This window comes from Ptychodera flava, chromosome 11 (genome assembly GCF_041260155.1).
Source record: "Ptychodera flava strain L36383 chromosome 11, AS_Pfla_20210202, whole genome shotgun sequence".
Lineage (NCBI taxonomy): Eukaryota > Metazoa > Hemichordata > Enteropneusta > Ptychoderidae > Ptychodera > Ptychodera flava.
The window spans coordinates 927,030-981,871 of NC_091938.1; the positions used below are offsets into that span (position 1 = coordinate 927,030).

The 54,842-nt window shown below is 37.6% G+C and overlaps 1 protein-coding gene across 3 annotated transcripts; it reads left to right on the forward strand.

The window, feature by feature from the left end:
- The first annotated feature begins 1,783 nt into the window (after window positions 1–1,783).
- On the forward strand, window positions 1,784–54,428 carry LOC139143217 (TGF-beta receptor type-1-like). 3 transcript variants are annotated; one of them, XR_011554556.1, is made up of 9 exons: window positions 1,784–1,949; window positions 25,575–25,850; window positions 39,011–39,253; window positions 40,389–40,619; window positions 41,721–41,888; window positions 42,415–42,696; window positions 46,071–46,201; window positions 47,427–52,819; window positions 52,872–54,428. XR_011554556.1 is itself a non-coding variant. In XM_070713368.1 (8 exons), exons 1-8 carry the CDS (start codon window positions 1,889–1,891, stop codon window positions 47,550–47,552), a joined length of 1,518 nt encoding a protein of 505 aa, XP_070569469.1. In that variant the 5' UTR covers window positions 1,784–1,888; the 3' UTR covers window positions 47,553–54,428. The 3 variants fall into 3 exon arrangements, 2 of the variants coding, with proteins under 2 accessions (XP_070569469.1, XP_070569470.1); XM_070713368.1 differs by having other exon boundaries at window positions 47,427–54,428; XM_070713369.1 differs by lacking the exon at window positions 1,784–1,949 and adding an exon at window positions 2,542–2,703 and having other exon boundaries at window positions 47,427–54,428.
- The last annotated feature ends 414 nt before the right edge of the window (window positions 54,429–54,842 follow it).

Below are 54,842 nucleotides of genomic sequence, written 5' to 3' on the forward strand. Positions count from 1 at the left end.
TACCTATATCGGCGCCGGGGGGGGGGGTCACCCTGTTTTTGAAATTTGGAATAGGGGGGGTCAGCCACTTTTTGACGTCGGCAAAATATAATCCACCGCCCCCCCCCCCCAGGCGAAGAAACTGACCAGTCCCTAATGCTTCATTTTACCGACAGTTTGCTGAAGTTTATTGGTTCAATTTACTCTTTTTTGATTTATATACCCTCAGACTTGTGGCAAGGCTACTATAAACGTACGTACAGGGACTGTTTAGAAGCTGCGATAAATCAAATTTCCAGAATAATGTTTGATGGTCATATTTACACCAGGAGACGCTGAACAGAAGTTGAGACGTTGGCATATCACATCAGAGACAATGTCTCTTAACGTACTTTGTGAGTTCATCTCATTCTGAGTCCCCTTATTAAACACTTTGTTTTTTAGTTTTGTTAAAAGGTCACAGGTCGTGATTTTAGCACGTGAGACATGTTATGCAATGCATACACTGCGGCGTTGGTAAGAACATTTCGTTTTCAAGTGTCAACTTGAACATAAGACTAAAAGAAAATTTACATCTTTTATCATCTTGTCTCTGACAAAAGTGATTTCATGATACAGTTTTTGTTTCCGTTTTTTGTAGTATTTTTACATTTTTACCTCCAACACGAAAATAACAGATTACAGGAATGTTTAACACAAAGATCTCGGGCTGAATAACAAATAAACCAAACCAAACAACAAACAAACAAAAATATAGCGTATAGGGAAGAACACAGAAGAAGAAAAGAGATAAACAAAGAAATACGTAGAAAGAGACAAACAAACAACACAAACAATATATGACAACATTGTAGTAGAATAATTTTGAGACTTCAAAGGAATAAAATCACCTCCCCCTTTTGAACATGGTCTCTGGTCCTCGTTTCTCTGATTTAGAGGAGCTAGGGCCATTCCATGCCATTCCATACCAAGGTGGTTGCCTTCGTAGAATTTTACAGCGCCGTTAATCTCACAGTCGTCATATTTGATATTTATTAGTTTGCTTGTTTGTGTTATTTATTTTAATGTTTAAGTATTTATTTATTTGCTCTGCATGTTTTGTCGTTTCTTTTCTGCGTATGTTGTTTGTCTTTATTTTTTGTTTGCTTGTTTATTGTTCAGAATGGGGTCCCTGTGTGTTCACATGCAGCGGGTTGTAGTAATGCGCAGAGAGCTTGCGTAAATCAATTTGATCATCGCGTTTACAAACTGTACAGTAAGTTCACGTGATTCTACAGATATTAATATTTTATATTAATATTTTATGCCCCGCGCGGCGAACGTTCATGTATTTACATGTAATTTTTTATTTACCGAGCTTGAAATAATCTCAACCGCTACGGTTGCTAAGGGCTTCATAAAAAGTAATCACTGATGGTTTAGATTTCGCTGATCCAATATTTGCCCTGGCACAGACTCTAAAAAGAAATCGGAAAATGTACTGCGGCTAAAACTATCGTTGTCAACAAGAAAATTGGACAATCTGTGTACGCCATATAATATATTCCAATGTAACAGACGTAAAAGTAAAAACACAATCAGTAACTGTTGCCCGGCAATGATTTTTCAGAATAAAAACTTAGATTATGTTTACCGGGAAACGTCCCAGTGAACCGCGAAAAATGTTACTGCCGACTATTATTATTGGTTTTTTATTACACATCTAATATACCAGTGGATTCATGACAGACCTATCTCCCCAAGGCTAGTCATTGCTCCCACCGAATACATTGCGTGCGGAGTCATCGCAAATCCGGAAGGAAGCATGGCGGATTGATATATTGTTAACAGTGAAGTGCTTTGGCAAAGTGCGTCAAACTGAATCGAAGAAATGATGTGAACTGCATTGGGAGGTTGAAGGACAACAAATATGTCGAAAATTCTTCTAGTTGTAGCACTCATAGCAGTTGGATACTGCTCTTGCATTTCTGGTAAGTGATGTTAGTTGTTTGGAACGTAGCGTTCACCGAAAAACCTGTTTATTGTTCCATGAAACCTGGCGAACACAAGGTTTTGAACATGGCATGGCAAGGGTTACGCGAATCCAATATGGCGACAGCGTTCAGCCAAACATCGATGAAGCTCAGGAATTTCGCTCGCTCAAGTGAGATTTCTCCAAAATTATCACAACTTCATGCATCAGAGTATGCCAAAGCAACTAAAGTTTGCATTGTTTCCATCAGTTTAGTTCAAATAGTATCAATGAAGTATACAGTGGTCATTTCTCAGCGTTGTATAAATGTCCATCGAGGACAGAGTAATAAAAGTGCCCATCGACAGGCTCATCACGTATGTGTTACACGATCACCAAACTATTGGCTCCTCCTATAACATTGGAAGAAATATTAGATGATTTCACAGGAGAGCTTTTTGAATAATATGACGATGTTTCACTATCAAATATCGTACGTCGATTGTTGTTACTATTTCCGAGAGACGTGTGTTGGAAGAGTGTTTGTAAATAAACAAAACGCTGTGTGTACGCTCAGAGTATTGGCACTCATTCAGTGTCGTTCTGCTCGAGACAACCCTGAAACGTGTACACGGACCGTCCGTAGCACTTTGGTCATGCAGCATTTGTAAAGGTGTACTGCGGTCTCTCGCTTTGCAATAGAGGGCTTGTCAACATTGTCACGTATGTTTCGCCAAAGAAGTGTTGAATGGGAACAGGAATGAAAACATCAGGTACGATGCGTGCCATCTGTCCATAGCATGATGTGATGTGATGAAATTACACAGCCTAGCCACGCTGTCAGGGTAAATCACAATACAAGTGTACAGTTTCGGGTCATCCGTGTCTCAGCTTTGTAAACAAGTGTATCGTGGCCTTTGGAATATAATTAATCAGTTTGTAATCAGTTTGTAGGTTTCAGAGTATTCTTAATAGTACCAAACTAGTAACCCACTAGACATGCTGGAGGCGATGTGTTGTATCTCTAACCCTCCAACAAACTCAGGTCAATAATACGTGCAAGTCTCAGCCTTGACAGACTTGCCCAGTCTAAGGTATGTTATAGTAAAAAAACAGGATCACATTGAAATCTCTTCTGTTCTGGTTAAGTCTGACTTGGAGCTTATTAATTCCCAAGGCACTGCCAAAATTTTCATGGCAATGCATTAATGTTGAAAAAAGTGTAATATGTTGTGTGCAAATTTTTATATTCAACTAAATTCAATTTGTAAGGTTAGATTTGTAATACTTGAGACGACTTACCAGACTCTCTTGGGATATTATCTCTAACCAGCTCTAAATTTTCTTGGTTGTTGTTTTCAAATGATTCATAGGGTACAGAATTTGTTAACTGCGTAAACATAATGATAATGGTAGTGGAAGTAACAGACACACCCCATAATCCTCTCAATTATCACTTGGAACAAAACCTGCCTGGTGGATCAATTGACATGACTTAATGAAGTGTGGAAGTCAATTCATAAAGTTAGGGAGACTCAGAAGATCAAGGTCTTCATGCAATGTTAATGATTCTGCAAGTTGGTCTTTGTTTCTCTTAGGCAGAGTTGTGTTATTATGTTAATTAGGATCACTGAAGCACTGTTTTGTTATATGTAAGGGTGCTGACCAAAAGCAATGTTTATGTTAAGGTTGGGGCATATTTGTGTGATTTCAGAACCCTGGTAACATTTCTGTTGTCCTCTAATCTGATTGCAATGAAATAGCAAGGGGAAACCCAGTAACGTTTACCTGCTTACCAGCATATACAAAAACACTGAAAGGCATGTATTTTGGAGAGTACTGTCCATGTTTACCTTGCAAGCAAAGGTGACTGATAACTGAATAGTTCTTCCCAATGATTACCTACCTACCTTTCATCATTTATTTCAATAACCATGTCTTTAGAGACAAGTCACTGCTCAGTCTTGCCAGTAGATGCCCATGCAATTTCAAATTGACTGTAAGTGCCGGTGTACTTGGCTGGCTTTGGCACAAGAAAACTTGGAATTAGTGTAGCTGTGCTGTTTAGGGAATAAAAAATTGAAGTGATTGGCACTGTTGTTATTATAAAGTACTGCTATAAGTGATGATAATTGGTAGGCTAATATTATCACTAATGTGAAACTATTCACAGGTTCACTATTGTAATTGTTGTAGTGTAGAGTGGCATGTGATTGTCACAACAACATGATCCAATGCAGTCAACAAATGCAACATAAGGGGCAACATCAAAAGTTCTACATAATAAATCTAACTTAATTGCTTAAGTTTGGCCTCAGACCCCCCCACCCCCCCTTCTAACTTAACTGACCTAAAATTGAAAAACATTGGGGACTCATACCCTGTACTAATTCTTTCAAACGACGTACCAATGTACCGTTGAATTAAATAAAAATTGAAAACCATTATAAAGTAACAAAAATATGGGTGACTGGATCGGTTTTAGCGTACAAAAAACAGCCTTGAAATCGTAAAATTTGCCAAAATTACGTTAAAAACGTTAAATCGTTTTTGACTGCACAGAAATTAATTTGGCCAAAAACCCCCCACCCCCAAACTTAAGCAATTAAGTTTTTTTTCAAACATCGATCTTTTGACGTCACCCCTAAGTCATCTCTAGTATTATTTCTGTTGCATTTTACATATTTTTAGCTATGACTGGGGATATTTATGCACAACGTTATTATTGATAAGGAAATTTGAATTCCAGTGAATGTTAACCCATTGATTGGAGTGCTAGGACAGGTATTTTTCTATGTGTAGATTGAACATATTACAAAACTGCAAAACTTGGCATTTGCAACTTCTAATATTGCTTGACAAAACTTAACATCACTTCAGTCTCAGTTTTTCAGTCTCTCTGGAACTGAACAGATAGTGATACCCTGTATGCCTCTGTTATATAGGCAGGCATCTCAGCAGTGGTTTGCCATTGCCTTTGTCCACAGGTACATTTAAGGGTGTACAGTACCCATGATGTTAGGTCTTCATGACAATGCATTGGTGTCCCCGTTAGTTGTACAGGATACACTAAGTCAGAACACGTAGTATCTGCTTCGTCAACACAAAATATTATCATGAAAAGAACAACTGTTACAGTTGCTGTAGCTTTCCCTTCATTGGTCAATTGCCATCACCATATCATCAGTGATATATGGGTGAACTTGTATAACAGCAATACAGCAGTTTATGATTTCCAGGCATAACTAATTAGTTGCTACAAGGAAAGAGATAATTCAGGAGGCTGCCTGGAGGCATTTTGCACATGATGGTTGTCAGCCTCTCCATGTTTTGCATATTGTAGATCACAATTCATACTTCACTTTCTTTAAAGAATGTCACGAGCAAATTAAGTTGTAATTTGCAAGATAATTTGCTGTGATATTATTGTGTGATGTAGTTGTACATCTTTGGCTGCACCTTTGAATGTGGAAGGGCAATTCTGAATTGCTGGCAGTGTATGTGAGGAATTGGTAGAGCATGACAGAATTCGTTTGTTATGAATGCATAGGTGCTGACAACTTTGGTTCATGCTCTGTTTGTCTGAGATAACAGACTTTCTCTCAGCAGCTGTGTGCTTAGCTGCACCTGCTCAGTGTTTAAATGATTTATTTCCGCCAATGTGATTAAATCTTGTCACTTTTATTCTTGGCTATGTTTCTGTATTATCCAAACTTGGACTGTGTGGAAATTTAGCAGTTATCCATTGCAAACATACATGAAAGCCATTGTGTTTGTTCTTAACCCTTAAACCTTAAACCTTGTGAATTAATGTTGATTCAATCTTGACTCCGAAAAAATAAATTGGAAGTTTGTAATGCTAACAAGTTTTTTGCATAAGCGTATTAAATAAAACTCTTTGTTTGCCGTCCGAGTGCTGGTAGGTTTTCAGAGAAAAGTAAGAAAACAAAGACAATGTTAACACTATTACAAATAAAAATATTATTTTTTCAAAGGAAACTGAAGAAAATGTAGCTTATGTTAGTGTCTGTGTTTGTGTTTCTTCCCTGGATGGCTGGTAGGTTTTTCAAAAATCCACGGACAGTAAACAAATAATTTTCTTTACATGGCCTAATAAAAGTTAGAAAATGAGATCAGAATGGCGATGGAATATCATTCAATGCATGGTTTCCATTTTTGCCACATAATCATGGCATACAGAAAAGTTGGTGCATTATAAAGACAGCGTTCTACACCGTAGGCATTTCAATCTTAGTTTCATGAATCCCCTATGATACAACAAGTAAGAATTTCTCTCACTTGTTGTATCATAGGGACTTCGCGAAGCGACAATCAGAACACCTGTGTTCTAAACACGGAGTATTTGGAGGGATTGGTCACCCTTCTGTTTTGAGTATTCAGTCAAGTCATATGGTAATAATGGTACAAAAGAAACATTTTCACTACAAAAGAACATGCAAATTGTGAATTGTTATGTAAAATGAACATCCCACTTTTTCCAAGCTGTTCAGAACACTGAATACAGCTAAACTTCCTTCACTGAATTCTATGAGTTGTGTTTGTTATGGTGGTTTCAATCTAAGATGATGAAGAAAAGTGTAATATATTGAAAATTAGCCTGATTGAGTGACTGATAGGAACCATGGAATGTCAGATTTTAAATTGATGTTGATTTAAATACAAAAGGCATTTGATGGTAATACAACAACCTGTTGGAGCCAATATCAAAAAAATGGATTAGGGTATTCAGTAGGTCTACTTGTGAAGTAATTGGCTGTTTCTGCAATGTGTATTTAACTGAAAATGCTAGTGTTTTCCAAACATTTGACCCTTGTAGTGTTCATAACTGAGTGGAATGTTTCAGTTGAGGAGACTTGTGTCAAAAATTGAAGTAAAACCCCAGACAAGTCAGTATACTCAGGATGGAAATGGTTAACCCTTTGAGTGCCAAAGTCTATTTTTGTCCCCTTTATAAAATAAACCCCAGTCAATTTTTCTCAGATTTTTGCCAAAATTTTGAGGAAAAACTGTAGAAAATGAAATGTGATGGCCATTTGGTCCAAAATTATCAAAAAATTACAGAAAAATTTATAAAATTGGTAAAATTTTGAACTAAAATTTTGGCAGGAGAAAATTACAGCGCTGAAAGGGTTCAATGTCATTTGAGTAACTGATGAAGTTTCGTTTTAATTTGATATTTTTTATCCAGGGATGTCTTTCTTTCCTGATCGGTCTGCACTATTTCTGAAGTGGCTTTTGAGATTTTTTTTGTCTGAATAAACTATGAATGATATAGTACTTTGCCCTAGCCATATATTATATTGATTGCATCAACCTCTGATCTATCATAAGTGCAAGCCTGACAAATACTGGGTTGGTGTTGTTTAATTTGCAATGCAGAATTCTGATAACAACTTTATCTCAGTATCTGTGATGATCCTTTGCTTCAATGTAGCTATTAGTAATGCTTGATAGGCTTGACTCAGATAATAATGAAATCTTTATTACCATTTATACTATTTGAACAAAAAATGTTGGATGTAATTTATGTGTCAGTTAAAATCTAGCCACCAGCAAAAGAAGATAATTATCTTCTGATATCTGTGATTGTGGCGTTTACCTTACTGTAGTAATGATCAAATACTTAAGGGGCTTGGAATTGTGGGTGTATGCTACTGCACTGTTCATGTCCATCTTACTGTGGAGTGGATACCATTACTTTGCCAGATCAATGTGTACACTGTACACGTTGAAATTAATACAGCTTATATTTCTGAACTTTACCTGAAGATGCCAAATCATCCTGCTTGTGGTCTCTCTGAGCTGTAAAATTTTCACATTTTCAATGTCTTGAAAATTAAATAATGCAGATAATATTATGAAGTACATGTATGTTGGCATGAGGTTGACATATATGGAACTGTCTGTTCTGTTGCATGGCCATTACTATTGCTTTACTCTTTCAATGATCATAAAACACACTGACGATGCAAACATGGCCATAATACCGGAGGTAGAACTTGCATGCATGTGATGATGGCAAGGATGACTTGGAATAAATCATCTTGTAAACTATAACCCTGTCACTGTACACAACCCAGGCAGCAAGTGATGGAAAACCTGACATGCACAACTGTTCATTTTGGCAAAAAAATTACTCTTAGCCGAGACTTCTGTATTAAGTTTGTGTTCCATTTGATTGGCATTTGCATTTTATATGGTCAGTGGTATCAAACAAACAGATTGAGACTGGTGTGTTCATAAAATTGAGAAGACTTGTGTCAAATTTTGGTTCTAGAGAAACAAAGTATCCAAGAATCAGATTTAACAATGTTTGAAATTTAAAGTGGCCGCCATCCCTGTGTTAACTTTTAAGGAGAAAAATTAAATTAAATTAATTTCAACAAATACAGTGTATACATTGATCTGGGAAAGTAATGGTAGCTACACCATGATTGTCAATCTAGATAGAGTCACTTTGTTGTTCTTTGCATGACCAGATACACTGTCATACATTTATTTACTATACAAATACAAATTATATTTGCTGATGCTGTACCTAACACCCACAAAAGAGACATTGAAAAAACACCTCTCACTCTATTCACATATGTAACTATACATGTATTACAGTTATAAACTATTAAGTACTGTTGTCGTTTGAGTCGTTACGGAACTCTTACTTAAAATGATAAAGCTACTGAAAGTATAAACATTGGTAGAAATCTCACCAAAAAATGTGCAAGTCTGCTTTCTATGCATTTTTAATGCGACATGCAACAGTGATAATTTCCTGTGTATCACTTTGCAAACATTTTCAAAATATTTTTCGAAGACAAATCACTTCATCAGAAAGTTTACAATTTGTATTGTGTGTTGTCTTTCTAACCCAACACTGCAGAAATCATTATAGTGGGGGACATCAATATGATGTTATATGCAGTTTTATAGGATCCTGGAATATAAATACACGTATGTACTTTCATGACAAAAGTGTTGGATGCCTGCATTACTTTGGATGTTGAAATTTTTCATCCAGTGACTGTCACAGATTTTTGCAGTCAAATTTTGATGATTGGTTCTGACTTGACACTCAGTGTACACTGTGTATTACTTCAAAATGCTGGTCTGTTGCATTGGTAGTGTTTCTGAAAGGTTGATGCCTACTGCTCCAGAAACTGCCAAAACAAACCATGAAAGGTGATGTGCTTCTCAGCCTTAGCATTTCAACTTCAGATGATTTGGAATTCAAACTCTGTGTGGGCCAGCATCCAAATGTTGAAAAACAACATAAATCAATAGGAGGGTCTGCAGTCTGTGTTGATAAGAACAATAGATAAAACTGGGTACTGTCTGGCTTTTCAAGGTGACTGACCAGCAAATAATCTCAGGTACAATGTCCTACAACCCATGATCTGCTGTCACCAAAACTTCTCTATAACAACTTGCTTTTAGTGAGCCTTAAAACCTACTGTCTAATACATAAAAACTTAATGTACTGTATACACTATGACTCATTAAGCCTACTTATGGTATAATGGTACAATCACAATGGAACTTTCAGAAATTTATCGTGTTGTACATAAATAAGTCCCTACAGTTTGCTAATCTCAGAGAGCACAACTGCTTTTGCATGAAAGCAATTCCAGTTGCCAAGCAGCAAAACATACCTGTATCTTTACTATGATACATTTAACCACATGATGATCCACTGCTATTGTGTCAAATCTGAATGTTTCTGTAATGACATCCTTCATAAATTGAAAAGCATTTAAATTGTATGCATTTCACATAATGTTATACATGAAAGTAATCTAAAGTCTATTTGTATTATCAATATACATCACTAAGGATACTTGTTTCTGTTGATTCAGACATACAATATGATATGTACTTTGTAAAAGCCGTCAGAAAGCTTGCCCCAGACTTGTAAATTATACCATAACTTGCAGAGGTGACATCCTGGTAAGATCAGAAGATGGGTACACTTTGTGTAACGTAGTCTTCCAGAACCACAGTACATGTAACCAGCTCAGTGAAATCTTACTTGGCGGATTAAGCCTGTCTGGTCCATTCTCAGACAGGCAATACTGTCTAGTCTACGGATGAAGGATTTGGAAAGAGCACAAGAAAAGGTAACATGGATCATGTAGAGTTGAATGATGGAACACAAGATGTCTCTGCTGCAGCTAGATGACGTCATTGATTAAATCCAGTAGACATGGTGCCATGACTTGTGACTTTCAATCATGGTGTGTTGTTCATATGAATGCACAAACCATTTTAAGGAAATACTCAATTACATGTATTGGTAGACTCTTATGGTTTGCAATGTCCATATCTACCATATACTTGTACAACTGCCTGATTAATATGTTAAATTATAGTTGATATTACAGTAAATCTTCGTTACATGTGGCCATTACTTTAAAAAATGTACTTTTTTAGCTACTATAGACTATAGTCTATAGAAGCTATTGGGATAGGTATCCGTCCGGCGTCCGGCGTCAGTCTGTATGTATGTATGTATGTATGTATGTATGTATGTCCGTTTGTGAGGCGTCCGTCCACTCAAATATCTTGAGAACCGCAGTACTTACTGATTTGATATTTGTGGTGTAGATTAAAAATATGATTTTGAGAAACTATTTTTTTAGCTCCGCTGTCAGCGACGCGGAGCTTATCAAATAGGTTGATTTTCCGTCGTCGTCCGTCGTCGTCCGTCGTCCGTCGTCCGTCGTCGTCGTCGTCGTCGTCGTCCGTCAACAATTGCCTTCTCCTCTGAAACCGCAAGTCCAATTGCTTTGAAATTTTATATGCGGTTCACTTGGGGTGACCTCACTTAAGTTTGTTCAAATCGTGGTGAAATTTGCATATTTGTATTTTTGGGGCATTTTTTGGTGTTTTTGGTAAAAAAATCTTCTTTTCTCAAACCGCTTGTCCGATTGCTTTGAAATTTAATATGCAGTTTACTTATGGTGACTTCAGTCAGATTTCTTCAAATCGTGGTGAAATTTGCATATTTGTATTTTTAAGGCAATTTTGTCATTTTGGTAAAAAAATCTTTAAAAATCTTCTTCTTCAAAACTACCGGTCAGATAGCTTTGAAATTTGGTACATATGTCCCTAGGGATGATCTATTTAAGATTTGTTCAAATTGTGAAGAAATATGCAAATTTGCATTTTTAAGGCAATTTTTGCCATTTTTGGTCAAAAAATGTATTTCTCAAAAAGTACTGGTCTGATAGTTTTGAAATTTGGTATACAGGTTTCTATAGATGCACTTAGTAATATATATTGAATTTCTGATGAAATCTGTAATTTTGTATTTTTGGGCAATTTTTGCCATTTTTGGTCAAAAAATGTGTATTGCCAAAACTACTCATCTGATAGCTTTGAAATTTGGTATAGAGGTTCCTACACATGAACTAAATGATATGTATTGAAATTATGATGAAATCTGCAATTTTGTATTTTTGGGGCAATTTTTGCCATTTTTGGTCAAAAAATGTGTATTTCCAAAAGTACTCATCTGATAGCTTTGCAATTTAGTATACAGGTTCCTACAGATCACCTTAATGATATTTGTAGAAATTATGATGAAATCTGCGATTTTGTAATTTTGGGGCAATTTTTGCTATTTTTGGTCAAAAAACGTGTTTCTCAAAAAGTACTGGTCTGATAGCTTTGAAATTTGGTATACAGGTTCCTACAGATGAGCTAAGTAATATATATTTAATTTCTCCTGAAATCTGTAATTTTGTATTTTTGGGGCAATTTTTGCAATTTTAGGTCAAAAAATGTGTATTTCAACAACTGCTCATCTATCTGATAGCTTTGAAATTTGGTATACAGGTTTCCATAGATGAACTACATGATATTTATTGAAATAATGATGAAATCTGCAATTTTGAATTTTGTGGCAATTTTTCCATTTTTGGTCAAAATATGTGTTTCTCAAAAAGTACTGGTCTAACAGCTTTGAAATTGGTATACAGGTTTCTATAGATGAACTCAATTTGATCTTTTGAAATTATGATGAAATCTGCAATTTTTATTTTGGGGGGGGCAATTGTTGCCATTTTTGGTCAGAAAATTTTATTCTCAAAACACTACTCATCAGATAGCTTTGGTTGACATGTTCCTAGGGATGATCCGATGTGATATATTCAAAGTATGATGAAATCTTCAATTGTGTATTTTTGCAGCTTATTTTAGCCACTTTTTTCTGGCCACTGCATTGAGCTATCAAAGATTTCCTCCTTCTTCATCAACATGTGTCAAAAATAGTTATTCTCTACATAAACACAGCGGAGCTATATCGGCCGCTAGGTCGCTTGTTTTATTTTGTGATATTGTTGAAAATAGGTAAATTAATGCCAAAAAAGCGTTTTTGGTAAAAAATCTTCTTCATAACTGCAGGTCAGACAACTTTGTTGTTTGGTATACAGGTCCCTAGGGATAACCCAACTTAGATTTGTTCAAATTGTGATGAAATATGCAAATGTGTATTTTTAAGGAATTTTTTTGTCATTTTTGGTCAAAATATGACTTACATTGTATGTAATTCTTGTACTGTATAAACCCTATCAATTCACCCAGAAAAAAATAATTAATATGATTTGAAATAATTGAATTAATTAGGAAATCATCAAAGCCAAAATAATTTTAGTGTAGAATTATCAGAAAGTTCAACTTTTTTTGACAGGTCATAGTGAAATGCTTACCATCTTGGAGGATTAAAACATGTAAAGGAAACTTTCCTGAATGCCAACTTTGACATATTCTGAACCATCATTTATTGTGCCCTGTATGTTATCTAAAAGAAATCGCTCATAATAGTTTGTCATGATAGGGTGGTCAAATAAATAGAGATAGAGAAAGTTCTAATTTCCGTTTCTGGTTGACTTGGTAAGGATAAAATAAAATTACTTTTTGAGGAAAAAAATAGAGTGGTCAATTAACCCTTTTCCTGCCAGACAGTAATAACTGTATTACTTCCCCATCAGCCAAGTCAGTAAAAAGCGGTATTGAGCCAAAACATGACGTATTTTCACCCACTTGGCTTGGTATGTTATAGCATCTTTTGTCCAAAAAAAATCAACTTTACAGTATTATGTTTTCAACAGCCTTCAAATGTACAGTATTATGTTAAAATACATCATATGGAATACATTGTGTTTCATTAATTTTAACCATCTTGACCTGGTGGTGAAATATGGACTTGGCAGGAAAAGGGTTAAAAGAGTGGTCAAAGTGATAGGGTTTTTATGGTAAAGCTGGGCTGTAAGATTCCTCATGTGCTATTTATAGCAATTATGCAATCTGTGTAAACAGTGCAATGAAAGTGTTACATGATTCCTTATAATGCTTTTGATGACCTTGAACTTCTTAAGTTTCAAACATTTGTCTCTTCAGTGTGCTTTCTCTGAGTACGTACAGTCTCAACTTTATTCAACAGAACTTACTTTCAATTGTCAGGCCATCCTGAAATGAGCTATCAAAGATATCCACCTTCTCCATCAATACATGTGTCATAAAAGGTTATTTTCTACATAACACAGCAAAACTCTGTCAACTGTTGAGTCGCTTGTTTTTTCAAAACCGCTGGTCAGACAGCTTTAATATTTGGTTTACAAGTCCCTAGGATGACCTTAGTGAGATAATTTCATACAGTCAGGAAATACTTAATTTTGTATCCATGTCTATAGTAGCTTCAGGGACTTTGGCCCTATGTTTGCTATTTTGTACAATCTGTAAAATGCAGTTTCTTTAAATACTAAAAAATAATCAAAACGCTCAGTGTTCTTCTTGTCAAAAAACCTCTCTGAATGTGAAAACTCAATCTGGTAGTGGTATGGACAAGAGTTCATCAGTCAGTAATAACACCACATTTTATGTCATTATTAGCTCCGCTGTCAGCGACGCGGAGCTTATCAAATAGGTTGATTTTCCGTCGTCGTCGTCCGTCAACAATTGCCTTCTCCTCTGAAACTGCAAGTCCAATTGCTTTGAAATTTTATATGCAGTTCACTTGGGGTGACCACACTTAAGTTTGTTCAAGTCGTGGTGAAATTTGCATATTTGTATTTTTGGGGCAATTTTTGGTGTTTTTGGTAAAAAAATCTTCTTCTCTGAAACCGCTTGTCTGATTGCTTTGAAATTTGATATGCAGTTTACTCAGGGTGACTTCAGTCAGATTTGTTCAAATCGTGGTGAAATTTGCATATTTGTATTTTTAAGGCAATTTTTGTCATTTTTGGTAAAAAAATCTTTAAAATCTTCTTCTTCAAAACTACCAGTCAGATAGCTTTGATATTTGGTACATATGTCCCTAGGGATGATCTATTTCAGATTTGTTCGAATTGTGCAGAAATATGCAAATTTGCATTTTTAAGGCAATTTTTGCCATTTTTGGTCAAAAAATGTATTTCTCAAAAAGTACTGGTCTAATAGTTTTGAAATTTGGTATACACGTTTCTATAGATGAACTGAGTAATATATATTGAATTTCTGATGAAATCTGAAATTTTGTATTTTGGGGGCAATTTTCGCCATTTTTGGTCAAAAAATGTGTATTTCCAAAACTATTTATCTGATAGCTTTGAATTTTGGTATACAGGTTCCTACAGATAAACTACATGATATTTATTGAAATTGTGATGAAATCTGCAATTTTGTATTTTTGGGGCAATTTTTGCCATTTTTGGTCAAAAAATGTGTATTTCCAAAACTACTCATCTGATAGCTTTGCAATTTGGTATACAGGTTTTTACAGATCACCTTAATGACATTTGTTGAAATTATGATGAAATCTGCAATTTTTAGCTACTAAAGACTATAGTCTATAGAAGCTATTGGGATGGGTATCCGTCCGGCGTCCGTCGTCAGTCTGTATGTATGTATGTATGTATGTATGTATGTCCGTTTGTGAGGCGTCCGTCCACTCAAATATCTTGAGAACCGCAGTACTTACTGATTTGATATTTGTTGTGTAGATGAAAAATAGGATATTGAGAAACTATTTTTTTTAATTTTTTGATATTGTTGAAAATAGGCAAATTAATGCCAAAAAAGGTGTTTTTGGTAAAAAATCTTCTTCTTCATAACCGCTGGTCAGACAGCTTTGTTATTTGGTATACAGGTCCCTAGGGATAACCCAACTTAGATATGTTCAAATTGTGATGAAATATGCAAATGTGTATTTTTAAGGAATTTTTTTGTCATTTTTGGTCAAAATTTGACTTACATTGTATGTAATTCTTGTACTGTATAAACCCTATCAATTCACCCAGAAAAAAAAATAATTGATATGATTTTAAATAATTGAATAAATTAGGAAATCATCAAAGCCAAAATAATTTTAGTGTGGAATTATCAGAAAGTTCAACTTTTTTTGACAGTTCATAGTGAAATGCTTACCATTTTGGAGGATTAAAACATGTAAAGGCAACTTTTCTGAATCCAACTTTGATATATTCTGAACCACCATTTATGTTATCTAAAAGAAATTGCTCATAATAGTTTGTCATGATAGGGTGGTCAAATAAATAGAGATAGAGAAAGTTCTAATTTCCATTTATGGTTGACTTGGTAAGGATAAAATAAAATTACTTTTTGAGGAAAAAAATAGAGTGGTCAATTAAAAGAGTGGTAAAGTGATAGGGTTTTTATGGTAAAGCTGGGCTGTAAGATTCCTCATGTGCTATTTATAGCAATTATGCAATCTGTGTAAACAGTGCAATGAAAGTGTAACATGATTCCTATAATGCTTTTGATGACCTTGAACTTCTTAAGTTACAAACATTTGTCTCTTCAGTGTGCTTTCTCTGAGTACGTACAGTCTCAACTTATTCAACAGAACTTACTTACAATGTTAATTTGAAAGTTAAAATGTGCTTGGTTAATAGAATGAAAATACTGATATTAAAAGATAACCAGCTCAAGATTCTTTATAACCTGACAGATATGCTGTTTTTTAATGACATAAATCGTGATTTAAGCAAGTCTTGTTTACTTTAATTAGAATGTAATTAACTCTCGTTTATTTGCTATTATAGACTAATATAGTCTCATGAAATATGCAAATCTGTATTTTTACGGAATTTTTTTCCATTTTGGTCAGGCCATCCTGAAATGAGCTATCAAAGATATCCACCTTCTTCATCAATACATGTGTCACAAAAGGTTATTCTCTACATAAACACAGCAGAGCTCTGTCAACTGTTGAGTCGCTTGTTTTTTCAAAACCGCTGGTCAGACAGCTTTAATATTTGGTTTACATGTCCCTAGGGATGACCTTAGTGAGATCATTTCATACAGTCAGGAAATACTTAATTTTGTATCCATGTCTATAGTAGCTTCAGGGACTTTGGCCCTATGTTTTAATTTTGGGGCAATTTTTGCCATTTTTGGTCAAAAAATGTGATTCTCAAAAATTAGTGGTCTGATAGCTTTGAAATTTGGTATACAGGTTTCTACAGATGAGTTCAGTAATATATAATGATTTTCTGATGAAATCTGTAATTTTGTATTTTAGGGGCAATTTTTGCCATTTTTGGTCAAAACGTGTATTTCCAAAACTACTGATCCGATAGCTTTGAAATTTGGTATACAGGTTTCTATAGGTGAACTAAATGATATTTATTAAAAATAATGATGAAATCTGCAATTTTGAATTTTGGGGGCAATTTTTCCCATTCTTGGTCAAAAAATGTGTTTCTCAAAAAAAGTACTGGTCTAACAGCTTTGAAATTTGGTATACAGGTTTCTATAGATGAAGTTACGAACTAAATTTGATCTCTTGAAATTATGATGAAATCTGCAATTTCATTTTTTGGGGCAATTGTTGCCATCTTTGGTCAGAAAATTTTATTCTCAAAAAACTACTCATCAGATAGCTTTGGTTGACATGTTCTTAGGGATGATCTGATGTGATATATTCAAAGTATGATGAAATCTTCAATTGTGTATTTTTGCAGCTTATTTAAGCCACTTTTTTCTGGCCTCTGCATTGAGCTATCAAAGATTTCCACCTTCCTAATCAACATGTGTAAAAAATAGTTATTCTCAACATAAACACAGCGGAGCTATATCGGCCGCTAGGTCGCTTGTATATTTTATTATTTTAGCATGGCCAGTATATGTTACTTTAATATGTACTTGAAGAACCAGAATATGAAAATATACTGATTTTGCGGAACAAAAATAATGAAAATGTAAAAAATTGCTGAACACTCTAATTTACATCTGTCAGGTGCCATGACACTGATGCCATGAGTGATGTGTTTGAAGTTGATACCCTTATGACCTAATTCATTGACCTGAACACGTTTCTCAGGTTAAAAAATGTACCTGCATCATCTGACTGTCTGACACGTACGTTGGCTAATGGCCATTATTATATGGTGTCATTCAAGTGAAGCACCTTAAAAATCAAGATATGAAGTCAGAGAAAGTTGACAGATGATGATGGGTGTCAAACTGTAATGTACTGTTTTGTACTGGACTGTGTCAAGCTGTACTGTATGCTGAGCTTGGCTGTCATACATGTAAATATTAGCTTATTACTCTGTATTTCTGGTGTGTACCAAAAATAAAACTGCAACTTCTAAGCCACGTAGAAGGTACGCTGAAGTGACTTTTCAAATGATCAGAGAATGGTTTATCCCTTTACACCATGTCATCTTTATTCTATACGGATCCATCATGTACGTGGGCCCACTGTAGCTGACAGTACAAAGTGACAATTTCTTCTGAACCCTGTATCAATGGCTGGTCCCCTGCTGTGGAATCACCAAGTCTGGTCAACAGCTTTCAGGAACATGAAACTCTGCATAATTTTGTCTCCAACACTTCCCACCTCTGACACTCATTGATGTAAAGGATGTCATCCAGTGTAACCCTTCCAAGTGAAAGACCTGTCATTTGCGATGAGTATCTCCTGATGGCAAATTTGACATTTTCAAATAAAGAGGGATAGCAGGGTTCTTAACATTTACAATTAAAGACTCTACAAAGCTTTGCCTGTGTATTGCATAGATGTTCTTGCTGGTAACTTTAACCCTTTTCCTGCCAAGTCGGTGAAAATCCGCTTGAAATTCGGTGTAGCTAGAATCTGAGCAGCCACGGCCGTTATCCTGCCAAGGCGGTGGAAATCGGGCTACTTTTTGGTACCCCCTTTCCTGCCTAGTCGACGGAACTACGTGTAGCAAACCCTTGCTCGCGCTAGGGGTCGTTCGAGGACAGGTTTTGGGCGAGGAACGGCGTTTGCTCTCGAAATGGGTTCACAGAGAGTCCAACGACAGGGAAAGGTGCGGAAGCAACCCAGCCAGTCCCCCACCGGTGGGGGACTGGTTTTTTTTTGGGGGACGAGTAGCGTACTTGGCAGGTTAGCACGTTGACGTATTCTAGCGGAGTTTGGGTTAACTTGGCTCTGAGGCACTACATAGATTGCGGCCGAAATTGACCGTCTCGGCAACGCTAATCTGTAAGGCAACCGCCTAAGACCGCCTCAGCTGGCGGTGCAATTTTTTGCCAATGGTGCGAGACGAAAATCACGGACTTGGTCCTGATTGACGGGAAGTGCGGACGGATTTGACGGACTCGGCTTTCTCTAAGGCAACCGCCTAAGACCGCCTCAGCTGGCGGTGCAATTTTTTGCCAATGGTGCGAGACGAAAATCAGAGACTACATCTGCTCTTGTGGGAGATACTTCACCTGCACAGACTACGTCTGCTGCTGCTAGTGAGACAGTGAGTAATGAGACGGCTGATGCCATTGGTTCTCCCCCGGCTGCTCCGGGAGAGACACCACCTGTTGCTACTATGAGCCCTCATCCTGCGTCAGGAGAGGTTCCTGTGCCCAGTGCGAAAGAGCTTGAGTCTTCGTCATCAGCAGAGGCTGCCGAGCCCGCTCCTGCCATAGTTTCGTGTGCTGCGATGTCCCCGCCGAAAAAGATAGTGCGGAGGGTTCGTTATCAGGATAGCCCACCTGATTTTGAGCCAGATATGATCCTTGATGCCGCTACGGGCGAGTTCAGGCCCAGACGCCCAGACGACGGTGATATCACCGCTGAGTCCGACTCGGAGGTTGACGAGGATGCGGCAGAGGACGATGACTTTTATGACAGGCAGTATGTAGGTTAGGCAAGCTCTGACGACGATGATGACGTTGCTGCTGTGTTGGCGGAGGACGACACCCTCCTGTCTGGCGTATGTCGGAGACTACCGATGCTAATATATTTGAGGAGACCGATTTTGACCATGAGAGAGGACCGACTTTCACCTTGCCCAGCCACGCCCGTGAGCTCGATTACTTTTTTAAGTTTATTCCAGCTACACTGATCAGATTGGCCAAGGACGAGACTAATAAATACGCCAAATTCCACCAGCGACATATCGCTAGGAAAATAGATAAATACTGGCGTAACGCTGACTACCGAGAGGTGCAGGCGTTCATTGGCGTCTTAGTCTGTATGGGTATCGACCGTAAATCATCAGTGGAGGATTATTGGTCTAGCGATCCCTTTCTGAGAAACCAGGGTATTTCTACTGTGATTACCCGCAGTCGCTTTCAGCAGCTTATGCGATACTTTCATCTGGCAGACCCAGAGAACGATCCACGTCGTGATCCTGATGAGGCACGCTGCCGACGTCGGTGTCAGGAGGATCCCCTGTATAAAATCAATCCATGGATGGAGCCCATAGTTGAACGGTGCGTAAATAATTATAAGATCGGTAGAGAGATCTCCATCGACGAGGGCATGGTGCGATTTAAGGGCCGTTCTAAATTTAAGCAGAGATTACCGCATAAGCCTGATCGAGACGGTTTCAAGATATGGCAGCTGTGCGACTCCACCACTGCATACATAGCTAACTTTGCACCGTACCTAGGTGTGAAATATCGGGATCGGACTGATGGGAGACGGCAGGAGCGAGGTGTGGTGAAAAGAATTACGATGGAGCTGGTCCAGCCATTCTGTGGATATAATCACAGCCTATTCTGTGATAGCCTGTTTAGCACGGTCGTTACTGCTAGAGAGCTGATGGAGACCGGGATCTACATGGTCGGGAGTTTTAACCGCCGTAATCGTCGCACCATGCCCCCTCAATTAATTCCGCCGGGTAAGAGGAAGCGCCTTCCTCTGTCTGTTGGGGATATGAAAGCCACGACCAGAACGGACTCTCGTCTTAACATCACTGCTTATCAGGATAGTAACGCTCAGGTGCTGATCTTGAATACGGTCTATCCACCCTTGGAGTGCGTGCCAGTGGGGGAGGGAGACGAGCGGCGACAAGTGCCTCTGTCGCTGTATAATTATCGCCGGTACATGGGAGGCGTCGACCGAGCCAACCAGAAGCGCAAGTACTTTCACACTGGGCGCAAGAACCACAGATGGTGGACATATCTGGCATGTTACCTGATTGATGTTGCCCTGGTAAATGCATATATATGCTTCAAGCATGTACACCCTGATAGTAAGCTGACCCATAAGATGTTTCATCTGCGTGTCGGGAAACAACTCATTGGCGGTTATTGTGGGCGATCGCAGCCCAGTGTGAGAGAGGTCGAGGCCACTGTTTCTCTTGCCTCGTACATCAATCCACAAAATCAGCCGATGCACGTTGTCAGCCGTTTGGAGGGGCGGCAGAAATGCTGTAAAGTATGTAGCAGAGAGGGTAAGACCACTGCGAGCGGACGACTGTCTGAGACGTCCAAAGGATGTAGTCTGTGCGGGGTTCATCTTCACGAGGGCGAGTGTTTTGCGGCTTTTCATCATCGCATGATGCTACGAGGTAAGAGGAGCATTGGCGTGCAGACCTCTACTCACACAGCCCCGACGACACCCATCAGCAAGAGAACCCGACGTAAATAACGGACAGGGGACAGCTTCGCCTAACAGTGGCTTGACTGTATTCTTAACACGGACCATGATCACATTTTGAGCACGGTTGTGCCGTTTGTTTGTGCTTTACGATCCCGCTGATTGTAAATTGAAACACGGATTATTTTGTACAATCCCCCGATTGTAATCTTTGTAACACGGACCATGCACTCGGACGTCGAGACAGACTCTGAGAATTATTATTCGGCATAATGTAAATTATTCCCGAATAAAATACTATCTATGGATCGCATATTTTCGTTTGTTTTGTTTAGACGGATTATTTTGTACAATTCCCCCTATTATAATTTTTGAAACACGGATCTGCCACCCCGATTGTAATTTTTGAAACACGGACCATGCACTCGGACGTCGAGACAGACTCCGAGATTTATTGTTCGGCATAATGTAAATTATTCCCGAATAAAATACTATCTATGGATCGCATATTTCGTTTGTTTTGTTTTTACCCCACTTTCGTTTTTGGCAGATCCGTAAGGACGCTATAGTAATGGATGAGAACGTGCGTTGTATCACGTGGGAGGGGCACAGCCCAACGGAGGCTGTGCTCGTGCGACGTAGACGTTGTACCAACCATCTGTCGTTGGGGTTAGTGCATAGAGCAGTTGCACTGTCCAGAGCTAAGGTGGTACAAAACTGCACCTTAGTAACAACTGCACAACTAACCTGTTAGGAAACGGTAACACTAACGAGCCAAGTGTTCACTGAACTGGCCAAACTACGTACACGCCTTCCTTCAATGGCGGAACTATGTCGTTGACACTACGTCAAAGCAGACTGCACTGTGCGACTCTTCCAAGTCGTTCAAAGTACGTGGCCAAGTGACACAACCCAGGGGAAACAGGACAGGTTTGAGGGTGCTCCCGCACCCATAGCACTAACCCCTGGGTCTTCTACTAACCCACGAGAGAGGTGACGTTTCCCCAGTGTGGCCGTGCGTGCCGGCGAACGAGCTTTACTTCCGCGAAAGTAAGCTAGAAAAGGGCATAAAAGTGCACGTCCCCCGGGCAAACAACGCCCGTGACCTCGTCATTTTCTGGACACAACCTCATCAGCGGTTGCCCCTCTATACGGGCATGCAAAAATTTTTGAAGTCTAACACGTATATGGTCGGTAATCGTACCCCGAAAATGCGGTATTTTCCCGCCAAATGCCTGGCAGGAAAGCGTGCAGGAGAGCCTATCTTCTGTAGACACGGAAAAGGGGGCCGGTTTTGACCGACTTGGCAGGATAACGGACAGGGGCGCTCGGCAGGAAAAGGGTTAACGGAGCACATTGAAACTTAAGCAGTCACAAAACAATTTACACATCTTTGAGCTGTTTTGTTCCCAAATTACATGTGCATAAATGTTCTTCTGCATTCATCATGTTTGGTTAAGGATATTGTGTCAGTGGTTAAAAATGGAGGTTTTCAGAAAAATATACATTTATAGTGGAATTGTAGGCTTGTAAAAAAACACAATTAAGCTATGAAAAAAATATACATGTAGCTGTGGTACCAGTTTGTCCTAAACGAGGTTGACAGGAGCAATTTTAAGTGCCTGTGCATACTTTGATGTTTGTACATGTAACTACCATAATGCATCATTGTTGTTTATAACTACCATGATGCATCATTGGTGTTTATAACTACCATGATGCATCATTGGTGTTTATAACTACCATGGTGCATCATTGGTGTTTATAACTACCATGGTGCATCATTGGTGTTTATAACTACCATGGTGCATCATTGGTGTTTATAACTACCATGGTGCATCATTGGTGTTTATAACTACCATGGTGCATCATTGGTGTTTATAACTACCATGGTGCATCATTGGTGTTTATAACTACCATGGTGCATCATTGGTGTTTATAACTACCATGGTGCATCATTGGTGTTTATAACTACCATGGTGCATCATTGGTGTTTATAACTACCATGGTGCATCATTGGTGTTTATAACTACCATGGTGCATCATTGGTGTTTATAACTACCATGGTGCATCATTGGTGTTTATAACTACCATGGTGCATCATTGGTGTTTATAACTACCATGGTGCATCATTGGTGTTTATAACTACCATGGTGCATCATTGGTGTTTATAACTACCATGGTGCATCATTGGTGTTTATAACTACCATGGTGCATCATTGGTGTTTATAACTACCATGGTGCATCATTGGTGTTTATAACTACCATAGTGCATCATTGTTGTTTATAACTACCATAATGCATCATTGGTGTTTATAACTACCATAATGCGTCATAGGTGTTTATAACTACCATGGTGCATCATTGGTGTTTATAACTACCATGGTGCATCATTGGTGTTTATAACTACCATGGTGCATCATTGGTGTTTATAACTACCATGATGCATCATTGGTGTTTATAACTACCATGGTGCATCATTGGTGTTTATAACTACCATGATGCATCATTGTTGTTTGCAACTACCATGATGCATCATTTACACCTGAAAATGTTGAGATAAAGGTTGATCAGAAGTTCATAAAAGTTTGAAGTAGACTGCAAAATAATTGTTCAGCGTTTATTTATTAAAACTGGTGTTGCATTTATATCTCCTAAAATGTTGCCAGTGTCTGTACACAAATGTCTGTCTTGTTTGTTCAAAGTTTCATGTCGATGTATGTGTGCACATAGAACTGGTACTGTATCTGTAGTAGTTTGATTTCATTGTCAGTCTGCCGTGTGGCTGGAAGGGTTGGTTGGACAGTACGTTCATTTCCTTTTGTATGGTCACAGCTAAATACCAGTATGTATGTATATTTCCACACCTGTCAGTTTGTCTGATACAGAAAACAGGATAATCACTCAGCTGTTGATATTTGGAGAGAAATAATGCCAGTGTGTGTCATAACCAGCCTTTTTGATTCACTTGTAATCAGTCAGTAGTTACTTTATACTGTCAGAGCCTACATGAAATCATGTCTTTGTTTGTCATCTGTGAAAATACGGTTTGTTGAACAAACACTGAAAAATGAAGGCAAAGAGTATTCTTATAAGGCTTCTATGTATGCTATTTGTTGTCCTTTTCTTGGCAGTCTGTGTTTCCCAAGGCCTGTCTGGTTTCTTTCCCAGACAACAAGGAGTTTAAAAGTTTAGATCTGGTCATTCCCTTGACATATCAAGGTGCCTTTTTGTCGGTAAATACATGTATTTATCATATTTAATGTCTCCATGGATTTATTTACGTCAAGGGAGATGTTTTGAACATTAAAGCATACTGTACAATTGTACACGTAGGGGTTATAGGGATTCATATTTTTCCTGGAACTAAACTACAGAATGTCATATATGTTTAAATTAGTTTCCTTGACATTACACTGTTTAACATCTATGTTATCCTTCTATGTAAACAACAAATGTTGCAGGCAATGTTACTTTATCTTGTTGTACTGCAAATGATGCTGCATGATATTCCATTGTCATCCACATTGACTTAACTCATCCAGTATCTCTGTTTCAATGATCTTGTTTGCGTTATCAGTGTTCACAGCCTGAAGCCACTCATACAGTACAATGCAGGAATCACACACATTAAGGGGATTTTGCACTTTATGTCTGTCACATTTTGTTTATGCAAATGGTATTTTCCAAGTTAATATCCGAAGCCCTGTTTTCTGTAATGGCTATGAAGACAATTTGAAACATTGAGTCCTAATGCTGACTTTTTGAAGAAAAATGTTACCAGTAGCCTGCCTCAAGGCTGCAATTTAAAGGATGTACTTATTCCCATGCTGATATTTCTCTCACTTTTTATGATGTACCACACTGACACAGTATAATCTCATTAAAACACACCATGGTCTACCTCAATGTGTTGGACTTGAAAGGCATGTCTATGTACAAATGAAAATGTTTTTTACAAAGTACAATACATGGAATGTATAATAGAATGCAAAATATCCCAAAGTTTTATACGTCAAGAAACAAACCTGTTCAGTTACGGTACATGGATTATATTCCTTTGTGCTCCTCAGGTTTGGTTGAAATCCTCACTGATCCAACTACAATGGGAACCTTTCTTCAATCTCTTTGTAAATTTGTGTCCAACAAAGTCATGCTTCAACTGTTCCAGATTGACTGTACTTTTCGAAATTTTGTAAGAACACCGATACATGTACATTGAAGAAACCGTGCATTTTAGTACATTTTGCATGAATATATGCAAGTTTCCGGAACCTTGATTTGTAAGGTGTTTAAATTGATTACAAACAACTGTACACTACAGTGAGTGTGGGTATTTTGTATTTTGACGTAGACAGTCACAAAACAATTCAGGAGGTGGTAAAGTTGACCAACATTTGCCATTATTCTATGACCAGAGATAAGTGGTTTAACCAATATAGTATTAAATAGACAATTTCCTTTCATTACTGCCACTGCTATTCCAATACTTTAGCCTTCATATGAATTCAGTAATACTGAAGTCTAGAAAATACAGTTATTCACGATAAATATTTTTCTGGTTGTTTCAGAATAAACAAAGAAGCTCAATGCTTCCAAAGATTCATTGGACTCCATTGCTTATGAGAGTGTATGAGAGTATGATTCCTATGCTAATTTCATTTTCAACTATATACAAATTTCTGCCCTTCTTTATGAATGGTGTTATATCTGTTGTAAACTTTCAGATTCTCAGTTAAATATTGCATCATTGTTATACTTTGAAGATTCCCATTGCGGAATTGTCCTAATTATTTTTGTCAATCTTATGCATTTCAGCTTTGCTATGCCTTTGTGACATCTGTTATGATAACAACAACACATGCCAAACTGATGGTGTCTGTATGGCTGAGAAGAGGAGAAATGGCGACAAGATTGAGGAGGGGGTGAGGTGTATAGACCAGGAAAATCTGCAGCCCCCTGAGCATCCTTTTGCCTGCCTGACAGCTGTTCCGGAATCCCAGATGATAGTGCAGTGTTGCCGTGATAAAGATATGTGTAATAAAGAACTGTTGGAACAGATAGTGCTGCCACCAATGCCGTCAACAACTCCAAGTAAGTGTATCAAATCATCATTATAGCTCTATGCAACAGCTTTGCACAGAGCATTTATAAAAAGTCTGTCTGGCAAGCGTGAAGGATCCTGGGTAACATCTTTTCCATCACAAATAAGTAAAAGTATAGTGATTAGCCCCATGAGATAATGATGAATTTACAATGGACCCAGTATACTCCAGTCTTACCAGATGGCAAAATGCCGAATTCTAACTGTCAACAGACTGAAATGAAGGAAACAGCAACTCTATGGTATTCTTAGTGTTGTTTATTTTAGTACGTATTTTATTTGTTTGCTGAAACAAGTACAATGTTGTGATGTGTTGTATAGATGTATGTCTTTGCAAATTGAAAGTGATTCCAACAAACTTTAAACCCACAGATTGGAGTTGACGTAAAGTTTTATGTTTACCCTAGCTGGTTAATGCAGTAATGAATTGAAAAAGCAAACTGTAAGACACAGGGTAAGGTGAATGTAATAAGAAGCCTGTGTAGTGTTGTACATGTAGTTGTCATTAAATCACTCTAAGGAAGAAACCTAAGGAAGCCTGTGAAATATCATGATGGAACATACACCAGTGGTCGCGCTTACTTTCGCAGCTCTGCGTCCCTAGGGACGCAATGTAGCCAAAATGTGCGTCCATTGCTATTTTGATTGCGTCCCGACCAATTTGCATATTAACTAGACTCAATTTGGTGACGTTGTTCTTGAACAGTTTCTCACGTCGTAAAGGTCATCACGATAAGGTCAATCACCCAGTTGTTCATGGTAACAAATGTTCAACGTGTTTAATGTGCAAAATTAACAGTTTGAATCTTGCAAGTAATTTATCTCAGTATTTTTTTACTTCTTTCGTTTCTTTTCGTTAAATATTGCTATAGCTTGATTGATATCGAAGTCCTGTAGTGCTGGACCATGTATGCTTATTAGCATTAAATCATCGACATGATCATCTGAGAGACGGCTGCGTCGAGGACATTTTATGCGATTCTGGGTACTAAAACCCCTTTCACACGGTACACTTGTAACAGGGATAACCAATGCTATTGACGCGAGAATTGCGTAATCGGGAAATATGTCGGCATAATCGGTTGTGAGCACACGGCAGGCATCCTCAAAAGAACGAACTCCATGACCCGGAAGTGTACGCTTGACTGCGAGGAACTCATTGCGTAGATTGCTGCAATTCAGTAATGGCTCTACCTCAACTCCCGTCGCGTCCTGTTTCGGCTGCCCGTAAAACACTGAAAGTCGTTCAAGACTTTCAGTTGCATAGTCTCGAAGACGTTCGTCGTCATCAGGATAAAGACTCACATTAAACACCTTATCGAAACTACTCAGCAGATCTAACGCGTTGTTTGGGAAACGATCCTCTAGTCTCGATATCAAATGTTCGATAAACGATTGTCTCACCCCGAAGTGTACGCTTGACTGCGAGGAACTCATTGCGTAGATTGCTGCAATTCAGTAATGGCTCTACCTCAACTCCCGTCGCGTCCTGTTTCGGCTGCCCGTAAAACACTGAAAGTCGTTCAAGACTTTCAGTTGCATAGTCTCGAAGACGTTCGTCGTCATCAGGATAAAGACTCACATTAAACACCTTATCGAAACTACTCAGCAGATCTAACGCGTTGTTTGGGAAACGATCCTCTAGTCTCGATATCAAATGTTCGATAAACGATTGTCTCACTCGGTTGTGAGTGGTTATATTTGCAGCCGCAGCATATGTTAGTTGTATTCCACGAATCGTGCGGTTGTTCTGTTGAAATTCCTGATTGAAACGTCGTTCACTGTCGCCAGACATCGGCTCATCGAGGAGATCGTGAAGTGCCGCAATAGTTGTGCCAACCATTGGCTGCACTCTCGACAGATTAACACTCTCTCGTTGAAATACTAAGTTCAATCGGTCCATAATTAGCAGGACGTCTGTGAGCGTGTAGGTCAACGCAATGAATGAGTAAGGTTTGATCAGTCTTAACAAGCCTTCTGCCGTGGGATTTTTTCTTGCATCCTCCTCCAACTCCAGCACTAAAGCAGGCCAATTGCTTTCAATTGACTTTACAGCCCGTGACAATGACAGCCATCTAACTGAACATGGCTGCTTTAAACTCAAGAAATCGTTGACATCGAGGGCTTTGTTGAGTTCGCGCAATCGCTCGTAACGAGCAGCGGAATATTCAAAGTAATTATATACCGAATTAACTGTATTTCTATATTTGGCGACTGCTTCAACACCCTTCGCAGCATCGGACGACACGAGTGCAACTCGATGAGCGGCGCAATGCACCTGTAACATGAACGGGTTTACACGCTGAAGGCGTACTCCGACTCCGTTTAGACGTCCGGTCATTACAGACGCACCGTCTGATCCAAGTCCAACTACTTTGTATTTCGAAATATTCATGCGCTCAAACTGTTGTAATATCGCCTCAGTCACCGTTTCAGCATTGCCTGCTGCAATTGTTACATTTCCGGAAAACACTGTTTTAGCTTCTCCATTCTTTACTATGCGAATAAATATGATAAGTTTCTTATTGACCGTAATATTTACTGTTTCATCCACGATGACCGAAATAACGGGACTTGCAGCAATCTCTTTATCAAGTTCTGTCTGTAAAACTTTGGCAATCGCGGCTTGCATCTCCCTCACACTTTCGTGGTGTTTGTAGTATTGGCCGTCTGAAAGCGCTAGACACTTATTTTCGTTTTGTAGCTCAAGCAAAGATGAAAACATATCATCTGGCAATTCCTTCTTAGCCATAAAATATACAGTTCGAAGCATTGCCGCATGTGAATCTTTCTGTTTTCCTCGATTTATTTCCACGGTCTTTTTCATACTTGACTGAAGTGGCTTGTGTTTCACTGCGTCGATATGATCGGTGTGTCCAGAATGACGTACTAAAGCTGAGCGTTGCATGTCGCTACATCCTACGGCACTAGTAAAGGAATTTTTTTTGCCACTACTTTTGCACAGTGAACAAAACATCCTGTCTTCACTTTTCCCGTCAATAACGGCGGTCTTGTTCAGTAGCCATGGAAATTCCCTCTCCCACTCCGATCTATATTTTCGCTTTCTCGATTTAGCTGGCGTAGTGCTCGAGTCGGGAGTCACATTACCGTGTTCAACGGCTGCGGCAATACTTGAAGTTTCTGGCTGACGAACCTCACTCGGAGTCGCAGTAGTTTTATCACAAGTTTCTCCTGTTTCGCGACCAGCTGTTGAACATTTGTCACCTGATGAACCGGAGTTTGTGAATTTGAACCGGAACAGGGTTGACTGTTTACGAGAACTCATGTCTGCTGAGGACGACGACGTACAAACGGTGTGATCACGTAATGAGTGATTGATATTTGAAATTTCGCTACCGTTTTAGGATTTCATTTTTAGAAAGTGTCAAAATTGTCAACCAATGAGAAAAAGGGAAACAACAAAAAATGTCGCAACTCTTATCAATCAAAATAAGCATGGAGACGACGCGACGGTTTTGATTAAACTCGCTACGCTACATATTGTTTCATGTTTATTTTAGTGAAAGCGTTACCACTGGTAACTGTCAATCACCCTCGCGGCCGGCCGTCTTTGTATATTCACACGTGCAGTTGTTGAGTATCCCCAGTGGAAGCTACATATTGTTTCATGTTTATTTTAGTGAAAGCGTTACCACTGGTAACTGTCAATCACCCTCGCGGCCGGCCGTCTTTGTATATTCACACGTGCAGTTGTTGAGTATCCCCAGTGGAAGCTAATGCGTCCCATTGGACGCAGATGCCATCAAAACTGCGTCCACAAGCTTGCTATTTGCGTCAAATACGCACAATAATGCGTCAAACGCGACCACTGATACACCCCACATTTACTTGGTGAAAAAATGGAGGAAACCTTTAAATTTCACAAGACTGCCAGGCAGCTTTTATAAAAATCATAAAGTACTGGTCTGATGATGTTGGATCAGGTCTATCATCTGTCTGTGTCCTTGCTTATTCTACAAAAAAAGGAATTTTTAGTTTGACATACAACTGAATGTACAACTGATGTTGCAACAATAGGAAAGTAATGCAACTATTTTATTTGTGAGTTCAGTTTGTATTCCTACATTGTAAATCTCTGTTTTCAGTCACATTTTAAAATTGTTGAAATAAATGCAGCTTTCTGTGGAATATTATCATGAATTTTGTTCATAAGGGTGATCCAAATGAATGGACTATGAATTAGTTTATTTAGTTTTTGGCTTTAAGTAGGGTATGTACTAGACTTGGTTCAAGTCGGTGAATTTTTAAAAAATAAAATCATTTATAATAGTTTCTCTTGTGTCTCTCCTATTTCGTACAAACCTATCCGGAATTTGGCAGCTCACGCCAGGTTTTCCCAGCGATTGAATGCGTCACGTTTGAGTCTGCGCAGTAGTGAGTTAGTTTCTGCCGGATTCACCGACTTGGACTTCTTGCAAAGTACAGGTGGTGAGACGGACTGTGTACACAGTGACGTAGAGCAAATATAAAATGATTGACAGCCCCCGCCGTTATTCTGGCCAATAAGAAGAACGCATTGCTAATAAACCTCTGCATGCATTAAAAAGTTTGTTGTCATCTCCGTGCAAAGCTAGACATCGAGTACGTTTTATATCTGGGCGAATAATAGCATCACGTTCGTACATCCACCGCGTTTTACAACTGATCGGTCGACCACCGCTAATCATGCGAGATTACCAAAGAAAGCTTGTTGAGAGTTACATTGAGGGAAAAGATGTGTTCGTCTGCACACCAACCGGCAGCGGAAAATCACTGACATACGAAGTCGCTCCACATTGTTTTGATTTCCATCGCTTCGGGCACGTAAGAGAACAGGCTCCAACTGTAAGGACGGTGTCTTTTTCCATCCTTGAATAACCGGCCACGATTTTCGCATTTTGTAACATGGGCCCCACAAACAACACATATTTTCACGCGTTTTCGGTGATAGAACAGAGGTCGTGCTGACTTTTGTGGGAGTGATCGCACTCGACATTTTGTCAACAACGCCATGTGAGTTTTATCACGGTCCCTCCACAAAAGTGTGGAGGGACCGTGGTTTTATGCACGTCTCGTGTGGGTCAATTGGTAACTCCTCCCAATGTGTAAAATTGAGTGATGTCATCTTATGAATAATATATGAGTAAAGAAAACGTCATCTCATGAATAATTTATAGCAACGCAAACCCTGCAAGAAAGCCAAGTCTGTGATTCCGGGTGAAACTCCGCTGTATAGCGTTCACTCCACTCATCGCGTTCACCCTACTCATCGCGTCCACTCACGCGCGCGTTTCACATGAAAGCAAAATACAAATCATTGCGTTCACTCCACTCAAACATTCACAAATCACAGACTTGAACCAAGTCTAGGTATGTACATGAAGCAAAAAATCAATAGTACAGTTTTATACATGCACAGGCTGCGTGTATCCCTTCCTAACCTGCTGCAGTAGCTTGTCAGTATTTATTGAATAAATGTGACAGCCCATTAACAAATGATTGTAAATGGTTACTTATCTGAACTCAGCTGACCCCTGAACCGTTCAGTCATGTTGAGCCGATGATTTATTGGGGGACATGGAGCCCACTGCAAACCCCAACCAAACGCCATTGCTTGGTGAATCCTAATTGCATTCTTGTGGTTAGAAGTGCAGATATAAAGTCATGTCATGTATCTCTCATCTGGTTGATCAATGATAGTGTGGAGGGGCTTTTCAGCATGTCAAGGGTAAATGTAACAAGCACAAATGCATTGTCGGTATAACAGCTCACTTCTGACTCTCTTGTACCCAGATTGGCAATAAGGATTTCTTTATAAGATTAGCAAAAACTATTCCTTTGTAACTGCATAGAACACTCTCCCCAAGACATTGAAATGTTGTCTGTATCTTTCATCCAAGGAGACAGCATTGCCAAAAAAATCAGTGTTGTAGAATAGCAAACATTCATTTGTTGCTATGGAAACATTTCTATTCAGTCAATGAGTATATGTATGAAGTTGTTCAATATATCATTCAGTGTTTCATTCCGTAGTTCTTTTCTATGAAATATGTAGAAGTATACTTAGGGTAGTCATAGTGTTATATATTATTCAGTCAATAATATGATTTTCCGGCCCTGTTGCCAAGGACACTCTTGAATAAAATTTGATTTATTTTACATGATACCTTAAAAGTTGGTCATAGTCACAGTTGTTAAAGCTGAATAAAATCAGAATACATACACATGTACTTTAATATTTTTACAAATTTCAGTTTTCTCTATTCTTTTCATATTTGGACTTGCAAATTTTTAGCTACTATAGACTATAGTCTATAGAAGCTAATGGGATGGGTATCCGTCCGGCGTCAGTCTGTATGTATGTATGTATGTATGTATGTATGTATGTATGTATGTATGTATGTATGTATGTCCGTTTGTGAGGCGTCCGTCCACTCAAATATCTTGAGAACCGCAGTACTTACTGATTTGATATTTGTTGTGTAGATGAAAAATTCGATTTTGAGAAACTGTTTTTTTTTTAATTTTTTGATATTGTTGAAAATAGGCAAATTAATGCCAAAAAAGGCGTTTTTGGTAAAAAATCTTCTTCTTCATAACCGCTGGTCAGACAGCTTTGTTATTTGGTATACAGGTCCCTAGGGACAACCAAACTTGGATTTGTTCAAATTGTGATGAAATATGCAAATCTGTATTTTGAAGGAATTTTTTTTGTCATTTTTGATCAAAATTTGACTTACATTGTATGTAATTCTTGTACTGTATAAACCCTATCAATTCACCCAGAAAAAAATAATTAATATGATTTTAAATAATTGAATTAATTAGGAAATCATCAAAGCCAAAATGATTTTAGTGTAGATTTATCAGAAAGATCAACTTTTTTTGACAGTTCATAGTGAAATGCTTACCATCTTGGAGGATTAAAACATGTAAAGGCAACTTTCTTGAATCCCAACTTTGACATATTCTGAACCGTCATTTATTGTGCCCTGTATGTTATCTAAAAGAAATTGCTCAAAATAGTCAATAGAGATAGAGATAGAGATAGAGAAAGTTCTGATTTCCATTTATGGTTGACTTGGTAAGGATAAAATAAAATTACGTTTTGAGGAAAAAACTAGAGTGGTCAATTAAAAGAGTGGTCAAAGTGATAGGGGTTTTATGGTAAAGCTCGGCTGTAAGATTCCTCATGTGCTATTTATAGCAATTATGCAATCTATGTAAACAGTGCAATGAAAGTTACAGATTCCTATAATGCTTTTGATGACCTTGAACTTCTTAAGTTTCAAACATTTGTATCTTCAGTGTGCTTTCTCTGAGTATGTACAGTCTCAACTTATTCACTAGAACTCACTTACAATGTTAATCAAAGATATCCACCTTCTTCATCAATACATGTGTCACAAAAGGTTATTCTCTACATAACACAGTAGAGCTCTGTCAACTGTTGAGTTGCTTGTTCTTTCAAAACTGCTGGTCAGACATTGGTTTACAAGTCCCTAGGATGACCTAAGTGAGATAATTTCATACAGTCAGGAAATACTTAATTTTGTATCCATGTCTATAGTAGCTTCAGGGACATTGGCCCTATGTTTTAATAATAACATTGGCCAAATTTGATATTTTAGCAACGTTTTGCGAAAATTTTATGCATTGCCAGACAAAACTCAAAACATATTCAGGGATCACTTTGGGGCACGATAACGCGATATTTACGCTCAAAAATCAGAAAAATCGCATTCAGAAAAATCAATCGGGCAAAAAAGTCGCGCCGATAATTCAAATGGCGCGTACGTGATACCTTTACGCGATCTAAATTCATCGGTAACATTTGGCCGGTTTTCAGTACAGAACCACTCATATTGTCGCCGTAGAGAGCGCTATAATTACGCTAGAAAAAAGCTGTTGCAGAGTTACCCGTTTCAACAGCGTTTGTGATTGGTTGCCAACAGGAAGTTTTGCGTTCATTGACAAATCATTGGAGTCGATACAGCAAGTGTTCATTGCTGATGTACAGTGTGTTGTCGTAGCTCAAAATGGCGCTTTCGAAGGAATATTCGTGTCCAGTACGAGTGGTAGTGCGAAGAAAAAACGAAAATGCACTATTCTGGACTACTGTACTTCGGTTACTCCCGCACTGGAAAGTATGGATTCGACCGCCTCCGATTACAACTACACTGAGAATGACAGTTTTCGGACAGGGTAGTGAATTTCGCCCAAAGCCGTTTCATAAATGACGAGCACAACGAAATTTTATTACCATACCCTTCGAAACTTTATTGTGTTTATCCTCAAACTGTTAACACCGACAGAAGTGACATTTAGGGGGGTCAAAGTTGCCCAATTTTTGCCCCATGTTGAGCGCGTGTAATCGGACTACTATCGCAGTAATCGGACGTCGTATTTTGAATGTGATAAGGGGCTAAATATTGATATTTTGAAACTTCGAACCCCGATTTTCAATTTCGATGTGTCTAGAAAACTATGTGGAAATATTTCGTGATAATTAGTTACGTTTAAACCATGGACGACGCAACTATATTTCAACGTGTATAGCGCTTCTAGATATCGGACACGGGCTGTCCCTGTGTGTTGCGTTCTACACCTCGTATTGTACGGTGTGGCTAACTTCACCAAGTTTCTAGCGCCCGAAATAGCTTTTACCCCCCAAAAAATCCAAAACGGGACGGCAGCGTCACCTGACTTAATATGCTGGAGCATGACTTGTAAAACGCTTTCAAAACGGAGTGAAGGGCGTATAACGAACAGCATGTCATCAAATGTCTGAAAACTGAAGATCGTCAGAAAACTGTCTCACTGAGTGTATTGTTATGCAAATTAACCATATGCAGAAAATCAGGGAAAGTTAGGTCCGGTTCCCACAGACTTTGAAATTCTCCCACTGTTTTTTTTCATGTGCGATTTTATCTCATGCTGTTCTTGAGCCAGGGTAATCCCTGCATATTGAGCATGGATTTTTAACATTTCCTACAATACAAGTATTGGTAAAAATCTGCTGAACTGAAAACAAAATTATGATTTCAAATATACATATTTATTGTTATATTATTAACCCTTTGAGCACTGTAAATTTCTCCCGCCAAAATTTTAGTGCAAAATTTTACCAATTTTTATGAATTTTTCTGTAATTTTTTGATATTTATGGACCAAATGGACATCAAATTTCATTTGCTACAGTTTTTTCTCAAAACTTTGGCAAAAATCTGAGAAAAATTGACTGGGTTTTTTTATATATAAAGGGGACAAAAATAGACTGGTGCTCAAAGGGTTAAAACGGGAATTGTGTTTTAGTGATAATGTCCACATTCATTGTTAGAGTACGTATAAAGGAAGATAATGTAGTATCTTTTGTAACAACAACATCTAAAATACCAGCTGGCTGGTTTTGAGTAAATCTTTTTTTGCCAAGTCTTTCTTAACTTTTGCCATGTACATCACACTGTGACATGCCTACAATCTACTAAATCAAAACATTTCTCTTTGACATTTGAAAATTCTACATACCACATGTTCAGTATTAAGCTGGCGCCTAAAAATTTCTAAAAAAACCAAACAGCTAAGTTGACTCCAAGATTTCAGAAATATTACTTAGAAGGTGTATTGTACCTTCATGAATTTACTTTTATTCATAGACAAAAATGGCAACCACTTTAGAATAACATGCCCTCTTCCTTATGATACGGGCATGCTTGTTTACTGGTGCCTTTCATAATTATAGGGTAGAATGTGCCACTGGGATAGATATTTGGACTCTCACCAATTTTACAATTCTGATCTAATCTACTGCATGTAGAGGCTCAGTTTGAAGCTCTTTTGGGCAGTAAAGTTTGCACTATCTTAGTTTTATTAAAATCAACAATCTACTTTTTCCCTGTAGAGTTAACACAATTCAATTTTTGAATTTCAAATACTGGTAAATTTAATTTAATTTGTTCATCTCAGATGCCAAACTTTTTCTTGATTTTGAGAAAGAATGGTTGAAATCTTCCTTGAGGAAAGTGAGAGCAAAAGTTCAAGTCTTTCACTTCCAAGGTGCATGGTAACAGTTGATAGATACCTCCTAGGACATTTTTACTTTGTAATTAGTAGGGTTTTCTGTGACCACAGTACTAGGCATGTTATACCATTGTGTGTGTGCTTGGTGTTTAAAGGCGCCCTTCTCAATCCAAGGTTCTCGCATTAGCGAATGTGTCATTAGCCCATTAACAGTTTGTCATTCTTTTGTTTTCCATTGAATATTTCATCAAGTAAATAACATAAATCTGATGATTGAAGGGGGCTTAAACTCACAGTATGCAAAGACATGTGATCATAACCTTGCAATATGGCTTAAGTAGATGTTTATTCAGCCATGTTTATTTGGTAATTAGAATGATGAATTGAGTGCCTTGAATTCATCCATGACAAATTGACATGATTTATATTTAGTGTCTATTTACTTGTGACTTAAAGGGCCTTTGATGATTATTTTTCATTATATGTATTTTGAATATCAGTTGTTTGTAAAAGGCACTGTTATTGTTACATTTGAATTAAAGTCTAGACCAGAAGTCATTTGTCAACAATAACCATGCAATTTACACATACACAGGGTGAGTTGACAGGCTGAATACTCGATAGCCTTGTTCAGATTGACCACTTTGCGTCGGTGTAGCACCGGTGCTGGGCCCGGGCCGACGTAAAAAAAACAATGTGGACATGCTGCGTCGGCCTAAGGCTGACGCAGTTTGGTCCTGGCTAGAAGGGGGGGTTCAGGGCCGACGCAAAATTTGGGCCGACGCAAATTCAGGTGTGTGGTACAGTGTCTACACGTTGCGTCGGCCCTGGTCCCAGTTGACCAGGCCTCTGCCATGGATCGAAGTTGAACTAGTCACCCTATTCGCACAAAACAAACGACGTCTGAAACTAAAGTTTACACTTATCGAAAGTTTTCAATCCAGTCTTTACATGTATCATCCCATGTACGCAGAACTATATCTTCCCACCAACTTTTGTTCCGCAAGCGAGACATGTCATTCGATTCCACAGTGCACGTAAATTAGAGACGTATGTCAAAAATGCCGCGCATTGGTTATTTCTCCGCCACCGTCTTATATATACCATATGCTCATCCAATATATAGCAAGGATCTCTCCGATGATTAAAAGGGCGAGTGGCGGTCATTTTTGCCCTTCTTGTGCATTAAACGCAGGAAAATCATGAACAGTAGAAACAGTGTGCCATTATTCAAATACGCCATTTTGACCTTTGACAGGTCAGAGGTCACAAAGGAAGGTAAATTTACGTTGGCCCTAATTCTGGTACCGGTAAGTGGGGATAAGTGCAGACGCGGACCAAATCTATTCCCAAAAGGACAATTATTTTGCATCGGCCCAAATTTAAGTTGGGTTGCAAATGTGAACTAAGTATGTATATCACAACATGCTTTGGAGAGCAAAATAAGATATTATGGTTGACATTATAAACAAAAATAGTGTAAACAATCATCAAAAGTTAGCATTCCTGGCCCTTTAATGTTGAACAAGCTGTTACACCAACTGTTCAAAGATTCAAATATTTATAAAAGGCCAGTCTTACTTCCCTTCAAAATGTGACAGATCAGCTAAATAAATTGTGTGTATTGGGCAGCAGTGGAGACCTTTTAAACTTTGATCACATGCCATGATTTGTGTTGGAACGACAGAGATGAACCTGCTTTTCTTAGCTGAACTATCAACACAGAGAAGGCTTATCATATGAGTGACTGTCAGATGACATGTCACATTGGTGTTTACTAACTGGGTTGAGGAACTATGTTGTCACAATCCACCATTCAAATTTGTTGTCACAATCCACCAGTCAAATGGCTTCAGTGGTAGGTACAATAATGTACATATTCCTAGAATGGCTCTTCTCAGATTCAGTAGGCCATATGAGGATGATTTTATATACATGTCTTGAAATTATGTAATTTTCAAGGTTATTTCTCTCATTCTTGATCAAAACTTGTCTTTTTTGTTTGGTTAATACTTTACCTTTCCTTTTCAGAGGGTTTTAATCTTTTAAAACATCTGAAATGAACTATGCTATTTAGCATCTTTCAAGTATTGTTTTTTCAAACACCATAAATAATGATTTAATATTGGCTTTTTTTCAGCAAAGAGTGTTTGAGTCAGGGGAAATGAAATCAAATGTTTATATGAGGGATATCTTCCCTATCAGTAGTTTGATTGAAAGTAGCAAACTCATATGGCTACATTCTCTCAGATTCCATTTTGCTATATCATAAAGCAGCATGATACTTCAAATTATGACTGTTATCATTTTCTTGACTCATCAAGTCAAAAAAGATGTCAACCTTGATGGTACATCACTAGTCAGCTTAATCAGCTGATAAATTTACACATACATATTTACATCAAGATGTCTGTTATCATTCCGTTTCTGGGAATTATGAAATTGGGGTTTTGGAACATGACCTGACCGATATTTCTGTTTATCCAAGTATAACTAGGGTTTTCAAATGTTGTATTTTTATCTCTGCTGTCAATGATGCAGAGCGTATCAGATACATGACCTGTTTGCGTCCAATGTCTGTCGTCTGGCAGAACTTCGCTCCACATATTGTTTGTACAGTAATTTTGATTGCGACAAATACCTAATTTTTCTTGATGTCTTGTTCAAGATTTGCTTGTAATAGCTGATCATTTGTGAGATGCTGTCCAAAAACCAACCACACAAATACCACTCTTCACTTTGTTTATAGTTTTGGCATTGCCAGCAGTAGATGTGTCATATTGTTCACAAGCAAACTGACATGCCCCATATATCTCCCTGGAAATTATTTTTGGCCGACCATATTGTTCTTTGTAGCAGGAATTTAGACCACAGAGTAAATGTACTGAGAATATAGCTAGTGATCAGGGAAGTGCTGAGTATTTTACAAGTGACATTGGAACTTAAACGTAATGGTTAAAAATTATTGTCAAGATTACTAACCTCAATCCATATTGAACATTTCTGAATGTGCTTTTATAATCTTTCTGTCTCTAAAATTGTATTGAGTCAATTTTGTATGTTCTTTTATTCATCCGTCCATTCATTCATTTATTCATTCATTCATTCATTCAATGAATTGTTTTCACAGATCCACAGAGTCACCAGATACCTCACTCATTTGGTTCTGTTGAGTTGGCGGCAGTGATAGCAGGTCCCATATGTTTCATATGTCTGATGCTGATGATCACCCTGTGCGTATGGCAGACCAGGATACGGCAACCCATCAGACTTCCCATTGATTCCAGTTCTGATGTGGAAAATCCTCTGATGCCGGCAGGACAGTCCCTGAAAGAAATTATGATGGATCTCTCTACTTCTGGTTCTGGTTCAGGTAATTTATATCAATCTTTCCTTCAGGTTGACACTACAATATTGGAGGAGAAAAAAACAAACCTGTTATGTGAAATGAGGACAGCAGGATATTGTGTGTTATGGCTTACCTGTAAGAGTAATGGATGATTTCATATTTTGTCATAATTGTGACTGATGTCACAATTCACTGATTCCGTTTGAGTATACCTCAGGAGTCAGAGAGGTTTCAGACCCTTTGGATGTAGATGTCATAACATTATAGAACATTCCAAGCTGTTGCAAGATGAGACTGTGAAGTTGCGGACATGTAGCACAAATTTCCATTTGTCTCCCAAGTGGTATTTATTTCTATGGTTTGTCTATGGAGCCCGGTAGAAATAGGATTAAAATGTAACAACATTTTCTAACTTAACAAAACAGGATCGAAATGAGACAGGGAGTAACAATTTAAGTGAAAAAATAAGCAGTATGCATTACCCAGCTGAAGTTGTATCGAATAATTGTTTCAATCAACAGAAAACCTCATATTTCTATCAAGAATATGAATGTACTGATTAGCACAATATTTTTTGAAAGCTCAGTAATCTTGTCTTGTTGACATCACATGAAAAATTAAAGATACATGAGACATCACAACATCAAATGACAATGAGACATCACGCCAAAATGAAGAGACTTATTTTGTCTGGATTATGAACACAGATTGCCTTTACTGAGGCTTAATTATAATACTAATAATGATAATGATAATAGTAATAGTAATGGGTTCTTACATAGCGCACTAATCCACAACTTGTGCTCAAGGCGCTTTACAATTATTATTACCCCTATTCACTGGACCCACTTTGATACCACTCCCTTGGGAGCAAACAACAGCTCACATATGCAGCCAATCAGCACAGCAGAGTTAAAGGCACACATTACAATCACTGTCTTACCAGGTACCCATCAATCCTTGGTGGGAAGAAACAATGATGAAAGTGCCTTACTCAAGGACACAATACCATAGCCATGCTGGGACTCGAACTCGCCATCCTGAGATTGTGCATCTACTGCTCTATCCACTAGCCCATGATGCCTCTAATGCAAGTTATAGAATGTCCAAAGTTTGAATCGAGTTTCTGAAAATGTATGGGGTAAAACTTTTCTTGCAGGGTTGCCATTGTTAGTACAGAGAACTATAGCAAGACAGATCCAGTTGGTGGATATGATAGGAAAAGGAAGATTTGGTGAAGTGTGGAAGGGACGATGGAGAGGTGAAAATGTTGCTGTCAAGATATTTTCATCAAGAGAGGAAAGATCATGGTTCAGGGAGGCAGAAATATACCAGACAGTAATGCTCAGAAATGAAAATATTCTTGGATTTATTGCTGCTGATAACAAAGGTAGGGTTAGTTTCATGCCAATGTTACCCACGTTATTGACAATATAATCCACACAACATAATGCAGACTTTGTCTTCTTTTGAATTATCATAAAAAAAAAAATATAATATATCAAAGGATTTTCATTGCTATTGTGGATGATATGCAGTATTACAAAATTTTATATAGGTTTTTAAAAATGAAATGTCAAGTGAATGAATCAAATGCAGTGACTGAAATGATGTGTCAGTCAGATTTCTACCTTGAAGAACAAGCTCTTTTGGAATTTGACAATTGATCAGAAGTGACAGAGTCTATTTACTCCACCTAAAGCTACCCAAGCTATTCTGATGTATACGTGATGATATTTATACCCTGACTTTGATGTACCCAAATAGAATCCTGTAATTGTTGATGAAGCTCCAAGAAGTAAAATGTTTATGCATTTTTGTTGCGTTTCTGTTCAGTTTGTGAAATCAAATTTCTTGTTCTTTTCTGTAAACCATGTCAAACTTGTAGTATTCCTGCATTTAATGTCAGACGTTATTGTGAACAGATTTTGTCCAGAATGTCAAATGTTATCAAAAATGTCAAATGTTATTGTAAATGTCTGGATTTACAAGTCCAGACTAGAATTCATCTGTCAACAATAAGATTTCAAAATGTACATAGTACATTGTGTTTGAGATGCTTGTGAATGTGACTTTCAAGCAAGATGTTGAACAGAAGAATTAGAAAATTTACTCGTTTATATGGAATAAAAATAATGAAAAATCAATTCAGAGTTCCCAGTGTTGACCAGTAATATAAATCTGTAGATTTTTAAGCAACATGAATTGAGATTCTGATAAAAAATGATCTGTGTGGAGGCATCTTACTTCCAATCATAGCTTGAATATCAATATTGTATTGTATACAGCTTGAAAACCATTTATTTTCTTCCAAATTTGCCCCTTGTGAAAGCTGTCACCTTGACTATCATCATTACTTATGGAAATCAAATTTATCTTTTTCTATTGGGGAAACTAATTTCCTGTTGTCTTTTCTGGAAGGGAAAGTTGATTGGCCAACTGCCAGAAGAGAGAGATCCATGTAAACTGTATTTTTTTTTCTATCTTGCAGATAGTGGAACATGGACACAACTTTGGCTAGTGTCTGATTACCATGAGAATGGTTCATTGTATGACTACTTGAATAGATCAGTGGTTGACATTGCTGGAACTATCAAACTAGCATTATCAACAGCAAGTGGCTTGGCTCATTTACATATGGAAATTGTTGGAACCCAAGGTCAGTTGATACAACATTGTACTTAGCTTTACAGGAGAATATAGCAGATGTTGACTGATATCAAATTTTGTGGAAATAGCTATCGACATTATGCAAATTTAGACTGTAATATAATGTAGATATAGAGTTTCTAATAGACTTCTGCCAGGCCATTGTTAATTTTGGTTTAAAAAATGCAAATTTTGTCACAAAAAGTTTTGCTCTGGCATGGAAATACACTAGCATTCATGAGAAATAGAGACACATTCATGTCTAAACATGAAATGGGAAATTCATGGGCCAGATGTGTTAATAGATCTCAGCATCACTAATGGGAGTGGTAATTCTTTACTCCAATGAATGTTGAATGTTTCTTGAAAAAAAGAAACTGTTAATACCTACTCTGCATTTGATGTTAGAAATCATTTACAGTAATGCATGTACATGTTACTTTCTGGAATGTTAGATGATTTACTGAATGCTTGAGTACTTCAAATAAGTACCCTTTTATGTTTAATTAATGATGGTATGATCACTTGATATGCAGGCAAACCGGCCATAGCACACAGAGATCTGAAAAGTAAAAACATACTTGTAAAGCGGAATGGACAGTGTGCAATAGCAGATTTAGGACTTGCAGTACGACACGATGCAACCACGGACACTGTAGACATTGCACCAAACAACAGAGTGGGTACCAAGAGATACATGGCGCCAGAAGTACTGGATGAAACCATTAATATGAATCATTTTGAATCATTTAAGAGAGCTGATGTCTACGCCTTGGGCTTGGTTCTCTGGGAAATCAGCAGGAGATGCAATGTTGATGGTATGTCTCATTTATCTTCTAATAAAAGTAGACAACACTTAATTTGTATGGAAGATATTCATTTTCTAATTCAGAGCACACACATGTACATACAGCTAAGCAGCAATGGATTCCAGAATATGCTAATAATTCATTTATCTTTATACTTGTAGGCATTACTGATGCATATAATTACAAAATAACAATCCTGTGCCGAGATGTCAATCTACATACTCATCCTCTTACATCAGAGCATTGAAACATGGAAAAACTGATATATGCAAATGAACTACTTGTAACCTTAACATACATAAATACATACACACATACACACTCTCGCTCACTCTCTCTCTCTCTCTCTCTCTCTCTCTCCCCAACCCCCTACCCTACCCCACACCCACACAAGTACACTTTTGCAGTCATTTACTTTCATTGCAAATAAGAGGCCACTACAACTGACACTCAACGTTTACAGTGTGGAGATGTCGTACACAGCAATAAAAAATGAGGTGTATTGTTGTTGTTGAACCAAAATACAGTATGTTGTGTCAGTAAATCAATGAAACTTTCAGTACCATGCTTGTGAATAGTTGACCCCCTGTGAAACTATTATCTTGTCAAAAGATGATGGATTAGTTTTACAAATTGCAGTAGCGGAGTTGAGCTATTCTAGTTTATCTTTCACATACAAATCCTACTGTTACAATTACTCCATATGGTTGTTTTATTTACTGTTCTAAATCTAAGTGATTCTAAATATTCGTCAGTTTACTCAACAAACAACACAGCATAAATCACATGTGGATAATCAAACAATATTGCACTGTTTTCCAGTATTTTTTGCCCATACTTGCCAGTTGCTGTCCTGGAAAGCTCTGTACGTTAAGCTAGCATTTGTTATACATGGAAACTGTTATTCTACAACATAATGTCAGTAATTGTATTTCAAGTACTGCACATGTTTTATAAGGTTGATTGGTTGCTCTTTCTTGAGTGCAAAAGAAGAGTTAGGGGTCAAAGTTTAAGGGTCAAAGTGCACAAGGTTTAAACATGTGCCAGCCTATCCAATTTGTCAATCCATTTATTCAGTCCCATTGGTAGGTGTATATATGGTAACAAGCATACCTTGTTACACTTTTGAAAAGGGCATTCATTTGCTATGAGAATAAATTGCCTGCTACCTGTACACCCATTTGGTATGAAAAGCCTGTTGTAGCCTCAACTGTGAAGTCTATAAAAAGAATATGGATATACACTTTCTCCAAGAATAAATAAATTACTCCTTCAAGCATCAAAGGTATGCACCAAACTGTTGTAATGATTTCACCCTATTTCATTGTAAATAGAGCCATCAAACTTATGTGCACTGATAAAAATGTACCTTTGTCTGGTTGTAAAAAACGTTGGAACAGTGTGAGAGTCAGTGATTACAGTGTGAGATTGGTGATAATTGTATGAAATTGATGAGAACATTGCTAGAATCAGAACAGAGTTAGAGTCAGTGAAAACAGTATGAGAGCCCATGAAAATATTGTGAGAGCCAGTGAGAATATCGTGAGAGTCAGTAAGGACATTGTGAGAGCCAGTGATTAGAGAATGGTGTAAAAATTGTCAGAGTCAGTGACAGCAGTGTTGGTGAGAACTCTGTGAGATTTGTGACAACAATGTGAAAGTCAGTGAGAACAGTGAGATTGGTGAGAACATTGTTAGATTCGGTGAGAACAGAGAGTTAGAACAGTGTGAGAGTCGGTGAGAACAGTGTGAGAGTCCATTATAACAGAGAGTTAGTGAAAAGAGTGTGAGAGTCTTCGAGAACATTATGAGAATCAGTGAGAACAGAGAGTTAGTGACAACAGTGTGAGAGTGGGAGAAAACAGTGTGGGAGTCAGTGAGAACAGTGTCAGAGTCAGCAAGAACAGAGTGACATTTGTAAAAACTTTGAGTCGGTGATAGCAGTGTTGGTGAGAATATCGTTAGATTTGTGATAACATCGTGAGAATAAGTGAAAACAGTGTGAGAGTCATTAAAACCATGTGAGAGTCAGTGATAATATTGTGAGAGTCAGTGATAACCATGTGAGAGTCGGTGAGGTTAGTGAGAGCATTGTTAGAGTTTGTGATGAACATGGTCAGAGTCAGTGAGTTAGCAATAACAGTATTAGAGTCTGTGATAAATAGCTTAAAGCCCAAATTTTCAATCCCAGGTTCTCGCATTTGTGGAGTTCTCCTCCCAGTCAAACACTTGGCCAGTATGATGTTTGATTTCTATAACATTAATTACACAAACTGATCTCAACCTTTTGTCACCTATTGCTAATCCTGCAAACAGAGTTTATACATGCGTTTGATTGACGGTCGGTTCAAATCGCCAACGGTCCTTGATTCCCAAGCACAAACGCTCGAATTTCCAAAAAAATTGTCTTCCAGTAGTGTTAGACTTTTAACGGCAGCAACTTTGCGCTGACCGCTTGGCAGTCTGTCCGCATTTTTGCGGCCGGGGAAAACTAAAAAGTGGCATTTTCTGGAGCGTGTGCCCGTGTGTTGCCTGTTTGGTGTCCACTTACACAATGAACGCCGCCATAGCTTCGCGTCCTTTTAAAGGGAGGCCCCGCCTTTTATAGTCAACTATTTCATGTTGCTTGCTGTACAAGTTTATAATTAGTCACAGTGAAAGGATAATGTCTCTGTAAGTCAACATTTTAATCTGAGTTTGTTGGTAAGCTATGTGTTTGTAGTGCACAAACAAATTCCGTAGAGCCAAAATTCAATACAAAGGCGATGGCTTTGCTGCAGGTGTATGATGATATTTTATAATGCAATTGCTCAAAAAACCAAGATGATAGTCATATTCTGATCTGTGTGTCACACAGTTTATTCAGAGTTAAGCCTGTCATCCAGATTTAGATTGATTTATCCTCTGAGAATGATCAACTGAAATAACAATTCACACCAAATTGAGGACGACTCAAAAGTCAAAGGTCGAATGATGGACAGAAGGTGTCCTGTTAACTCCCTCTATCGATGATGGAATATTTACTTTGTTTACAAAATCCAATTTGCATAACACACCCCTTACTTACTGAGTATGGAAATTCACTACTGTCAAACATTTACTAATTCAAAAATCGTTTAAAACTACAAAAATTAGCACAAAATCAACATCCCATCATTTTGGCACATTTCTCATATATCCTGCTCATTCTTAAAACTTTGCCTTGGAATATTATCAACAATGGACAGTGCTAAAAGAAAAGATGTTTTTTCCTGAAAAAAATTCAAAAACCTGTACACATAAGCCTATACACATAAGCAAGGATGCAATATGGGGAATTTATTCACCTTGCCTAAGTGTGCAATTATGAATTATTGATGATCATGATAACTTTTGTGTCACAGGAATATATGAAGAATACCAGTTACCATACTACGACAAGGTGCCTTCCGATCCATCAATAGAAGATATGCGTAAATTTGTATGTGTAGACAAGCAAAGACCAGACATACCAAACAGATGGATGAGCCAAGAGGTAAGTTGAAGACATTCCTAGAATCTCTCACTGTGTTCAAACTTAGCCACATTTTATGAATTAGTGGCATCAATAAACCATGAGCTATGCCATGGTAGTGTTTTTAGTGTGAAGTTTGAAATGTACTGAATGCATGGCCAGGCTGTAGAGAACAATGTGTAGTTTGCCCCAAGACAAGGATATGAATGTGCACGCTGCGCGTCATACATTAAACATGAATGACGTAATCCCTTCAATTCTTTCACCCTTTCCCTACCTGAGTTGTCATCCACCATTCTACCAGTCTGTGAAAAGTGGTGTTAAGCCAAAACCTATGAACTGACTATTCCTCATATGCAAGAATGTAATGTGGTTGTATTCAGCTTGGCAGAGTGAGGCCTTACAAACCAACCCAATCATGGCATGTATCACTAGACTTGACTTGGCTTGGTTTGACTTACAGACATTGCTGAATTTAACTGACTTGATTAGATGAAATCCCCTGAATGCTAGCTTCTAGAAAACCCTGTAAATCAATGTAGTTTTCACCAAATCAGTGAGGGAAGAGTTAATGGACATATAGAGATACACCTGCTTGATTTCTGTGTTATTGGATGTGGTATAGCACATAGCAGTAACCATGACTATTTGCTTCAGCTGACGCTGTACCAAATATAGAATCATTAGCATATTCATGTGGTCATTACAAGAAATGAAATCATCCTGCCTTTGATGTTGTACCAGTCAGTAAGATTTTCTTGATTTAGTAAATTGTACAATTCTCACTACCGTAGATAGCTTTTGTCGTGTGCTGAGGGGGTCAAACTGCATGACATTGAAATGCATTGTGGGTAAAAAGTCAACTTCTCACCACAGCAATAGTTTGAGATAGTGATCTGATAAATACTTTCAATGCAAATTCAATTGTTTTATTGTTTTCATGGAAGAGATTTCTGTTTGCATTTGAAACTATCATGCATCTTGTCATCTTTGTAGGCATTTCTGGTATGAAACTCGTGTACAACCTAGAACTTTACCTTGGTTTCTGTAATCTTATGTGTTATACTCATAGAAATCAGTTCTGTTGAAAATGTGGTCAACTGTCTGAGACTTGCAACTCACCTAGGTGGCAAAATTGTGTAAGGTATCAAGAATTGGTACAGAAATTGATTCCAAAGATATCATGCCTTTGTTGACTAGATATTTCCTGAGAATATTAACTTGCTGTTTTTTCATTCAAATGTAGGTGCTGCGAGTGATGGCCAAACTGATGAAAGAATGCTGGTATCACAATGGCGCTGCCCGACTTACTGCCCTACGTATCAAGAAAACACTAGCCAGCCTCAGCAGTGCAGAAGACATCAAATTATAAAGAGTAACCAGGCGATGGGTTCTCTTTCATTTTGTCAAAATATTCTTTGTAATCCAACCTGTCAAAGGAAACACAGCAACTGGGAATCAAAAAATCTATCTCTGAAAAATTAAAAATGAATATTAATAATACAATTGTAAAACTCAGGTTTACGGAGTAAGATGTAGTGAGTAGTACAACCTGGCATTGTGCAGGGTTACGTAGAAGTATTTGGGGGATAAACTTGTAGTTTCAGAGTAGTTTATACACAGCGGTACGTCTTTGTAGAATACATACACCTATGCTTTCCTTTGTTTCAAGAGAAATGTTGCTTGTATATTGCAGCAATTTTGGTGCTTTACGTAACCTACTCTGTATTTTCTAAAACATTGTATCACATAAAGGGTATCATAATCTCTGGCAACAAAACAAAATGATGTGTGGTAACTCTATGATTGGCACATATAATGACCAGTTTTACTCTTTCTGTTGTTCAGAATCTCAAATTGTAACTTTTTATTGTTTTATGTGAGTGGTACGTGGTATTTTATATTTGACAACAGGATAGCATGACAATTTAGATGCTTTGTTACGTTCATATCTGAAAAATATGCTTTAGTGTTGGACCATACAGGATATCATTCAATTCAGAATTTCAAAACAAATTCACGTCATCCAAAGCTGTGCAGTCATTATTAATCTGAATTTCCACATCATCAGAAATATGAAAAAGTAAACAAGCGTAGGCATTTAGGAAAGTGCGCCTTGCTAGGTTTTCTTCAATTTTATACTCTGCATAATATACCAAAGAATCTTCACAAATATTTTATAATGGAGAGTAGTTTTATACTTGGAATCTCCCAATTGCTGTGTTTCAAACTGTTCTTTCGATTTAATATTGTGTAAATAGTTTTATTTTATGCTTGGACGTTACTGAATATGACTTGAGTACATGTTAAGATATGAAGTGGTTTCCATGGCTTTTGGTGCATGTCAGTGAATTATAAGTAGTTAGAGAAATTAATTTACCTTCAAGGGTCATCAGGGCAAACACATAAATGATAGGGTGTCTTGATCACGAGAATCAGTGTTTTATCTGATACTACTGATCATTTGTGTTTTATAGCAGCGGGTTCAAGCTTGGTATAAGAAAAAAATGAAAGTTCTTTAATACTGAATATTTGAAGAAGTTTGTAGGTCCATCATGTTTTAATACACTGTGTATGCATGCAGTGTTGGTGGCTTTTGTCTTCTTTCAATTTCAAAAGGTCAGTACACACACATCATATGCATGTAATAACTTTTGATTCAGTGATTTTCAAGTAGAGTTCACAGATCATAAAAATGTTGTTGGTGTATTCATACTGGTGTTGAATCAGACAGGTACTAGGTGGGGCTATCAATATTGTCTATGGTGTAAATATTTCAATTGTATGCACATAGAAGTTTGTCAGAAAACATCAGTGGTTTTGTCATTTTTGTTGTTCATTATATAGTTTGTAAAGCTTTTATGGGCATAGGCATAACTCTCCACAAACAAATAATCACTGTTGAGTGGTTACTAATACAAAATATTTATATATACCTCAAAAAATTATGTTATTAATAGTAAAATTAAGGTTTCAAATCAGAGAATATGATTGTTTTTCTGAAGAAGTTATTTGGTTTTCCTAGTCTAGCACATGTTGGACATCTCAGTTCAGAAGATGTTGGTTCATGCAGCGGCCCAGAAGTGGATGTTATTTCAGAGGCTGTGTGATCTTGTGATATTTCTAGTAATTCAGGCATTTATTTTGAAGTTTGGTTTTATGAAGGAGAAAACAACGCTGTGTAGACCTCATTATGATCTTTCTTACCTCATTCTATTTAGTACAATGTGCTGTGTGGATGTCCAGGCATGTGTTTCTAGAAATCCAACATTTGATTTTCATTTACTTAAAATATATAAATAAGAAAGATAAAATGAATAATCTCTCTCTTCAAATTCCATCTTTGAACATGTCAAAAAAATTCACAAATGTCACAAAAAAAAAGGATCATGTTTAAAATTTTTTGCCAGGAAGAGAAATATCATAAGTATTTTGAGTTAAAACGTCAGCCACGTAACCGCAGAAACCTGCTATTCTTTGCTTTCTTCACAACAGACACATTGAAAACACTTTCAGTAGCTGAGCAATGATTTGGACAGACATAAAAAATCATTTTCAGTTCTGGAGATCAGTGAACCTGTTGCAGAGTATCAGGACGCATTACTAATTCATCATATTGAAGTATCTTGTAAATTTATTGTTTACATGTACTTGCTTTTCATGGTGACAACTGGGGTGACTTTGTGATTGTAGAGATATATAAAGCATATCAGAGTAGTGATATCTGACAACACAGTTTGTACTCATAAATACTGTTCCCATAAATTAATACAAGCTGTCACAGATGACTCTCTAACTCTGCAGATATTTTGATCTAAAACTGTCTGTCATAGCAAGTTTTATGAATTTATAGCCTTCTAAGGTGAAGTTTTTTCAAAATGTTTTTTTTGTATCATATTCAAATGCTAGCAGGGTTTTCTCTCAAGTAGATGCATCAGCTTTTTCCATTGGTAAGCATGAGTTCTCCTTTGGTAAACATGAGTGGCAAAATTGTTGACAAAAATGCAGACTTGATATACCGCCATTATAAATTTGACAAATGCAGTGGAGTAGAATCCTTTTAACTTGGTGTTTCACAATTTCTATCAGGGTCAGAGTCATCAGCAAAATCTCACAGTTTTCAAATTTTTGTATCAACATAAACTTTTCACACTTATCTCAACTTTCTTTGTAAGGCCCACCACAATATTGCTAATTATATCATGCCAGTATATTGATGGCACATTTGGTTTAGACATGAAAATAACTGTGCATGATGCAGCACAATTGGAACAAGCGCTAGCTCGCATCTAGTTAGTTCAGTGAATCTTTTGAAATAAATGTCAAGGTCATGAACATACTGTGTCAATTCCACACTCTTCCAAGAACTTAGATGGTGTAGACATGATCCATTGTCCAATGATAATTAACTGCAGCTGAAATTCCTTATTGACACGTTGTAGTTGTGGTTTGTGACTGTCTGGCTATGTGTTGTATTTGTATTTTAAGATTTACCGGTTACGCCATTTATATCTAGTGAATACAACCCTCTATTCTCTGGTATAGAAGTCAAATTTAATATTGAAATCAGTGGGATTTGAGCAAATTATTACAGTTGAAAGGTTCATTGTGTCTGCCTCAATGATGATCCAACAAAATTGTCTGTCAACTTAAGTCTAGCAGTATTGTAAAGAGCAAGTACCAAAATTCAACCCATGTGAAATTCATAGGAAAGTAGCTATGTATATGTTATTTCCTGTCTTTGCATGAAACTAAACCACCATTCACTTTACTCACAGACAGTTTAGCAGTCCATTGTCCATGTTTTACGTCAGTCGATCTGCATTGCGTTCATTTGGAAGTATGTATTATGAAATGGGGATGTCATGGTCCCAAATTTTGTGATATGGGTTGTGTCACACAATACTCTATTATTAATAGGTTGTTTCCAACTTTGTGGATGATTGTGGCATCGGGGCTGGAGAGAGGCTTGTCAAGATTCTAACAGATTCAGATTCCAAATTTGTGCATGACTGTGGCATTTGGGGTGGAGAATGGCTACGTCAGATTCTAACGAATTCAGATTCCAATGATCTTTCATGAAAGAGTTATAACACGAAATCCTTCAGGTAACAGCTATTGGTGCTTCTACCTCATTGAAATTGATTTCACAGTGTACAGCATTTTCTACTCAATAAACTAACTTACCATGGGCTAAATTTCTCACTTCTGTCGATTACTGTACTTCGCTAAGAACTGGTCACTATGTCTCCCGCCCTGGCACTTTAGAAAAATGAACAAACTTACCACTGTAAAAGGTTTTCTACATGAAAGCTATTGAAAAAAGAAGTGGGCCATCCCAGAGCAGGGCACAGTGTTGTCTATGGGAATTTTGAACAAACTAGTAAGTCAGTCTGATCTAGAATGGTGTGGATGCTGGAAAACAGAAAAGATATTTTGAAGCCAGGACAGTTAACCCCTTGATACTTTCCACCCACCAGTTTTGGCAAGGATCAGGGATTGGGTAAGGGTGAGGTCAAATGTCTGGGAGGGGTGACTGACCTAGGCTTTCCACCCACCAGTTTAGGTGAGTATAAGGGATTCAGTAAAGGTAAAGTCACATGTCCAGGGGGCAACTGCCCTGGAACCATTTTCAAACATGTTCTTAGTGGAATAATGCCATTTGAAGTCCAAATAAGATCTTGTATTTGTAAATTAAATTTGTAAGATTCATGTCTTTGAAACTATTTTCAGTTTGATTGTATTTTTCTCACCGGATTTATCAACTCTTTTCTTCAGTGCAATGTAGCATGTCTTAATCTGTGTAAAGTGTTTTATTTAGAAAACATACTTCACTAGCAAAATCATGATAACTGTTTGCCACTGATTTATTCAATTTATTACCTGTAGTGATATTGTAACAAGGTAACATGTGGTATGTTACAAATGTTGTGTTTCACCTCTAGAAGACCAGACCCAGATATAATGCTAATGATTTAACTATTTCTTCATAGCAAACATGTAGAAATATTACCCCTTAAGGTAATGCTGTTTTTTTTTGTAATATGGCTTACTTTTGCCCTAATATTCTTCGCGGCCTGCTGTTGTCAAGACAATACACAATAGGACAGAGATACACTGTATTGTTGGATCAGTGAATGTGTTGAAAGGAACTGTAGAGACTTGGTCAATAACCAATTGCTTTACAACTGGAGATAAACAGTGAATCTGGCAAATTGTGCTGTGGTCAATGTAGTAGTTTATTTTACCTGTTAGTTACTGTCCTGTGAGGTAGCATTGGCTACTACAAAAACCAAATTTATAGATGAAATAATACAGTTTTGATAGTGTTCATTTTGTATAAACCTGTACAGTTGAAGTGTATTTTATATATAAATATATATATTTCAGTGTTGGCCACCCATGTGACAACTGATTTTTGTTGCTTAATCACTGACACTTGAAAAAAATTGGGTGTCTGTCTCAAGCAAGCAGCATTGAAACATATAATCAATTTTCTGTGATGTGAATTGAGTGTAAGGTGATACTTTGATGTGTGCTGAAGCCAATTGCATGGTGCCTGTTGTTAAATTTCTGTTGTCATGTCACACTTCAAATAACGTATAGGCACTGCTGTACATGCTATTGTCAATGTCATAGGTGTTGGTGAATACCTTGGCCTAGCATGTACATGTAAGTGTCAATGTCATAGGTGTTGGCAGATATCTTGGACAGGTATGTACATGCTAGTGTCAATGTCATAGGTGTTGGCAGATATCTTGGACAGGTATGTCCATGTTAGTGTCAATGTCATAGGTGTTGGCAGATATCTTGGACAGGTATGTACGTGCTAGTGTCATTGTCATAGGTGTTGGCAGATATCTTGGCCTAGCATGTACATGCTAGTGTCAATGTCATAGGTGTTGGTGAAGACTTTAGACAGGCATATTACTGTTGTTACCAGCAGTGTGTAAACTCTTGCCAGTACATTTATTCAGTTTGATTGTAGTTTCATGTCCAGGAATTCATCTGAACGAAGACACCATTCTGTTATCAACAGTCAGGTGTTGTCCCCAATATGTTGACTAAACTATCAAAGAAAGTTTATCTTCAGCTATGTTGAAAGTCAAATATGTAAATTCTGTAAACTTGGTTTTCTCTATAGTGCCATAGTTATACCAATGGTGACTTGAGTAAGTGTGTAGATCAGTGAATGGACTCTCAGTGTGTGGAGGGATTGAACGCCAATGTTGAATTCATGAGGATAATTACACGTGGAGAGCACATATTCATCTATAATTAATCTTTTTCTGGAAAAAAAATGAAAGGCCTTGGTCACGTCAGTGAGCATTGAAACATAAATGACAAACTTTCCATTTTAATGGTTTACGGAAGAGTCTATATGTAGAGGGTAGTTTTTATGGCGAGCTGTGGAAGTCGAATTGAAGAAATACAGTGTTTTTAAATGATTCCCAGATGCCGTTATTATGGGTTTTTTATTGCACATCTGCAGAATATCATTACTTTCTTGTCATATTCTTTACAAATGTTTTATTTCTAAAGTTACATTCTTGTCTTTAGAGGTCGAAAATGATAGACTTCTTGCTGAAATTTTTTTATGAAAAATGTCTAAATGAAATTCCAAAGTGTATCTTTGACAGTAGTGTGTTTTAGGTAAGAATATTGCATAAAGCATTAGCAAAATATAGGAGATGTGAAAATCATTAAAAAACTGTAGTGCAGTAGTCATTCATTTTAAAGAGTACAAAGAAGATTGACTGCTTTCAAGTATTTTTGTGATTTGGAAAATGCTGGAAAAAAGTCATGTCAATCCATACCAGTACATGTTATTTTTGAAAAAAGTATTTTGTCAGATGTGAAAGGCATGAAATATTTGCAGCAGATTTTTTTGAGAATTGTTAAAAATACAATATGTGAATCAAGCTCAAATTAAAGCACAGACATTAACTAGTTCATATGATATGCCACTTCTTTTCCCATGTGAGCCATTTATTCACACTAGATATGTCTTACTCAGCTGCAAGAATTTTATTATCTCATCTAATCTGTATGTGGCCAATAATTATAACCCGTAATAGTGTGGAAAAAAATTGCACATCGTATAATTATTACCTCTGTACCACTTCTTTGAGAGATGTTTTTTCAGCAGGGAATTGAATAACTTGCCGGTAGGTCAGGGACGATATTATGTAATGTCTCTGCTTATATGAACTGCATCATAATAAAATAAACAGAAACCAAATGGAAATGTGGAGAGTTGCTTTCCACTTCTTTGCATTGTATGAGAAGGTATGGGTGCGTGTTTGGAGTCCCACTATGCAATACTATGTTGCCTTATGTAAGACAGTGTTTGAGTTTGGCGTGGACTGTTTCCATTCCTTGGTTTTGCCATGTTAATCTACTACATTTTATGAATCAACTGGATAAAGTACATCACCTTCAAGATTTGTTAATGCCCAATGATAAGAGTGTTGTAATATGGTTGTGGTCGTATTTGCTAGCAGTGTTTATTCTAGCAGTGACCCTCCCTCAGTCTACACCAGTCTGACCTAGTCTAGTTACAAGGATAAGATGAGTTGTCATTGACAAGTGAGTGTAAGAATGCTTAACTTCCTTCATTTTGTTGCATATTCCATGTTATCCATCTTCATTTGCCATTTGC

What these genes read in the sequence shown, in the direction of transcription:
- LOC139143217 (XM_070713368.1), top strand. Translation starts at nt 1,889, where the DNA reads ATGTCGAAAATTCTTCTAGTTGTAGCACTCATAGCAGTTGGATACTGC. An exon ending in ATACTGCTCTTGCATTTCTG is followed by an intron (nt 1,950 to 25,574) that starts GTAAGTGATGTT and finishes TATGCATTTCAG; the next exon opens with CTTTGCTATGCCTTTGTGAC. An exon ending in CAGGAGATGCAATGTTGATG is followed by an intron (nt 42,697 to 46,070) that starts GTATGTCTCATT and finishes TTTGTGTCACAG; the next exon opens with GAATATATGAAGAATACCAG.